At 46.5% G+C, this 55,192-nt stretch overlaps 1 protein-coding gene and 1 non-coding gene across 4 annotated transcripts; one reads left to right on the top strand and one right to left on the bottom strand.

Moving 5' to 3' along the window:
- Window positions 1-5,308: 5,308 nt before the first annotated feature.
- LOC123574851 (U1 spliceosomal RNA) lies at window positions 5,309-5,472 on the bottom strand. Its single transcript, XR_006700034.2, has one exon. It is a non-coding gene; the product is annotated as a U1 spliceosomal RNA (small nuclear RNA).
- A 5,136-nt stretch (window positions 5,473-10,608) lies between these two features.
- On the top strand, window positions 10,609-40,611 carry EAPP (E2F associated phosphoprotein). Of its 3 annotated transcripts, none has more exons than XM_045396279.2 (6): window positions 10,609-10,755; window positions 14,614-14,795; window positions 17,696-17,791; window positions 22,327-22,444; window positions 26,294-26,404; window positions 39,969-40,611. In XM_045396279.2, the coding sequence occupies exons 1-6, from the start codon at window positions 10,682-10,684 to the stop codon at window positions 40,243-40,245; spliced, it is 858 nt and encodes a 285-aa protein (XP_045252214.1). In that variant the 5' UTR covers window positions 10,609-10,681; the 3' UTR covers window positions 40,246-40,611. The 3 variants fall into 3 exon arrangements, with proteins under 3 accessions (XP_045252214.1, XP_073853323.1, XP_045252215.1); XM_073997222.1 differs by having other exon boundaries at window positions 10,609-11,057; XM_045396280.2 differs by lacking the exon at window positions 22,327-22,444.
- Window positions 40,612-55,192: the final 14,581 nt, after the last annotated feature.

The following is a 55,192-nucleotide window of genomic DNA, read 5'->3' as shown; positions in this document are numbered from 1 at the left end:
GGCGCCGTGGCTCACGCCTTGTAATCCCAGCACTTTGGGAGGCCCAGGTGGGCAGATCACCTGAGGTCAGGAGTTCGAGACCAGCTTGACCAACATGGCAAAATCCTGTCTCTACTAAAACTACAAAAATTAGCCGGGCGTGGTGGTGCGTGCCTGTAATCCCAGCTACTCGGGAAGCTGAGGCAGGAGAATCGCTTGAACCCAGGAGTCGGAGAGGTTGCAGTGAGCCGAGATCATGCCACTTGTACCACTCCAGCCAGCCTGGGTGACAGAGCGAGACTCTGTCTCAAAAAAAAAAAAAAAAAAAAAAAAAAAAAAGTAAATACAGAACTGGAAGAAGGAAAGAAAAATGTTGGCCGGGCACGGTGGCTCACGCCTGTAATCCCAGCACTTTGGGAGGCCGAGGCGAGAGGATCACTTCTTGAGCCCAGGAGTTGGAGACCAGCCTGGGCAACACAGCGAGAGACCTCGTCTCTAAATTAAACCAAACCAAACCAAAACAAAACAAAACAAAAGGCAGGAGGAGGCTGCAGTGAGCAGTGATGGTGCCACTGCACTCCCACCCGAGTGACAAGAGCCTGCCTCAAAAAAGAAAAAACATGTGCCCCTGGTGCCATAACGAAAAGAGACGTTTCCCCTTCCTTTGAGGCGTGAGTCTCTGCTTTTTGAGACAGGGTCTCTCTGTCACCCAGGCTGGGGTGCAGTGGCGTTATCCTGGCTTACTCTGCAGCCTCGAACTCCTGGGTTCAGGCAGTCCTCCGGCCTCAGCCTGCCTCCTAGCTGGAACCACAGGTGTGCGTTACCACACAAGGCTAACTGGCTAATTTTAATTTTGTTTTGTTTTGTTTTGTTTTGTTTTGTTTTGATAGAGACGGTGTCTTCCTATGTTGCCCAGGCTGGCCTCAAACTCCTGGGCCCAAGCGATCCTTCCGCCTCGGCCCCCCAAAATGCTGAAATTACGGGTGTCAGCCGCCACGCCTGGCCTACGTGAGTCATATTAACAGCTAAATAAGCCTCTTGCCAGTTTTACAACCTAGGAAGGTTTACCCTTGAGGGCCTTGAAGCCACCAACTCAAAAGGTAAATATCAAGGAAGATAGTGTCCCCCATCTCTTTTCTATCTCTGGGAATGTACTTGACTGCTGGTTGATTGATTTTTTTTTTTTTTTTTTTTTTTTTGAGACGGAGTCTCGCTCTGTCACCCAGGCTGGAGTGCAGTGGCCGGATCTCAGCTCACTGCAAGCTCCGCCTCCCGGGTTTACGCCATTCTCCGGCCTCAGCCTCCCGAGTAGCTGGGACTACAGGCGCCCGCCACCTCGCCCAGCTAATTTTCTTGTATTTTTAGTAGAGACGGGGTTTCACCGTGTTAGCCAGGATGGTCTCGATCTCCTGACCTCGTGATCCGCCCGTCTCGGCCTCCCAAAGTGCTGGGATTACAGGCTTGAGCCACCGCGCCCGGCTGATTGATATTTATGTACTGGTTTTTTTTTTTTTTTTTTTTTCTTTTTTGAGACAGAGTCTTGCTCTATCGCCCGGGCTGGAGTGCAGTGGCGCAATCTCGGCTCACTGCAACCTCCGCCTCCCGGGTTCAAGCGATGCTCCTGCCTCAGTCTCCCAAGTAGCTGGGATTACAGGCGCGTGCCACCACGTCCGGCTGATTTTGTATTTGTAGTACAGACGAGGTTTCACCATGTTCGCCAGGCTGGTAGCCACTGCACCCGACCTCTATCTCTGGGAATTTAGCCTAGGTGGCTGGCTCCAAGTTATCACTACCTCCTTGTCATGGAGGTATCAGAGGCTTTATTTTCCCTTTGGCTAAAGGCAGTTAATAACACAGCTGACCGCTCCAATTAGGAGTTGAATTGAGGATGAACTGTGTGTAGCAAATGGTGCTAAGTTTCCTTCTCGAGGACAAATTCTTGGCAACATGTATTTCAGGGCTTGCATCTGCCTACCTATGTAAAGGGGTGACATTTCCTGGGGCTATAAACGGAATTGTCGGCCGGACGCGGTGGCTCACACCTTCAATCCCATCCCTTTGGGAAGCCAAGGCGGGAGGGTCACTTGAGCCCAGGAGTTTGAGACCAGTCTGGGCAACATATGGAGACTTCCTGTCTACTTAAAAAAAGAAAAGAAAAAAAGAAAAAAAGAAACATTGCAGTTCTGTATCCAGAAGTCCCAGAGTCTACCATTGATTTCCTCAGCAGTTTCTCCAGGCTGTCTCAGAATTTACTGGCATAGATCCAGGAGCAGATCAAAATTCTGCCCAGGTCTTAGCCCACCTTTGTCTCGGCTCTCTTACTGACTATCCAAACTCAAGTTAGGCAAAAAGTGGTAGAGGTCGGGTGCAGTGGCTCACGCCTGTAATCCCAGCACTCTGGGAGGCCGAGGCGGGCGGATTACCTGAGGTCAAGAGTTTGAGACCAGCCTGGCGAACATGGTGAAACCTCGTCTGTACTACAAATACAAAATCAGCCGGACGTGGTGGCACGCGCCTGTAATCCCAGCTACTTGGGAGACTGAGGCAGGAGCATCGCTTGAACCCGGGAGGCGGAGGTTGCAGTGAGCCGAGATTGCGCCACTGCACTCCAGCCCGGGCGATAGAGCAAGACTCTGTCTCAAAAAAGAAAAAAAAAAAAAAAAAAAAACCAGTACATAAATATCAATCAGCCGGGCGCGGTGGCTCAAGCCTGTAATCCCAGCACTTTGGGAGGCCGAGACGGGCGGATCACGAGGTCAGGAGATCGAGACCATCCTGGCTAACACGGTGAAACCCCGTCTCTACTAAAAATACAAGAAAATTAGCTGGGCGAGGTGGCGGGCGCCTGTAGTCCCAGCTACTCGGGAGGCTGAGGCCGGAGAATGGCGTAAACCCGGGAGGCGGAGCTTGCAGTGAGCTGAGATCCGGCCACTGCACTCCAGCCTGGGTGACAGAGCGAGACTCCGTCTCAAAAAAAAAAAAAAAAAAAAAAAAATCAATCAACCAGCAGTCAAGTACATTCCCAGAGATAGAAAAGAGATGGGGGACACTATCTTCCTTGATATTTACCTTTTGAGTTGGTGGCTTCAAGGCCCTCAAGGGTAAACCTTCCTAGGTTGTAAAACTGGCAAGAGGCTTATTTAGCTGTTAATATGACTCACGTAGGCCAGGCGTGGCGGCTGACACCCGTAATTTCAGCATTTTGGGGGGCCGAGGCGGAAGGATCGCTTGGGCCCAGGAGTTTGAGGCCAGCCTGGGCAACATAGGAAGACACCGTCTCTATCAAAACAAAACAAAACAAAACAAAACAAAACAAAATTAAAATTAGCCAGTTAGCCTTGTGTGGTAACGCACACCTGTGGTTCCAGCTAGGAGGCAGGCTGAGGCCGGAGGACTGCCTGAACCCAGGAGTTCGAGGCTGCAGAGTAAGCCAGGATAACGCCACTGCACCCCAGCCTGGGTGACAGAGAGACCCTGTCTCAAAAAGCAGAGACTCACGCCTCAAAGGAAGGGGAAACGTCTCTTTTCGTTATGGCACCAGGGGCACATGTTTTTTCTTTTTTGAGGCAGGCTCTTGTCACTCGGGTGGGAGTGCAGTGGCACCATCACTGCTCACTGCAGCCTCCTCCTGCCTTTTGTTTTGTTTTGTTTTGGTTTGGTTTGGTTTAATTTAGAGACGAGGTCTCTCGCTGTGTTGCCCAGGCTGGTCTCCAACTCCTGGGCTCAAGAAGTGATCCTCTCGCCTCGGCCTCCCAAAGTGCTGGGATTACAGGCGTGAGCCACCGTGCCCGGCCAACATTTTTCTTTCCTTCTTCCAGTTCTGTATTTACTTTTTTTTTTTTTTTTTTTTTTTTTTTTTTGAGACAGAGTCTCGCTCTGTCACCCAGGCTGGCTGGAGTGGTACAAGTGGCATGATCTCGGCTCACTGCAACCTCTCCGACTCCTGGGTTCAAGCGATTCTCCTGCCTCAGCTTCCCGAGTAGCTGGGATTACAGGCACGCACCACCACGCCCGGCTAATTTTTGTAGTTTTAGTAGAGACAGGATTTTGCCATGTTGGTCAAGCTGGTCTCGAACTCCTGACCTCAGGTGATCTGCCCACCTGGGCCTCCCAAAGTGCTGGGATTACAAGGCGTGAGCCACGGCGCCTAGCCTGTATTTATCCTTCTATTACACATATCCCCGGGGTGCTGAGGTCTGAGAAGGCTTGGACATAAGGGTCTTAAGATAGCAAAATGGCAACATTATAATTGAAGGAAAGGTCCATGTCAGGATGGTGGCCCTGAACATCAGAGTGTCTTGTTTCCTCCTGGGAACATGTACAGAGGCTGTCAGGAGACTCTAAAAGTATTCATGAAAAGCCTCCCTCCCTCCCTCCCTCCCTCCCTTCCTCCCTCCCTCCCTCCCTCCCTTCTTTCCTTCCTTCTTTTTTTTTTTTTTTTTTTTTTTTGACGGAGTCTTGCTCTGTCGCCCAGGCTGGAGTGCAGTGGCGCCATCTCGGCTCAGTGCAACCTCCGCCTCCCGGGTTTAAGCAATTCTCCTGCCTCGGCCTCTCGAGCAGCTGGAATTACAGGCACGAGCCACGACGCCCAGCTAATTTTTTGTATTTTCACCATGTTGCCCGGGTTGGTCTCCAACTCCTGGCGTCAAGTGATCCGCTCGTCTCGGCCTCTCAAAGTGCTGGGTTTAGAGGCGAGTCACGGCGCCCGGCCCATGAAAAGCCTTTCTACATGGCTTTTCTGACCAGTCTTGCGTGGTCTCCCAAGGCCATTAGCGAGGACCCAAACGGTTCTTGAGGGCCTTGTAGTCCGGCCTTCACTGTCATGCATGACACGTCTGCTTCTCTTTGGGAGTGGGATGAGTCAGTTCTAGTCCTTCCAGAAGATCCTGCTGCCTACAAGCCCAGCACCTGCCTGGGTGGGATCAGCAGCTCCCGCGGAGTCGATCTCCCCCTAGGTGGGGACGCGGGGAAGTCAACCCTGACGGGTCCTTTCTAAAGATACTTGCCTGTACCAGGATTAATTGCCCATACATACTCTGTCGTTTCTGCTAGCGGTTAACAGATCCTGGGACATTTTCCTCACGGGCCTAGTCCACGCCGGAGAAAGCTGTTCTGGCTTTTTCCTGTACACACCCCAAACTTGCAGGAAAAAGGCGGCTTTGACGTGGAAAAGTAAGAGACGGCAACGTTTTCAGCTAACGCGTTGCCAAAGGCTCTTCCGCGGGCGGGGATAGAAAAACCTAAAGCAGTCTTCTCGCCAAAACAAAACAAAAAAAAAACAAAAAAAAAACACCATCTGCTCCCGCCTGTTTTTCAACCTCTTGAATACCAGGGGAAAGCGCGAACGCAGTCCCCCACTACCACAAATTATGCAGTCGAGTTTCCCACATTTGGGGAAATCGCAGGGGTCAGCACATCCGGAGTGCAATGGATAAGCCTCGCCCTGGGAAAACCACCTTCGTGATCATGGTATCTCCCCTGCCAGGTAAGTATGAGATGTCTTTCCCGCTTCCTCTCACACTCTCGTGCCCACCACTCTCTAACACACGGTCACTTCTCTCATGCGGCCCCAGACGCCTCACCCTCTCCAGTCCCCTTACTCCACCCTCGCTGCTAAGGAAAGTCACACCGGCAGCACTTGGAAATCCGCACGGGACGTGGGGTTCCAGACCGAACGTGACCGGCAGCCTCCGCGCGCCGTGCTCATCTGCATACGCCACGCCCCCGCTGGGGGACGTCCCCGGCGCTCCGGTCTCTCCAGCTGCCTGCCCGGGGACCTACTGAGGGACAGGCCTGGGTGTCTCGGGGCTGGGTGGGCGCAAGTGGGGGCGCGGCCGGGAGTCTGGGACCTGAAAGGGAGCCCTGAGAGGACGAGAGAGAGAGACACCGAGACACAGAGAGAGAGACAGACACACAGAGAGAGAGAGAGACAGTGAGAGAGAGAGAGAGACAGTGAGAGAGAGAGAGAGAGAAGAAGAGGGCGAGAGGGAGAGAGCGAGAAGAAGAAGAGGGGGAAAGAGAGAGAGAGAAAGAGAAGAGAAGAGGGGGAGAGAGGAGGAGAGAGGGAGAGAGAGAGAGAGGAGGGAGGGGAGAGAGAGAAAGAGCTTGCGGCCCCACCGCCCAGTCCCCGAGGGACCTAGCGTCTGGGCCGGGCGGGGCTCGGGTTTGGGCTCACCTTCCTCTCAGCAAAAAGCAAGTTTCGGCCCCTTCTCTTCTCGCCAGCCCAACAGAAGTCTTCCCCACAGGACACAACTATTATGAGGTTCCCCTCCTCCCCCCCGGTTAAACATTAAGCACTAAGATTTCCCCAAGCAGCTTGACAGAACATCGTTTTCCTTGAGCATCTTCCCTGGTAGGCCTGTCAGAAATGGCTGCAACTAACAGGAGAACCTAAAGGCGAGGCGCCGGGTGGAGTCGGAGGAGAATCAAGCCTCTTACTTTGAAGGAAAAAAAATCAGGACAAAGTACAAAGTTGTCCACTATGCAAACCGTGCGTGCACTGGTCGAGTTAAGTGTATAACGCTGGACAACAGACCGTGTTTAAACACTTGGGAAAATCTGTAAATACACTGTTGTTATTATTATATTATTATTATTGTTGTTGTTGTTGTTGTTGTTTTGTTGTTGTTGTTGTTGTTTGAGACGGAGTTTCGCTCTTGTTGTCCAGGCTGGAGTGCAATGGCGCGATTTCATCTCACCGCAACCTCCGCCTCCCGGGTTCAAGCGATTCTCCTGCCTCAGCCTCCCGAGTAGCTGGGATTACAGGCATGCGCCACCACGCCCGGCTAATTTCGTATTTTTAGTAGAGACGGGGTTTCTCCATGTTGGTAGGCTGGTCTCGAACTCCCGACCTCAGGTGATTTGCCCACTCTCAGCCTCTCGAAGTGTTGGGATTACAGGCGTGAACCACCATGCCCGGCCACTGTTATGTTTTATAGTCAATTCACCCGATCTGAGATATTCTAGGTAATCTGTTCAACCTTCATTTTATGCTCAGATGGTGAGCCGTCCTCGATTTTTTTTTTGAGACGGAATCTCGCTCAGCCGCCCAGGCTGGAGTGCAGTGGCGCGATCTCCCCGGGTTCAAGCGATTCTCCCGTCTCAGCCTCCCGAGTAGCTGGGATTACAGGCACCCGCCATCATGCCCGGCTAATTTTTTTATTTTAGCAGACCAGGCTGGTCTTGAACTCCTGACCTCAGGTGATCCGCTCGCTTCGGCCTCCCAGAGCGACCGCGCCCGGCCGATTTTTTTGGACAGTAACCCGAGAACTTTCTTCTTTACTACTTCTCCCATTGAGAAGTAGAGTCCAATTCCCCTCTCCTTGGATCTGGTTTGGCCTTATGCACAACGGCATTTGGCAGAAGCCATGTCCAGGGGCTCCCGAGCCTGGGTGGGAGGCATCCTTACAGCTCCAAAGGCATCTGGGTCTCCGGGAATCGTCTGGGAGGTTTGCGCCGTCATGGAAGAAGGCTGACTACGCAGGCTGCCCTGTCGTGAGGAAGCCCGCGGCTTTGTGGAGAGAAATACATGGAAACAGTTTCAGTCCCCAACCGAGACCCTAGGCATCAGGGAGCAGAACATCAAAACTGTGGATTTGGGGATAGAAATGCATGATCATTGTTGTTGCAAAGCCCTTACGTTTTGAGGGTGGTCTTTTCGGGAAGCAATAGAGAAATGGAACGGGGAGACGGACAGTGAGCAGACAAGTAATATGCAGCAGAAGGGGGAAAAACGTGGACCACGGGATAGAGAAGAGGGCGTGGAGAGAAAAGGCTGCGGTTGAGGGCTTAACATGTTAGACAGGGGGGTCACGGAAAGCCTCCCTGCTTCTCTCTGTTTGCTCCAAACTCTTGCTTCTCTTTGCTTGCTCAGCATCAGCGCATAGAATCCCCAAAGGTCACCCCACGATGGCAGCCTCAGCTCCAGTTTACGTGTCCTGTTACAAGTCCTAGGACCACAACCAACTCTCTAGACTTGTTTGCTTTTCTTCTAATGTAATACACACACACACACACACACACACACACACACACACACACACACATTTTTGAGACGGAGTCTCGCTCTGTCACCAGGCTGGAGTGCGGTAGCACGATCTCAGCTCACTGCAACCTCCGCCTCCCGGGTTCAAGTGATTCTCCCGCCTCAGCCTCCCGAGTAACTGGGACTACAGGCGCCCGCCACCAAGCCCGGCTAATTTTTTGTTATTTTTAGTAGAGACCGGGTTTCACCCTGTTACCCAGGATGGTCTTGATCTCACGACCTCGTGATCCGCCCCCCTTGGCCTCCCAAAGTGCTGGGATTATAGGCGTGAGCCACCGCTGGCAGCCAAAAAGTTGTTTTAAAATTTTTTTAGCGATAGGATCTCGCTTAGTTGCCCAGGCTGGTCTTGAACTCCTGGGCTCAAGCAATCTTCCCACTTTGGACCCCCAAAGTGCTGGGATTACAGGGGTAAGCCACCGCACCCAACCTCAATCTTCTTGTGATCTGTTATGTTGACAACCAAGACAGCTATTTAGTGGTTGATGGGTGGACAGTGTATACAGCATGGACACACTGGACAGAGGCGTGACTCAATGTTCCAGGTAGGACGGCAACAGATTTCATCACGCTGCTCAGAACAACATAAAATTTAAAACATAAATCGTTTCTGCAGTTTTTCATTTAATGTTTTCAGATTTCAGGTAACTGCTGTAACTTGAAGAAAAGTGAAACTGCAGAAAAGGCAGGACCACTGGACTGCTGCTTTCATTCTACGCCCACGTTTTAGAGTGCATTCCCACAATAAGCACTCTAACAATGTAAACCAGGGGCCGAGGGATGCACCTTCCACTCTACTTCCTTCCCCAGAAAAGATCACCTTGGTACAGAATAGCAAATGGGTAAGTGAAACACTGTATAGCTTTTGGCCCTATACTTAGTATTTCTTAACATTTACACAGCGTTTTCACATTTCCAAAGCACAGTACCAACGTTTATTAATCCTCACAACACCCCTGTGAGGTAGGTCAATATGTCCTTTAGAGTAGAAAACTGAGGCAGAGGTCAAGCAAACCTGCCCTGGGCCACAGAGCAGCAGATGAAGGGGCTAGACCTGGATCCAGAAGCTAGGGCTCTTGGTCCTGCCTTCATCCACTGGTGGACATCACATGGGCTTATTTTTACCAGTGAAGGTTATGTGAAGGACAAAACGCACTCAGCCAGCAACGGAAAATCAACAGTTCAAACAGCACTGGGGAACACGTCAGTTAAAGAGACGAAACACTCATCAGCTCATGAATGAGACAAGAGAACATGCTGCTGAGGAAGTGTGGAATCATCACGACCGGGGACTAGACCAAGAATGGGCGCTCAGGAGGGTTCAGGAAAATGTAAACAAACTAGGAACCCATCCAAGGGGTGACAGGCCCAAATCCCTATGGGTCTCCAAATGGTAGAAAAATTAGAAAACGATAGTGGAAAAATCCAACCACGCAACCTAACTTTAAACTAGGAATGACAGTAATGTTCATTCACATTAGAAAGGCCGACAGTGTTTGTAATATAACTACTGGCGACAGTATCCTATTTGTATGCCAACTTTCATCTCAAGTATTCTACTTTTCTTTCCCCACAGACAAACAAGTGTTGTTCTTTACAGCAGACCTCTTTCCCTCTACATACCAATCTATCCACTCGCATAACTACTAAGTGGCTCACTGGTATATGTCTCATGCTTAATTGGCTGAGCTAGGCGTGGAATCCTGGAAACCACAACAGACTGTACTTTGCTCCTGTATTTCAGGAATAACTGTCGCTAACCTGCCTCTGTCCGATTCCACCTTCTATGAAGTACACACAGAGGAGCAGTTCATTCTTTTGTAAAGGGATTGGTGGACTTTGTTCGAGATGCCATTTCAAAAGAAACGAGAAAAAAGAAAAACTAAGACCTGCACTGTAAAGCATTATATAGGAGTAGATTTATTACAGCTACTTCACATTTTAGAGAGTGCTACGGTGTCTCAGTAGGAGGCAGGAACCCGAGTTCCTCGTTCAGAAACAGGGTTGGAAACAGTCTCCCGATGGAGATCAAGTGGCTGTCATCTGCCTGGTCTCCTCAAGTATCGAGTGGGATCAGTTGAGGGCTGAGCAAAAGTGGGGACTGGGAAGATGACGAGAAAATATAACTTTTCGGTAGATTGTCGAGGCCAAAGTCAGACTGAGGAGTGAACAGTGTGAAGGAGCGGTTGAGAGCCTCACAGTGTGGAAGGCATAAGGGTTAGAGGCGAGGTTGGCGAGATGCGGGTGCTGGTGTCTGAGGACCTATTGGATTTCGGGCCGTGTGTCCCTCAGCGTCTAGATTCCTGCTTCGTAGGTGATGAGACACTGCATGTAGCGTGTTCCCCTCAGAGACTACCACTTACGAGAGTGCCCATCATTATTTTTGGTGGCAAGGTAGCTGCTATTTTCCTGTAAGCAGAAGCCGCGGAAGAAAATGGTGGGATTAAGACCCGCCCCCGTCTCCGCCCCTTTTCGCTCCTGCTCCGCCCCTTCCCCGCCTTCTACGTGCCCCCCTTGCTTTGGTCGGTCTGCGCAGGCGCGCAAGGGGGACTCGGAAGTTCAGACGGAAGTGGCGTCAGGGGAGCTTTAGGGACTGGACCGGCAGTGTAAACAGAGACGCTGCAAATCGCTTGTGGATGGTGTAGGCCGCTGCAGGCCACCATGAACCGGCTTCCGGATGATTACGACCCCTACGCGGTTGAAGAGCCTAGCGACGAGGATCCGGCTTTAAGCAGGTGGGCCCCTGCCCCACCCTGGCCCCCGAGGATTTGGGTCGAGGCCTGGCTTTGATCGCCTCACTCGTTGCGCCTGCCGAGCCTATGCAGACCCTGGCGGCTCGGGAGCCTGTCGTGCCTCACTGTCACTTGTGCGAGGCTAAAGGGCTTTCCTGATGGGGTCGCGCAGCCCCGGGGGGGGGCGGGGCCGATGTCTCCTGTAGGAAGAGGGATATTCCGGAATCACGGGGGATCGCGTGTAAATCTTCAAAAGCAATGAGATCGAAACCTACCTCTACAGCTTAGTAGCAGAGTGACGGAAGGCAAGTCACTTATCCTCGATTACTCACCTGTAAAATTGAACTATAATAACGTATAGTTGTATAACCTATATAGCACAGTGTAACACACTACGTTTGTTGTGAGGCTCACAGGACTTAATGTGAAGTGTCCATCTTGAAGACTAAACTGCCATAAACAGAAATAAGGGAATGTTGAATAGCCTTTTTTTTTTTTTTTTTTTTTTTTTTTTTTAACGGGGACTGTTTTATGCTTACTCTGAGCAACAGTGGGAAATCGGCCGGGCGCGGTGGCTCAAGCCTGTAATCCCAGCACTTTGGGAGGCCGAGATGGGCGGATCACAAGGTCAGGAGATCGAGACCATCCTGGCTAACATGGTGAAACCCCGTCTCTACTAAAAATACAAAAAACTAGCCGGGCGAGGTGGCGGGCGCCTGTAGTCCCAGCTACTCGGGAGGCTGAGGCAGGAGAATGGCGTAAACCCGGGAAGCGGAGCTTGCAGTGAGCTGAGATCCAGCCACTGCACTCCAGCCTGGGCGACAGAGCGAGACTCCGTCTCAAAAAAAAAAAAAAAACAAAAAACAGTGGGAAATCATAAGGTCCTTGTCTTCCAGAGGCTTATAGTATAATAAGAGTAATAAGATAAAGTACGGGCCGGGCGCGGTGGCTCACGCCTGTAATCCCAGCACTTTGGGAGGCCGAGGCGGGCGGATCACAAGGTCAGGAGATCGAGACCATCCTGGCTAACACTGTGAAACCCCGTCTCTACTAAAAATGCAAAAAATTAGCCGGGCGAGGCGGCGGGCGCCTGTAGTCCCAGCTACTCGGGAGGCTGAGGCAGGAGAATGGCGTGAACCCGGGAGGCGGAGCTTGCAGTGAGCCGAGATCGCGCCACTGCACTCCAGCCTGGGCGACTAAGCGAGACTCTGTCTCAAAAAAAAAAAAAAAAAAAAAAAAAGATAAAGTACGTATATCTTGGCAGTGCGTTGTAGAAAATATTGACCTGAGATAGTCACAGAAGAAGGTTCGTGGTATTTCCAGAAGGGAGGTCTTTATTCTACCAGGGAAACTTGAAGCTATTTTGCCAAGAGATTTCCACACAAATTTAGTTATTTCTTAAGCTGTCAGCAAATCCTATTGTTAAACTTTAAAACATTCATTCTGTCCAAAGAAGCTTTCTGTAAAGCTGTGCTTTCATTAACAACGTTGGCCAGGTGTGGTGGCCCATGCCTGTAATCCCAGGACTTTGGGAGGCTAAGGCGGGAGAATCTCTTGAGCCTAGTAGTAAAGGAACAGCCTGGGCAACATAGTGAGACCTCATTTCTTAAAAAAAGAAAAAAAATATCAAAAGAACAATGTTTCCTCATATTGTCATGGGGAGACATTGGATGCATGGGAAATCAGACTGCTGTTAAGATTTCTTTTGTGGGGAGTGAGGATGAATACCAGGATTCCCTACGAAAAAGAGTTTCAGTTAATGGGTCCTGTCTGTGAAAGGAGATATATATATGTCTTATTTATTTATTTATTTTGAGACAGAGTCTCACTCTGTCAGCCAGGCTGGAGTGCAGTGGCGTGATCTTGGTTCACTGTAGCCTCCACCTCCTGGGTTCCAGCAATTCTCCTGTCTCAGCCTCCTGGGTAGCTGGGATTACAGGCACGAGCTACCACGCCCGGCTTATTTTTTGTATTTTTAGTAGAGACGGAGTTTCACCATGTTGGCCGGGCCGGTCTCGAACTCCTGACCTTAGGCGATCCGCCCACCTCAGGCTCCCAAAGTGCTAGGATTACAAGGATGGGCCACTGAGCCCAGCCTGTTGTATCATTTCTTTAAGGAAGCTTTATAATCCTGTGACAGTTGCCACTGGTAAGGTAACTGTAAAGATAAATATTATAAAAACATAACAGTGTTATCAGACAATATTGCCTGTTGAAGGCTCTGAGCCAAATGGTTATTATTTTAAAAAGGGAGATTAGTGTTAGAGAGGTGTCTGTCAGGATTTAATTTTACACTATTTATAAGCTAATACATTGTAGCCTGTTACTGTTTCACGGTAGCTGACCGAAGACATGAGACTCCTGGGTCAAAGATAAGACTACACATAGCACAGCAAGCAGCATGAGCATCATGTTTGTGTGGCTTGCTCTTGCTTGTCAACCCTACAGGTATTATGCTGATGGTCCTAGAAGAATGCTGCACATTCAGTGGGTTGGCATCGTGGCTAAAGAATACTTGAGCTTGGAGAATCCACCTCTTTCATGGCAGACAGTAAATACACCTGCTCTTTGTCCTGGAAGGAGACATTATCTCATTCCTCAAGGTTGTTTGTTGCAAACACAATCCTGAGAAATGGCTGGAGTGAACAGTGGTCAGAACCTTGCATTCTTGGCATACTTAACTTGCATATCCAGTGTCCATGATTTATTATTGCCTTTCCCAGTAGTGCTGAAAACTGAGACTTTGGTTGAAATAATCAAAAGAATTGAAGAAAATTTGTAGAAAAAATAACTCTCGCTTTGTGATTCAGTTTTTTAAAATTAAACATTTTATTTTGAAGTTTTTGTAGATTCACATTCAGTTATAAGAAATAATACAGGTCTGGTGCAGTGGCTCACACCTGTAATCCCAGCACTTTGGGAGGCCAAGGCAGGAGAATCACTTGAACTCAAGAGTTCAAGATCAGCCTGAGCAACATGATGAAATCATGTCTCTACCAAAAATACAAAATATTAGCTGGGTATGGGGGTGCATATCTGTGGTGAGGGTGGGAGGGTGAGGCAGTTGGTTGGCTTGAGCCTGGGAGGCAGAGGTTTCAGTGAGCCAAGATGGCACCATTGCACTCCAGCCTGGGCAACACAGTGAGACCCCCATCTCAGAAAAAAAAAAATAATAATAATAATACAGAGAGATCCTGTGTACCCTTTCTCCAGTTTCCTCCAGTGTTAACATACTACAAAACTATAGTGCAGTATCACAACCAGGATATCTATCTATTTATAGATCTATCTATGTATTTTTTGAGACGGATTCTGAATCCTGAGGCAGGAGAATTGCTTGAACCCAGGAGGCGGAGGTTGCAGTGAGCAGAAATCATGCCACTGTACTACAGCGTGGGTGACAAGAGCGAGACTCTATCTCAAAAAAAAGAAAAAAAAAAAAAAGAAAAAGAAAAAAAAAACCCAGTCTGGGCAACATGGCAAAACCCCATTTCTACAAAAATTAAAAAAAAAAAAGACTGGGAATGGTGGCATGTGCCTGTAGTTCCAGCTACTGGGGAAGCTGAGGTGGGAGGATTGCTTGAACCGGGGAGGTGGAGGTTGCAGTGAACTGAGATCATGCGACTGCACTCCAGCTTGGGTGACAGAGTAAGATGCCATCTCCAAAAAAAAAAAAAAAAAAAAAAGATTGGAAATATGCAGAACTGGCCTATTAAGTGAGAATAGCTATATGTAATATATAAGTATATCAAATGCAACCATGTAATACTTACAATTGTTGTTGAACAGTGAGATGCTGGGAGTTTTAAATTATTTTAATTTTTAAATATTCATATTCTTTTGGATTTAAATATATACTAGCTCTGAGGATGAAGTGGATGTGCTTTTACATGGAACTCCTGACCAAAAACGAAAACTCATCAGAGAATGTCTTACTGGAGAAAGTGAATCATCTAGTGAAGATGAATTTGAAAAGGAAATGGAAGCTGAATTAAATTCTACCATGAAAACAATGGAGGACAAGTTATCCTCTCTGGGAACTGGTAAACTTTTAGTTCAATTTTATATATATTTTTGTAAGCTCTATAAGGGCAGGAACCTTATTTGTGCTCTTCTGTGTCCCCAGCACTTTCAATAGGTGCTCAATATATATTTATTGAATGAAGGAGTAAATGTATTTGGCAGTCTGAGCTAGAGTCTTCTTTTTCTCAATTAAAGAAGTTATTGATTTATTTATTACTTTAGGTTCAATGTCTCATTCTGTCACCCAGGCTGGAGTGCACTGGCATGATCATAGCTCACTGTAGCCTAAAACTCCTGGGCTCAAATGATCCTGCCACCTCTGCTTCTTGAATAACTGAGATTACAGGCATGTACCACTGTGCCCAGCTAATTAAAAAAAAAAATTTGGCACAGGCGCGGTGACTCACACCTGTAATCCCAGCACTTTGGGAGGCCGAGGCGGGTGAATCACGAGGTCAGGAGATTGAGACCATTCTGGCTAACACAGTGAAACCCCGTCTCTACTAAAAATACAAAAAATCAGCCGGACATGGTGGCGGGCGCCTGTAGTCCCAGCTACTCGGGAGGCTGAGGCAGGAGAATGGCGTGAACCCAGGAGGCGGAGCTTGCAGTGAGCTGAAATAGGGCCACTGCACTCCAGCCTGAGAGACAGGGAGACTCCGCCTCAAAATAAAATAAAATAAAATAAAATAATTTGTAGCGACTGGGTGCAGTGGCTCACACCTGTAATCCCAGCACTTTGGGAGGCCCAGGTGGATGGATCACCTGAGGTCAGGAGTTCAAGATGAGTCTGGCCAACGTGGCGAAACCCCGTCTCTACTAAAAATACAAAAATTAGTTGGGTGTGGTGGCACGCACCTATAGTCCCAGCTACTCGGGAGGCCAAGGCAGGAGAATGGCTTGAACCCGGAAGGCAGAGGTTGCAGTGAGCCGAGATTGTGGCACTACACTCCAGAGAGGGCGAGGGAGTGAGACTCCATCTCAAAAAAAAAAAAAAAAAAAAAAGAGGCTGGGCTTGGTGGCTCACGCTTGTAATCCTGGCACTTTGGGAGGCCGAGGCGGGTGAATCACGAGGTGAGGAGTTCGAGACCATCCTGGCCAACACAGTGAAACACACCTCTACTAAAAATATAAAAATTAGCTGCGCGTGGTGGTGTGCACCTGTAATCCCAGCTACTCAGGAGGCTGAGGCAGGAGAATCGTTTGAACCCAGGAGGCAGAGGTTGCAGTGAGCTGAGATTGTGCCATTGCTCTCCAGCCTAGGCGACAGAGCTAGACTCCATCTAAAAAATAAAATAAAATAAAATAAAATAAAATAAATAAATTGTAGAGACAGGGTCTCACTATGTTGCCCAGGCTGGTCTTAAACTCTTGGCTCAAGTGATCTTCCTGCACTGGCCTGCCAAAGTGCTGGGATTACAGGTGTAAGCTACTGTGCCTGGCCTGGAGTTTTCTTTGATGACTGTCTTGTGTTCTTGGAAAGAGATTAGTTAATACTGTTTACTTGCATAATTTTGTTTTGCAGTTTTTACCCTAGAGTTAAAAGACACACAAACTTACAGAAGTATTTTTAGGGTTAGATGGCACTAAAATGTGTCAGATTTCATTATGTATCATCACAGATTCCTGTTTCATTTAGTGAGTAATGAAACATACTTCATTTTGATACTTGGTCTTTATGTAAAATTTACCTGACCTGAAAACTGGTTTGTGAAAGTAGGACTCGCCGGGCGCGGTGGCTCACGCCTGTAATCCCAGCACTTTGGGAGGCCGAGGCGGGCGGATCACAAGGTCAGGAGATCGAGACCACGGTGAAACCCTGTCTCTACTAAAAATACAAAAAAAAATTAGCCGGGCGCGGTTGTGGGCGCCTGTAGTCCCAGCTACTCGGGAGGCTGAGGCAGGAGAATGGCGTGAACCCGGGAGGCAGAGCTTGCAGTGAGCCGAGATCGCGCCACTGCACTCCAGCCTGGGCGACAGAGCGAGACTCCGTCTCAAAAAAAAAAAAAAAAAAAAAAAGAAAGTAGGACTCTTTGACTGGGTGCAGTGGCTCATGCCTGTAATCCCAGCACTTTGGGAAGCCGAGTTGGGTGGATCACGAGGTAAGGAGCTCAAGACCAGCCTGGCCAATATGGTGAAACCCCGTCTCTACTATAAATACAAAAAATTAGCCAGGTGCGATGGCAGGTGCCTATAATCCCAGCTACTCAGGAGGGTGAGGCAGGGGAATCACTTGAACCCGGGTGGCAGAGGTTGCAGTGAGCCAAGATCATGCTATTGCACTCCAGCCTGGGCAACACAGTGAGACTCAGTCTCAAAAAAAAAAGGAAGTAGGACTCGTCAGCATTGATTTCCATGTTGATATGCTATGTATTAGCTGGAAAGATCTGAAAGCATATAAAAATATAATAAAAACTAAAGCTGATGCTAACTAAGGAATTAGGGATATGGGCATATGATGACGTAAGTATAGGTAATGTCATGGCCCTGGGCACAACTGAGGAGAAGAATGTGTCCTTGACTCATTCCTCCTGACTTCCTGTAGGGTTTTTACCCTTTTTCTCCTAATGTTTCTTAGAACAAAATGTTTGTTCTATGTTCTGCATAGTATATTGCATGACTGAAAGGTAGAGATATGTGTGCTGGTAGCCTGAAAATATGGCTATTTTATTTAATGAGATTTGTAGGAAGGGAGAGAGAAGAATTTTCTGAAGATTTGGAACATTTTAAGGAGGGCCAGTTCTCTGTAACTGTATAGGGCATAGACATCGAGTAAGTCACTGATGTGAAAATATTTCACCATCAAATGAGATTGTGAATGAGTTGATATTGCTTTGAGGTGATGGAAGAATATATGGAGTTTTTCACCTTGTGAATTATGTATGATTTAGTCTGTAAACTTTACTTCTGGTTTGAATAGGATCTTCCTCAGGAAATGGAAAAGTTGCCACAGCTCCTACAAGGTACTACGATGATATATATTTTGATTCTGATTCTGAGGATGAAGACAAAGCAGGTAAGTAGCCTATTTACCAGGTTAAGCAGTTATATTTTATAAAAAAGGGTTTACCTAACAATTATTGGATGTAAGGATTTCCCTCTGAGTTTGGTCTTTTAAGAAATTACGGCTGGGCATGGTGGTTCACGCCTGTAATTGCAGCACTTTGGGAGGCTGATGCAGGCAGATCACCTGAGGTTGGGAGTTTAAGACCAGCCTGGCCAACTTGGTAAAACCCTGTCTGTACTAAAAATACAAAAATAAGCCGGGCATGGTGGTGCACGCCTGTAGTCCTAGCTACTTGGGAGGCTGAGGCGGGAGAATCACTTGAACCCGGGAGGCAGAGGTTGCAGTGAGCCGAGATTGCACCACTGCACTCCAGCTTGGGCAACAGAGTGATACTGTCTCAAAAAAAAAAAAAAAAAAAAAGTAAATTGGATGCCGTTTATGTGAAAACAAAAGCAGGATTGATTAATAAGAAAAACTGGGGGCCAGGCATGGTGGCTTAATGCTTGTAATCCCAGCACTTTGGGAGGCAGATGTAGGCAGATTGCCTGAGGTCAGGACTTTGAGACCAGTCTGGTCAACATGGTGAAACCCCATCTCTACTAAAAATACAAAAAAATTAGCTGGGCTTGGTGGCGTGCACCTGTAATCCTGGCTACTTGGGAGGATGAGACAGGAATTGCTTGAACCAGGGAGGTAGAGGTTGTAGTGAGCTGAGATTGCACCACTGCACTCCAGCCTGGGCAACAGAGCAAGACTCCGTCTCAAAAAAAAAAAAAAAAGCTGGGGATGCAAGCATGTGAGGACATGGCACCAACAGTGGTGCTACTTGGGTGTACCTAGGAAGTAAGAGAGAGTGTGTCCCAACTCAATACCTCCCCTCCTCGGGGCTCTTGCCCCCTCTTCCTTTAGGTTCCCTATAGCAGCAGTATTTGTTTTCATGCCTGCAAATAGTTTCTATGTTTTCATCCTCCTGCAGATTTTTTTTTTTTTTTTTTTTTTTTGAGACGGAGTCTAGCTCTGTCGCCCAGGCTGGAGTGCAGTGGCCAGATCTCAGCTCACTGCAAGCTCCGCTTCCCGGGTTTACGCCATTCTCCTGGCTCAGCCTCCCGAGTAGCTGGGACTACAGGCGCCTGCCACCTCGCCCGGCTAGTTTTTTGTATTTTTTAGTAGAGACAGGGTTTCACCGTGTTAACCAGGATGGTCTCGATCTGCTGACCTTGTGATCCGCCCGTCTCGGCCTCCCAAAGTACTAGGATTACAGGCTTGAGCCACCGCGCCCAGCCATTTTTTTTTTTTTTTGAAACGGAGTCTTGCACTGTCACCCAGGCTGAAGTGCAGTGGCCCTATCTCAGCTCACTGCAAGCTCTGCCTCTGGGGTTCACGCCATTCTCCTGCCTCAGCCTCCCGAGTAGCTGGGACTACAGGCACCTGCCACCACTCCCAGCTAATTTTTTGTACTTTTATCAGAGATGGGGTTTCACTGTGTTAGCCAGGATGGCCTGGATCTCCTGACCTCGTGATCCACCTGCCTTGGACTCCCAACTTTTATTTTTTTTTTTTGAGACGGAGTTTTGGTCTTGTTGCCCAAGCTGGAGTGCAATGGCACCATCTTGGTTCACTGCAACCTCTGCCTCTTGGGTTCAAGCAATTTTCCTGTCTCAGCCTCCCGAGTAGCTGGGATTACAGCCTCCTGCCACCACGCCCGGCTAATTTTTTGTATTTTTAGGAGAAACGGGGTTTCACCATGTTAGCCAGGCTGGTCTCAAACTCCTGACCTCAGGTGATCCACCTGCCTTAGCCTCCCAAAGTGCTGGAATAACTGGTGTGAGCCACCATGCCTGGCCTCCTCTTGCAGAATTTTTCTTAATGCGTTGCTTTTTAATCAGCCTCTGTGTTCTTCAAAATTGAATTTTTATAAAATTTAAGCAAAGTTGAACATAACAAGAGCTAAAACTAATTATTTCAGTAATTACACTGAAATATTCGAGTAACAAATTTCTGTGGTAAACAACAATATTATACTTTTATGCATTATTACTTAAATATTGACCTGCTAGAATGTACGTGTTTGTTTGTTTATTTATTTATTTATTTATTTATTTATTTATTTTGAGATTGAGTCTCGCTCTGTCACCCAGGCTGAAGTGCAGTGGTGTGATCTCAGCTCACTGCAAGCTCCTCCTCCCAGGTTCATGCCATTCTCCTGCCTCAGCCTCCCGTGTAGCTGGGACTACAGGCGCCCGCCACCACGACCGGCTAATTTTTTTGTATATTTAGTAGAGACGGGGTTTCATCATGTTAGCCAGAATGGTCTCGATCTCCTGACCTTGTGATCTGCCCGCCTCGGCCTCCGAAGTGCTGGGATTATAGGCGTGAGCCAACCGCGCCCAGCCTTGTTTATTTATTTTTTAGGCAGAGTGCCACTCTGTCACCCAGGCTGGAGTGCGGTGACACAGTCTTCGCTCACTATAGCCTCTGCCTCCTGGGTTCAAGCGATTCTGGTGCCTCAGCCTCCCTGGTAGTTGGGACTACAGGCGCACACTACTGTACCTGGTTACTTTTTGTATTTTTAGAAGAGACAGGGTTTCGCCATGTTGGCCATGGTGGTTTGAAACTCCTGATCTCAGGTTGTCTGCCCACTTTGGCCTCCCAAAGTGCTGGGATTACAGGCATGAGCCAGCACTCCCTGCCTGCTAGAATATATTCAAAAAGTCTAGTGTATGTAGATGGCCATAGTGTGTTTTTTTTTTTTTTTTTTTTTTTGTAGAGATGGGGTCTTGCTTTGTTACTTAGGCTGGTGTCGAATTCCTGGCTTCAAGCGATCCTCCCAAAATGCTGGGATTACAGATGTGAGCCACTGTGTCGGACCTCATACTGTGTTTTTTTTTTTTTCAATTTACTTTTGAAATATTTTTGTTCTAATTTTAGTAGCATTTTATATGTGAGAATGCGTGGAGAATTCATACATCAAAAATAATTTATATTCTTGGCTTGTTTTGAGTGGCTCTTTTGAGTTTCTGAATTCTCATTGTTTGAACTTAGTCCTTGAAATACCAGTTTTGGGTAAATAAACAATTTTTGCCTCCTTTGTCATTTTATTGCCTTATTAGTTGGAGAAGAACTTTATTTTTTACATTTTTGTTGAATTTTTTACTTTTTTAGAGATAGGTCTCACTCTGTCACCGAGGCTCCAGCAGTGCAGTGGTGCAATTATAGCTTACTACATCCTCAGACTCCTAGGCTCAAGCCGTCCTCCCAGTTCAGCTTCCCTAGTAGCTAGGACTACAGGTGTGCTAGGACTACAGGTGTGCCTGGCTAATTTTTAATTTTTATTTGTGTAGAGATGGGGTCTCATTATGCTGGCCAGGCTGGTTTTGAACTCCTGGCCTCAAGTGATCCTCTTGTCTCAGCCCCTCAAAGCTCTAGAATTATAGGTGTGAACTACCGCACCCCACCTGGACAAGCACTTGTTTAGATGAAGGGTTTTTTTAACTTTTTTTTTTTGAGACAGAGTTTCGTTTTTGTTGCCCAGGCTGGAGTGCAATGGCACAATCTCGGCTTACCGCAACCTCCACCTCCTGAGTTCAAGTGATTCTCCTGCCTCAGCCTCCTGAGTAGCTGGGATTACAGGCATGCTCCACCATGCCCGGCTAATTTTGTAGTTTTAGTAGAGACAGGGTTTCTTCATGTTGGTCAGGCTGGTCTCAAACTCCCAACCTCAGTTGATCTTCCCCCCTTGGCCTCCCATAGTGCTGGGATTACAGGCATGAGGCACTGCGCCTGGCCTCTGGCCTTTTTTAACTTGTTTTTTTTGGAGACAGAGTTTTCGCTCTTTTGCAGAGGTTGGAGTGAAGTGGCACGATTTCAGCTCACTGCAACCTCTGACCCCCTACCCAGATTCAAGCGATTCTCCTGTGTCAGCCTCCCAAGTAGCTAGGATTATAGGTGCCTGCCACCAGGCCTGGCTAATTTTATATTTTATTTTATTTTTTTTCTTTTTTGTTGAGACAGAGTCTCGCTCTTGTCACCCAGGCTGAAGTGCAGTGGCATGATCTCGGCTCACTGCAACCTCTGCCTCCTGGGTTCAAGCAATTTTTCTGCTTCAGGCCTCCAAGTAGCTGGGATTACAGGTGCCCGCTACCATACCCAGCTAATTTTTGTATTTTTAGTAGAGACAGGTTTCACCATGTTGGCCAGGCTGGTCTCAGACTCCTGACCTCAGGTGATCTGCCCGCCTTGGTGTCCCAAAGTGCTGGGATTACAGGCGTGAGCCACCGCCCCTGGCCCTAATTTTGTACTTTTAGTAGAGACAGGGTTTTGCTATGTTGTCCAGGCTGGTCTCGAACTCATGACGTCAGGTGATGCACCCACCTTGGCCTCCCAAAGTGCTAGGATTATAGGTGTGAGCCACTGCGTCCGTCCCTTTTAAAACTTTTTAGGGAAAATAAAAATAAATGTGTAGCTTGGGAAATGAGACTATTCATTTAAAGAAGTGTGAACTTGACACATGATTCTTAGCCATATCCTAACATTTTCAAAATTAGTACAGGTGACCAAGAAAAAAAAGAAGAAACAACACAAGATTCCAACAAATGACGAATTACTGTATGATCCTGAAAAAGATAACAGAGATCAGGCCTGGGTTGATGCACAGAGAAGGGGGTAAGAACTTAATGTTTAGAATCTTTAGGAAAAAATGATTGAAAGATGATTTTTACTACATTCACATTTTGAATATATGTGTATATGTTTACACAAACACATACACACACACAAACAAAAAAGTTTGAGGAAAAAACTGCTCAATAGTTTATTTTGAAAATAACCAGCAAATTTTAGTGAGACAATTTATTTTTAAATTTTAAATTTTATATTTTATTTTATTATTATTATTTTTTGAGACGGAGTCTTGCACTGTCACCTGGGCTGGAGTGTGGTGGCGCGATCTCGACTCACTGCAACCTCTGTCTCCCGGGTTCAAGAGATTTTCCTGCCTCAGCCTCCCGAGTAGTTGGGATTACAGGCGCCCGCCACCGCGCCCAGCTAATTTATTGTATTTTTAGTAGAGACAGGGTTTCACCATGTTGGCCAAGCTGGTCTCAAACCCCTGACCTCGTGATTCACCCACCTCGGCTTCCCAAAGTGCTGGGATTATAGGCGTGAGCCCCTGCACCTGGCCCGACAATTGTTTTATTTTTTAAAAAAACTCGTTGAATTCAGGCTGTGTTAGTCAATCTTTCCTTCAAGAAAAACTGACTTTTTTTTTTCAGATGTCGTTTTAAATTACTTTGAGATTAAGAGTTTATGTGGATGAGCCAGGGTAGTGGCTTATGCCTGTAATCCCAGCCACTTTGGGAGGCTGAGGCAGGTGGATCACCTGAGGTCGGGAGTTTGAGACCAGCCTGGTGAACATGGTGAAACCCTGTCTCTACTAAAAATACAAAAATTAGTGGGGCAATGGTGGTGCACACCTGTAATTCCAGCTACTCAGGAGGCTGAGGGGGGAGAATCGCTCGATCCTGGGAGGTGGAGGTTGCAGTGAGCCGAGATCACGCCACTCCACTCCGGCCTGGACGACAGAGTGAGACGCTGTCTCAAATAATAAAAAGCTTTTGTGGATGAAGAGTGGATTTAGCAAATTGTTCTTTTTAACTACTTACAAATTTGATTTTTAAAAATTGAGATGAGGCTGGGCATGATGGCTCAAGCCTATAATCCCGGCACTTTGGGAGGCCAAGGCGGGTGGATCACTTGAAGTCAGGAGTTCAAGACCAGCTTGGCCAACATGGCAAAACCCTGTCTCTACTAAAAATACAAAAGTTAGCTGGGTGTGGTGGTGTGCGCCTGTAATCACAGCTACTCTGGAGGCACAAGAATTGCTTGATCCCAGGAGGTAGAGGTTGCAGTGAGCCGATATTGTACCACTGTACTCCAGCCTGGTTGACTGAGTGAGACTGTCTGGAAAAAAAAAAAAAAAAAAAATTAAGATGAAGCTACTCTAGGTACACTGCTTATGGGGTATCCCTGCTCTGCAAGGAGCAGTTAAAATTTTTTTTTTTGAGATGAAATTCACATAACAACATTGCCCACTTTAAAAGTGAACAATTGGCCGGGTGCGGTGGCTCAAGCCTGTAATCCCAGCACTTTGGGAGGCCGAGACGGGCGGATCACGAGGTCAGGAGATTGAGACTATCCTGGCTAACATGGTGAAACCCCGTCTCTACTAAAAATACAAAAAACTAGCCGGGCGTGGTGGCGGGCGCCTGTAGTCTCAGCTACTTGGGAGGCTGAGGCGGGAGAATGGCGTGAACCCGGGAGGCGGAGCTTGCAGTGAGCCGAGATCACGCCACTGCACCCCAGCCTGGGAGACACAGCGAGACTCCGTCTCAAAAAAAAAAAAAAAAAAAAAATTTTTTTTTTAGTGGCGAGGTCTAGCCATATTGCCCAACGTGATCTTGAATTCCTGGCCCCAGGTGATCCTCCTGTCTTCACCTCCTGTGCTGGCATTACAGGTGTGAGCCATTGTGCCAGGCCTTTTTTTTTTTTTTTTTTTTTGAGATGGACTTTTGCTCTTGTTGCCCAGGCTGGAGTGCAAATGTGAGCTCAGCTCACTGCAACCTCCTCCTCCCAGGTTCAAGCGATTCTTCTGTCTCAGCCTCCTGAGTAGCTGGGATTACAGGCATGTGCCACTGCGCCTGGCTAATTTTGTATTTTTAGTAGAGATGGGGTTTATCCATGTTGGTCAGGCTTGTCTCAAACTCCTGACCTCAGATGATCCGCCCACCTCGGCCTCCCAAAGTTTTGGGATTACAGGCGTGAGCCACTGCACCCAGTCTTCTTTTTTTTAATTTAAAGACAGGGTCTTGCTCTGTTGCCCAGACCGTAGTGCAGTGATGCTATCATACCTCAATGCAGCCCTGAACTCCTGGGCTCAAATGATCCCCCTGCCTCAGTGTCCTGAGTGCATGTTTGTTTTTTTTGTTTCTAATTTAATTTTTAATAGACACGAGGTCTTGCTATGTTGCCTAGGCTGATTGATCTTAAACTCCTGGGCTCAAGCAATCCCCTCCTGCCTTGGCCTCCTTAAGTGCTGGGATTACAGGTGTGAGCCACCATGCCCAGTTTATGCTTATTTATTTTTATTTTCATTTTATTTTTTAAATTTTCTTATAGAGACAGGGTTTCACCATGTTGCTCAGGCTGGTCTCAAACTCATAGGCTCAAGTGGTCTGCCCACCTTGGCCTGGGATTACAGGTGTAATTCCAGCATGGCTCTATGCTTATTTTTGTTTTTGTTTTTTTGGGATGGAGTCTCGCTCTGTCACCCAGGCTGGAGTGCAGTGTCAAAATTTCGGCTCACTGCGACCTCCACCTCCCGGGTTCAAGCAGTTCTCTGCCTCAGCCTCCCAAGTAGCTGGGATTCTAGGCACCCGCCACCACGCCCAGTTAATTTTTGTATTTTTAGTAGAGACGGGGTTTCACTGTGTTGGCCAGGATGGTCTCAATCTCTTGACCTCGTGATCCACCCACCTCGGCCTCCCAAAGTGCTGGGATTACAGGCGTGAGCCACCACTCCCAGCCTTGATACATTATTATTAATCAAGGTTCATAATTTTAAAAAATTTCCTTAGTTTTTATGTACTGTTCTTTTTCTGTTTGAGGATCCCATGTAGGATAGTACATTACTTTTAGTTATCATGCCTCCCTAGGCTCTTCTTGACTATGTCAGTTTCTTAGACTTTCCTTGTTTTCAGTGCCCTTAATTACTTTGAGGAGCACTAATCAGGTATGTGTAGGAGGCCCCTCTGTTGGAATTTGTCTGTTGTTTTCTCTCATAATTAGGATGGGATTATGGGTTTTTATGAGTGAGAACATAGAAGTAGAGAGCCATTTTCATCACGTTGTATCAAGAGTACATACTACCAACCTGAGTTTTGTGTGTTGATGTTGACCTTATCACCTTGTTGACCAGCGTTAATGTTCTCTACTGTAAAGTTAGTCTTTACCTGCCTTACCTTACTGTACTCTTTGGAAGGAAGTCACTGTGTCCAACCCAGACTTAAGGACTAGGGAGTTATACTCCACCAATGTGAGGGAAGAGCATCTTTATAGATTATTTAGAATTCTGTGTAGGGATTTGTCTGTTCTCCCCCATTTATTTATCTATTCAGTACATTTATATTAGCATGGACTCGTGGGTATTTATTTTATACTTTGGGTTGTATTCCAATACTGCTTTATTTTGTTGCTCAGTTTGTTTCAGCTTTGGCAGTTGGTGACTCGTTCAGTTGGCTCCTGTTTCCCTTTGTCATAACCACCTCACTGTTTTGTTTTTGTTTTCTTGAACGTCTTTTCTGGCACTAAAAGATGCTCCTGGTTCATCTTGTGTTCCTCATTCCTAGAATTAGCCATTTCTTTGAAGAGTACTAGTTCTTTTTATTGGAAAATGACACTAGAAACCAAGATCTGGTTTTAATATGTTTTTCTCCCCACTTTCTTCTTCTGTTCTAGTTACCATGGTTTGGGACTACAGAGGTCATGTCAACAACAGCCTGTTCCAAATAGTGATGCTGTCTTGAATTGTCCTGCCTGCATGACCACACTTTGCCTTGATTGTCAAAGGTAATGGATGAAGGACACACACACACACACATTTTGTTTAAATCAGAAACAGACTTTTTTTTTTTGAAGACAGAGTCTCGCTCTGTTGCCCAGGCCTGAGTGCAGTGGCACAATCTCGCTTCACTGCAGCCTCCGCCCCGTGGGTTCAAGCGAGTCTCCTGCCTCAGCCTCCCAGGTAGCTGGGATTACAGGTGGCCACCACCATGCCTGGCTAGTTTTTGTGTGTGTGTATATCTAGATTTAGATCTATCTATATATGTAGATCTAGATCTAGATCTATATATATATTTTGTTTTGTTTTGTTTTTTTGAGATGGAGTCTCACTCTGTCGCCCAGGCTGGAGTGCAGTGGTGCAATCTCGGTTCACTGTAACCTCTGCCGCCCAGGTTCAAGTGATTCTCCTGCCTCAGCCTCCCAAGTAGCTGGGATTACAGGCGCCTGCCACTACACCCGGCTAATTTTTGTAGTTTTAGTACAGACAGGGTTTCACCATCTTGGCCAGACTGATCTTGAACTCCTGACCTTGTGATCCACCCGCCTTGGCCTCCCAAAGTGCTGGGATTACTTAGGTGTGAGCTACCACAGCCAGCCTTATTTTTGTATTTTTAGTAGAGACAGGGTCACACCGTGTTGGCCAGGTTAGTCTCGAACTCCTGACTTCAAGTGATCTGCCCACCTTGGTCTCCCAAAGGGTTGGAATTACAGGCGTGAGCCACTGCGCCCACCCCAGAAACAGATGGGTACTCAGGAATTCTGATAAGGTTCTGTACTTATATTCTTGGTGCTGTGTGATTAATCTTTATACAATTAATTTTGGTTATATATAGTTCTATTAAAAGTAGCTTTTATACTTTTAAAGCTGGGCACAGTGACTCATGCCTGTAATCCCAGTACTATGGGAGGCTGACGCGATCACTTGAGCCCAGGAGTTTGAGACCAGCCTAGGCAACATAGTGATACCTCATCTCTACAAAAAATAAAAAATAAAAAAAATTAGCTTAGTATAGTGATGTATGCCTATAGACCCAGCTACTCGATAGGCTGAGGTGAGAGGATGGCTTGAGCTCAGGAATTCAAGACTGCAGTGGGCTATGACCATTGCACTCCAGCCTGGGCAACAAAACAAAGGTGAGATCCCCATCTCTAAAAAAAAAAAAAAAAAGGTTCTTTTCTAGTGCAAAATAGCAGCATAGAAGCAAACTGGCTTTCCTTCCACCTGCAGAATACCAAAACCAAATATACAGCACTGAAGCTATCACCACCAGTATCCCAGATCGCAGTATAAGGAGGAGACAGTTTCTAGGGCCACGGAGAAGTGAAAAAAACTTAAAGCAGACAGTAAGAGAATTGTTCTTCCATATCTGCTTATCATTCTCCACAATCTGCCTGGCACCAAGTGAGCAGAAAAATTCCCCTGAGCTCAAGATTTTTACATTAGAAAAAGTGAGATTGAAGTGTACAACCAGCTTCTTTACCTTTTTGAGTTCTCTAGTAAGAGATTTGTCCCTGCCTCAACCCATAGGAAGCACTGAGAGTGGCTGAAGGAAAAAATATCACTGAGGATAGCCAGAGACAAAGAAGGATATAGGCAGAGACAAAGCCAGGTCCCAAGTGTGAACCCTTAGCCAGCATTCCCATCCTACTAGGATATCCCTGTCCTCTTTGGGACCCACCCACGGCTTCATTTGGAACAGGCAGCACTCTCAGTGTTTACTAGAACTGTGGCTTAAAGTGCCATCTAGTGCCAAAAAGGAAGCAGTGACATAGTGGGAAGAAAGAAGAAAGAATATCAACATGCAAATTGCAAATTACAAAGTATCTCTAGGTAAACATAACTAATAACCAAAAAAAGCCAAGCAGAGAAGACTGGAATAAATAATCCTTCAATACAAAGACATACATTTACATCCACAAGACACAGTAGCAAATGGAACCATGACCTCTTCAAATGGATAAAACAAGGAATCAGTGACTGACCCCAACAATACTATGATGTGTGAACTCTCTGACCAAGAATTCAAAATAGCAGTTTTAAGAAAATTCTCCAAGACAGCCCAGACAATTCAGAAATTTATCAGAGAAATTTAACAAAGAGATCAAAATAATTAAGAAATTATGGGCACAGTGGCTCATATCTGTAATCCCAGTACTTTGGGAGGCCAAGGTAGGAAGATGGCTTGAGGCCAGGAGTTTTGAGACCAGTCTGGGCAACATAGTAAGACTCTGTCTCTACAGAAAATGAAAAAACTTAGTTGGTGTGTTGGCATACGCTTACAGACCCAGCTACTTTGGAGGCTGAGGTGGGAAGATCACTTGAGCCCAGGAAGTCGAGGCTGCAGTGAGTCATGATTGTGCCACTATATTCCAGAATGGGTGGCAGAGTCAGACTCTGTCTCTAAAAGAAGAACAAAATAAAATACAACAGAAATCTGGGAACTCGGACGGGCGCAGGGGCTCATGCCTGTAATCCCAGCACTTTGGGAGACTGAGGCGGGCCAATCACGAGGTCAGAAGATTGAGACCATTCTGGCTAACACGATGAAACCCCCTCTCTGCTAAAAATAAAAAAAATTAGCTGGGCATGGTGGCAAGCGCCTATCATCCCAGCTACTTGGGAGACTGAGGCAGGAGAATCGCTTGAACCCGGGAGGCAGAGGTTGCAGTGAGCCGAGATCATGCCACTGCACTCCAGCCTGGGCGATGGAGCGAGACTCCATCTCAAGAAGAAAAAAAGAAATCTGGGAACTCTGAGAAATACATTTGCTGAACTAAAAAATTCATTAGAGGCTCTCAATAGCAGAAAGGATCAACAAAAGAAAGAATCAGTGAGCTTAAAGATACACTGTTTGAAAATGCACAGAGGAGAAAGAAAAGGAATGAAGATCTCCTACAAGATATAAAATATTACCTCAAAAGATTAAATCTAAGAATTGGTACTCAAGAGGGAGTAGAGCAAAAGCAAGGGGTAGAAAGCTTATTCAAAAAAATAATAGCAGTAGCTGGGAATGGTGGCTGACACTTGTAATCCCAGCACTCTGGGAAGCGGAGGTGAGTGATCACCTGAGGTCAGCAGTTCAAGACCAGCCTGGCCAACATGGTAAAACCCTGTCTCTACTAAAAATGTAAACAAATTAGCTGGGCGGGGTGGTGCATGCCTGTAATCCAAGGTACTTGGGAGGCTGTGGCAGGAGAATCGCTTGAACCCAGGAGTCAGAGGTTGCAGTGAGCTGAGATCACACCATTGCACTACAGCCTGGGCAACAAGAGCAAAACTTGGTCTCAAAAATAATAATTATAATAATAATAGCAGAAAATGTCCCAAAACTTAAGAAGAAGATATTTATGGCCAGAGAACACCAAACACATTTGACCCAAATAAAACCACCCCCAGGCATATAACAATAAAATAATAAAACTGTCCAAAGGTTATGGACAAAGAGAGGATCTTGAAAGGAGCAAGAGAAATGAAGCAAATAACATAAAATAGCTACAGTTCATCTGGCAACAGACTTCTCAATGGAAACTATACAGATCAGGAGGGAGTAGAATGAAAAAAAAAAAAAATGCCAGGCTGGGTGTGGTGGCTCATGCCTGTAATCCAAACGCTTTGGGAGGCTGAAGCGGGTGCATCACTTGAGGCCAGGAGTTTGAGACAAGCCTGGCCAACATGATGAAACCCCTCTCTACTAAAAATATTTAACAATTAGCTGAGCGTGGTGGGATTTGCCTATAATCCCGGCTATTTGGGAGGCTGTGGCACGAGAATTGTTTGAACCTGAGAGGCACAGGTTGCGGTGAGCTGAGATTGCACCACTGCATTCCAGCCTGGCAGACAGAGTGAGACCCTGTCTCAGAAATAAAGGACTGGGCATGGTGGCTCACGCCTGTAATCCTAGCACTTTGGGAGACAGGGGCGGGTGGATCACCTGAGGTCAGGAGTTCAAGACCAGCCTGGCCAACATGGTGAAACTCCGTCTCTACTAAAAATACAAAAATTAGCTGAGTGTGGTGGCACGTGCCTGTAATCCCAGCTACTGGGGAGGCTGAGGCAGGACAATTGCTTGAACCAAGGAGGTGGAGGTCGCCGTGAGCCAAGATCACGCCACTTCACTCCAGCGTGAGTGACAGAGTGAGACCCTCTCTCAAAAAAAAAAAGAAAAAAATAGAGAAAAGAAAGAACTGGGCCAGGCATGGTGGCTCATGCCTGTAATCCCAGCACGTTGGGAGGCTGAGGCAGGTGAATCACCTGCGGTCAGAAGTTTGAGACCAGCCTGGCCAACACGGTAAAACCCCATCTCTACTAAAAATATAAAAAATTAGCTGGGCATGGTGGCAGACACCTGTAATCCCAGCTACTCAGCAGTCTGAGGTAGGAGAATCACTTGAACCAGGGAGGTGGAGGTTGCAGTGAGCCAAGATTGCGCCACTGCACTTCAGCCTGGGCAACAAGGGTGAAACTCTGTTTCAACATTAAAAAGAAAAAAGAAAAGAAAAGAAACTTGTTATATCTGTAAGATTTTTTTTGTGAGCTTTATGATAACCATAATGCAAAAACCTATAATAGATTCACCAAACTCAAAAAGCAATGGATTAAAACATACTACCAGAGAAAATCACTTAATCACAAAGGAAGACAGTAAGGAAGGGAAGAGTTACAAAACAACCAGAAAATAAGTAGCAAAATGCCAGTAGTTGTATTAGTCTGCTCTTGCACTGCTATAAGGAAATAACCGAGACTGGATAATTTACAAAGAAAGAGGTTTAATTGGCTCACAGTTTCACAGGCTGTATAGGAAGCATGGCTGAGGAGGCCTCAGGAAATTTTTTTTTTTTTTTTTTTTTTTTTTTTTTTTTTTTTTTTTTTTTGAGAGGGAGTCTTGCTTGTTACTCAGACTGGAGTGCAGTGCAGTGGCACAATCTTGGCTCACTGCAACCTCCACCACCCAGGTTCACGCAATTCTCCTGTCTCAGCCTCCCAAGTAGTTGGGACTACAGGCACACGCCACCACTCCTGGCTAATTTTTGTATTTTTAGTAGAGATGGGGTTTCACCATATTGGTCAGGCTGGTCTTGAACTCCTGACCTCAGGTGATCCACCTGCCTTGACCTCCCAAAGTGCTGGGATTATAGGTGTGAGCCAGCACGCCTGGCCAGGAATCTTTTTTTTTTTTTTTTTTTGAGACGGAGTCTCGCTCTGTCGCCCAGGCTGGAGTGCAGTGGCCGCATCTCAGCTCACTGCAAGCTCCGCCTCCCGGGTTTACGCCATTCTCCTGCCTCAGCCTCCCGAGTAGCTGGGACTACAGGCGCCCGCCACCTCACCCGGCTAGTTTTTTGTATTTTTTAGTAGAGACGGGGTTTCATCATATTAGCCAGGCTGGTCTCGATCTCCTGACCTTGTGATCCGCCCGTCTCGGCCTCCCAAAGTGCTGGGATTACAGGCTTGAGCCACCGCGCCCGGCTGCCAGGAATCTTTTAATGATGGCAGAAGGCAAAGGAGAAGCAGGCATATCTTACACGGCCAGAGCAGGAGGAAGAGAGACAGGGAAGGTGCCACATACTTTTTTTTGTTTTGTTTTGTTTTGTTTTGTTTTGTTTTTTAGAGACAGAGTCTCGCTTAGTCACCCAGGCTGGAGTGCAGTGGCGCGATCTCGGCTCACTGCAAGCTCCGCCTCCCGGGTTCACGCCATTCTCCTGCCTCAGCCTCCCGAGTAGCTGGGACTACAGGCGCCCGCCGCCTCGCCCGGCTAATTTTTTGCATTTTTAGTAGAGACGGGGTTTCACAGTGTTGGCCAGGATGGTCTCGATCTCCTGACCTTGTGATCCGCCCACCTCGGCCTCCCAAAGTGCTGGGATTACAGGCGTGAGCCACCGCGCCCGGCCGGTGCCACATACTTTTAAATAATCAAATCTTGTGAGTACTCACTATCACAAGAGCAGCACAAGGGGAAATCTGCCCCCAAGATCTAGTCACCTCCCATCAGGTCCTACCTCCAATGTTGGAGATTACAATTTGACATGAGATTGGGGTAGGGACACAAACCCAAGCCATATCAGTAGCAAATCCTTATTTATCAGTAATAACACAATGTGAATGGACTCACTTCTCCAAATAAAAGGCAGACAGTGGCTGAATGGATCAAGAAACAAGACTCAACTGTATGCTGCCTAGAAGAAACTTACTTCACTTGTAAGGACACATGGACTGAACATGAATGGGAAAAGATATTTCATGCAACTGGAAACCAGTATAGGAATAGCTGTCCTTAAAACAGACTATAAATCAAGGACTGTAAAAAGGAAACAAAGAAGTTTACTATATAAAGGGATCAATTCAGCCAGAGGAATTTATATAACAGTATAAATATCTATGCAGCCAACATTGGAACTCCCAGGTACATAAACATTAATAGATCCAAAGGGGCCGGGCACAGTGGCTCGCGCCTGTAATCCCAACACTTTGGGAGGCTGAGGTGGGAGGATTACCTGAGGTCAGGAGTTGAAGACCAGCCTGGCCAACATGGTGAAACCCCATGTCCAAAAAATGCCAAAATTAGCTGGGCATGATGGCAGGTGCCTGTAAGCCAGCTACTCGGGAGGCTGAGGCAGGAGAATCGCTTGAAGCTGGGAGGTGGAGGTTGCAGTGAGCCAAGATTGTGCTATTGCACTGCAGCCTGAGTGACAGAGTGAGACTCCATCTCAAAAAAAAAAAAAATCTGAAGGGAGAGACACAATACAGTATTAGTATTGCAATACAATAATAGTAGGGGACTTCAACACCCCACTCTCAGTAATGGACGGATCATCCAGATAGAAAACCATAAAGAAACATCAGAGTTAAACTACACAGTAGACCAAAGAAGCCCAACTGACATTTACAGAACGTTTCACCCAAATAATCTAATGATATACCTCAAAGAACTAGAAAAGCGGGACAGACCAAATCCAACGTTAATAGAGGGAAAGAGGCTGGGCATGGTGGCTCACACCTGTAATCCCAGCACTTTGGGAGGCTAAAGCAGGTGGATCACGAGGTCAGGAGTTTGAGACCAGCCTGACCAACCTGGTGAAACCCCGTCTCTACTAAAAATACAAAAATGAGCTGGGTGTGGTGGCGTGCACCTGTAATCCCAGCTACTCAGGAGGCTGAGGCAGGAGAATCGCTTGAACCCGGGAGGCAGAGGTTGCAGTGAGCCAAGATCGCACCATTGCACTCCAGCCTGGGCAACAGAGCGGACTCCATCTCAAAAAATAAATAAAAGGGGCCGGGCGCGGTGGCTCACGCCTGTAATCCCAGCACTTTGGGAGGCCGAGGCGGGCGGATCACAAGGTCAGCAGATCGAGACCACGGTGAAACCCCGTCTCTACTAAAAATACAAAAAATTAGCCAGGCGCAGTTGTGGGCGCCTGTAGTCCCAGCTACTCGGGAGGCTGAGGCAGGAGAATGGCGTGAACCCGGGAGGCGGAGCTTGCAGTGAGCCGAGATCGCGCCACTGCACTCCAGCCTGGGCGACAGAGCGAGACTCCGTCTCAAAAAAATAAATAAATAAATAAATAAATAAATAAAAGGAAAGAAATAATAAAGATCAAGGCAGGGCCGGGCGCGGTGGCTCAAGCCTGTAATCCCAGCACTTTGGGAGGCCGAGACGGGTGGATCACGAGGTCAGGAGATCGAGACCATCCTGGCTAACACGGTGAAACCCCGTCTCCACTAAAAAATACAAAAAACTAGCCGGGCGAGGTGGCGGGCGCCTGTAGTCCCAGCTACTCCGGAGGCTGAGGCAGGAGAATGGCGTGAACCCGGGAGGCGGAGCTTGCAGTGAGCTGAGATCGGGCCACTGTACTCCAGCCTGGGTGACAGAGCAAGACTCTGTCTCAAAAAAAAAAAAAAAAAAAAGATCAAGGCAGGAATGAATGAAATTGAGACCCCAGGAAACCCAAACAAACAAGCCAGATTAATGAAATTAAAAGTTGACAAATTTAAAAGATACAATTGACAAACCTCTTAGACTAAGAAAAAAAGAGAAAAGGCCCAAATAAATTAGAAACAGAAGAGAAGGCATAACAACTGAGACCACAGAAATACAAGGAATCAGGCTAGGCGCGGTGGCTCATGCCTGTAATCCCAGCACTTTGGGAGGCCGAGGTGGACAGATTACCTGAAGTCAGGAGTTCGAGACCAAACTGACCAACATAGTGAAACCCTGTCTCTACTAAAAAACACAAAATTAGCCAGGCATGGTGGTGCATTCCTGTAATCCCAGCTACTTGGGAGGCTGAGGCAGGAGAATCACTTGAACCCAGGGGGCAGAGGTTGTGGTGAGCTGAGATCACACCATTGCACACCAGCTTGGACAAGAGTGAAACTCCATCTAAAAAGAAAAAGAAATACAATTGGCCAGGTGTGGTGGTGCACACCTGTAATCCCAGCACTTTGGGAGGCCAACGTGGGCGGATCACGAGGTCAGAGATTGAGACCATCCTGGCTAACACGGTGAAATCCCATCTCTAATAAAAATACAAAAAAATTAGCCAGGCATGGTGGCGGGTGCCTATAGTCTCAGCTACGTGGGAGACTGAGGCAGGAGAATGGTGTGAACCTGGGAGGTGGAGCTTGCAGTGAGCCGAGATTGCACCAGTGCACTCCAGCCTGGGCGTCAGAGCGAGACTCTGTCTCAAAAAAAAAAAAGAAATACAAAGAATCGTTAGACACCATTACAAACAATTATATGCCAACTAATTAGAAAACCTAGAAGTGAATAAATTCCTGAACACATACAGCCTACCAAGATTGAACCATGAAGAAATAGAAAAACTCAACAAACCAATATTGAGTAATGAGATCAAAGCCATAGTAAAAAGCCCCTTATCAAAAAAAAAAAAAAGAAAGAAAAAAGCCCAGTACCTGATGGCTTAAAGAGCTAATACCAATTTTACTCAAACTTCAAAAAAAAAAAAAAAAAAAAAAATTGAGCAAAATATTGGAATACACATTTCTCAAAAGAAGACATAGAAATGGCCAACAAGTATATGAAAAAATGTTCAACATCACTAATCATGGATGGAAATGGACATCATGGAAATGGAAATCAAAATCACAATGAGATATCTCACCCTGTTTAGAATGGCTTTTATAAAAAAGACAGGGAATGTGGGATGCTGTTGAGGATGCAGAGAAAGGGGAACCCTTGAACACTGTTGGTGGGAATGTAAATTAGTATAGCCACTATGGAAAACTATGGAAGTTCCTCAAAAAACTAAAAATAGAACTACCATATGATCCAGCAATTCTGCTACTGGGTATATATCCAAAAGAAAGGAAATCAATATATCAAAGCAATATCTGTACTCTCATGTTTATTGTAGCACTAGTTACAATAGCCAAAATATCTACCTAAGTGCCTATTGATCAGCAGGATGAATTATAGTTTAAAATAATCTATTGTAGAAAAAATTATTGTATATTTCACAATAGCTAGAAGAGAATAATTCAAATGTTTCTGGCATAAAGAAAAGATAAATATTGGCTGGGCATGATGGCTCATGCCTGTAATCCCAGCACTTTGGGAGGCTGAGGCGGGCGGATCACCTGAGGTCAGGAATTCAACACCAGCCTGGCCAACATGATGAAACCCTGTCTCTACTAAAAATACAAAAATTAACCGGGCATAGTAGCACGTGCCTGTAATCCCAGCTATTCAGGAGGCTGAGGCAGGAGAATCACTTGAACCTGAGAGGTGGAGGTTGCAGTGAGCTGAGATCACAACATTGCACCCCAGTCTGGGTAAGAGTGAGACTGTCTTAAAAAATAATAAATAAATAAATATTTAAGGTGATGGATCTCTCAATTATACTGATTTGATCTTTACAAATTATATGAATATGTTAAATTATCACATGTACCCCCTGAAAATATGTGCATCTATGATATATCGATAAAAATTTTTATTTAAAAAGTAGCTTTGCTAATAAAGCACTTGACAGTGCTAATAAGGATTCGGTGAAACTGCGTATGTGTTGTGCAATGATGTAATACCTTAAAAGAAAAACTATATCTCTACTCACAGCACTTCTGATACCAAATGTGTGGAGCTTCTGCCCCCCCATATCAAACAATTTTCAATTTTCTGTGGACATGGAGTGTCCTGCAATATAATTCGGACACTACCTGGAGTTAGTGCAGAACCCACAGGTTGAGATCAGTCTTATTAAGACTGCCTCCACCACTTCAGATGCCATTGCAAGTAGGAGGTCCCTAGGTTACCCATGCCTTTTATCCAATTGGCCTGTAAATTAGGGGTTCCTTTTTTTTTTTTTTTTTTTTTTTGAGACAGGGTCTCACTCTGTCACCCAGGCTGGAGTACAGTGGCACCGTCTCTGCTCACTGCAACCTCCGCTGCCCAGGTTCAAGCGATTCTCGTGCCTCAGCTTCTCAAGTAGCTGGGACTACAGGCGTGTGCCACCATACTCCATTAATTTTTGTATTTTTAGTACAGATGGGGTTTCACCATATTGGCCAGGCTGGTTTCAAACTCCTGGTCTCAAGCTATCTGTCCACCTCGGCCTCCCAAAGTGCTGGGATTATAGGCATGATTTTTTTCTTCTATTAGTAGCCTTATAAGTGGCTGTCTTAGTACATCTTTTGAATCAAGTTAACTGAAAATAAATAATGATATGGGTGGTCGATTTGTTCTAGGAACTAATGAGTAACCATTTGTGGTTTATTCTTATTACCTGGCTTGAGGTTTGTGATGATTTGTAACAATTTTTTACTGTACATATGAGCCTTAAGCATTTTGCATATAAGTTAACAAAGACTTTGTTTATGAGATGAGGTCTTTGTACTTAAGTTGCCTCTCTTCCAATTAAACCATAACACGGGGTTCCTATATTCAAAAGTTTCTTCATGATCTAATTGGCCCTGGTGAAAATTACGTTCCATATTAATGCAAGGTTCTAATACAATGGAGTAATTTTTTTTTTAATGAAAATTTTATTTAAAGTTTGGGGAAATGATTTAAGACTTCTAAGGGTGTTCTTTTTTTTTTTGAGCTGGAGTCTCATTCTGTCACCCAGGCTGGAGTGCCGTGGTGCAATCTCGGCTCACTGCAACCTCCACCTCCCAGGTTCAAACGATTCTCCTGCCTCAGCCTCCTGAGTAGCTGGGATTACAGGCATGTGACATCATGCCTGGCTACTTTTTGTATTTTTAGTAGCAACGGGGTTTCACCATGTTGGTCAGGCTGGTCTTGAATTCCTGACCTCGTGATCCGCCCGCTTCGGCCTCCCAAAGTGCTGGGATTACAGGCGTGAGCCACTGCACCCGGCTTTCACCAGTGAGTGTTCTTTAAGAAAATAGTTTAGGTTGGGCGTGGTGGCTCACACCTGTAATCCCAGCACTTTGGGAGGCTAAGGTAGGAGGATCGCTTGAGGCCAGGAGTTCGAGACCAGCTTGGGCAACATAGGGAGACCCCCCCCCCCACAAAAGAAAAAATTAGCCACACATGGTGGTGTATTCCTGTAGTCTTAGCTAATTGAGAAGCTGGAGTGGGAGGCTCACTTGACCCTGTGAGGTAGAAGCTGCAGTAAGTCATGATTGTGCCACTGCACTGCAGCACTCTTGCTCTGGGCAAGAGAGTGAGACCTTGTCTCAAAAAAAAAAAAAAAGAGGCCGGGCGCGGTGGCTCAAGCCTGTAATCCTAGCACTTTGGGAGGCCGAGACGGGCGGATCACAAGGTCAGGAGATCGAGACCATCCTGGCTAACCCCGTGAAACCCCGTCTCTACTAAAAAATACAAAAAACTAGCCGGGCGAGGTGGCGGGCGCCTGCAGTCCCAGCTACTCGGGAGGCTGAGGCAGGAGAATGGCGTGAACCCGGGAGGCGGAGCTTGCAGTGAGCTGAGATCCGGCCACTGCACTCCAGCCTGGGCGACAGAGCGAGACTCTGTCTCAAAAAAAAAAAAAAAAGAAAGTTTAGAAAAAATTATTTGTTCTGATGCACAAGGGATACAGAGAAAGGGAAAAATATATATTAACGTGATAAGGGATTCTTAGAGATCTGAGACAGATAAAGTCATGCAAGCAGTTACAGTTAATACAAGAAACTAGAACTATTTATGTTTGAAGATATTTTTTGAAAGGTTAGATTATTTTTCCCTGAGAAGTGCCCACTTGCACATTCTTACTTCCTGGTGGTTTTGATGGTAGTGAAGGTGAAGGTTAATATTTGGAGCTAGTGAGTGCACAGTTTGAGCTCACTTTTTTAGCCAGATAGGTATTTTTGTTACATGAGGTCTAAGGGAAAAAAAAAACAAAAAAAAAAACTTACTAAGTGGGAAAATAAGTAGGAAAATATTACATATATGAGGTGAACAAAGTCGGGGGATGGTTTCTGGATGAAATTGTTCTACCTTGGATCATCAAGCATTAGTTAGATTCTCATAAGGAGCACGCAACTTAGATCCCTCGCATGCGCAGTTCACGATAGGGTTCACACTTATAAGAATGCAATGCTGCCGCTGATCTGACAGGAGGCAGAGCTCAGTTGGCAATGCTTGCTTGCCCGCTGCTCACCTCCTGCTGTGCTGCCCAGTTCCTAACAGGCCACAGGCTGGTACTGGTCTGTGGCCCGGGCTTTGGGGACCCCTATGTTAGACTGATCAAATATATAATAGCTAAGAGTAGACATTATAAAGTCAGAAGCTCCTTAAGCTTTTAAACCTGTAGCTTTTACTAAAATGTTGATCACAATGGCGCCATCTAAAATGAGAAGAGGGCAGAGTCTCAGACCACAATGTGAAAAGACAGTAGTCAAAGATTAGTGCACATTACCTGGCAAGTTTCCAACAACTTTTTTCTAAGTTTAAAGAGCAAATAAATTTTTTTTCCCTTGAGATAAAAGTTACGTCCAAAAAGCAGAAGGAAAGAGACACATTTCTTTTTTTTTTTTTTTTTTTGAGACGGAGTCTCGCTCTGTAGCCCAGGCTGGAGTGTAGTGGCCGGATCTCAGCTCACTGCAAGCTCCGCCTCCCGGGTTCACGCCATTCTCCTGCCTCAGCCTCCCGAGTAGCTGGGACTACAGGCGCCAGCCACCTCGCCCGGCTAGTTTTTTGTATTTCTTAGTAGAGACGGGGTTTCACCGTGTTAGCCAGGATGGTCTCGATCTCCTGACCTCGTGATCCGCCCATCTCGGCCTCCCAAAGTGCTGGGATTACAGGCTTGAGCCACCGCGCCCGGCCAACACACATTTCTTCTTTATACTGTTATATACTAAAATGTTTCTTCTGCCTGGTGCAGTGGCTTGTGCCTGTAATACCAGCTACTAGGGAGGCTGAGGCAGGAGGGTCACTTGAGGCTAAGAGTTCAAGGCTGCAGTGAGCTGTGTTCACAAGTTTTAATTATTCTTAAAACAACTGTTTAAAATTTCTTTAAACTTGCTTCTTTATTCCTCTGTCTTTACTTTGGTTGGTATTTCAGTTAAGTTTTTGGTGTTTTCAAATTTTATCTAAATGGATAAACTATTAACATAGAACATAAACCCCAATTCTCCATTTCATTTTTCTCTTAGGCATGAATCGTACAAAACTCAATATAGAGCAATGTTTGTGATGAATTGTTCTATTAACAAAGAGGAGGTTCTAAGATATAAAGCCTCAGAGAACAGGAAGAAAAGGCGAGGCCATAAGAAGATGAGGTCTAACCAGGAAGATGCTGCCGAGAAGGCAGAGACAGATGTGGAAGAAATCTATCACCCAGTCATGTGCACTGAATGTTCCACTGAAGTGGCAGTCTATGACAAGGATGAAGTCTTTCATTTTTTCAATGTTTTAGCAAGCCATTCCTAAACAGCCCAACTGGCATTTAATTACCCAATACTGTATATAAGGCAAATATGGACAGTTACTTTCCTCCTGCCTGTTCATAAGTGACACTGAGGAAGCAGTGTTTCTCTTTATAAAGAAGAATAGTTGTCAGCCTTCATTCATCTCTTACATCTCTCACCCTCTCCTTTTCTTTTTTCCTTTGATTTTCCCCCCTTATTGATGAGACTGATTCATTCTGTTTTTGATGAACATTTGGAAATGGGGGGCTTTTTGTTAAGGCTCTTTAGAATTAAAATGTTATGGAATTATAAGCAATTTTTGTTTCTGAGTATTATTTTTACTTTGGATGTAGCTTTGATGTAATTAAACTGGAAACTCTTTCCTGAATTGTCTGTATTGTTTTTGCTAAGATGTATCTTTATTCACCTCCACCCCACAGGATGGAATAACAATATTTAGTAACTGTTACAATTGTGTGGAGTACGCCACTAGCCTTGGCTCCTGCCTGTAATCCCAGCACTTTGGGAGGTCAAGGGGGTGGATCAGGAGTTCAGGAGTTTAGGAGTTTGAGACCAGCCTGGCCAACATGGTGAAACCCTGTCGGTCTCTACTAAAAATAGAAAAATCAACTGGGCATGGTGGTACGCACCTGTAATTCCAGCTACTCAGGAGGCTGAGGCAGGAGAATTGCTTGAACCTGGGAGCCAGAGGTTGCAGTGAGCTGAGATCGTGCCACTGTACTCCAGCCTGGGTGACAGAGTAAGACTTTGTCTCAAAACAAACAACAAAGAAACAAACAATTGCATGGAATAGGTACTGTCAGATACTTTAAGAAATAAAGGTCCTTCTCTGAAAAAAGAGGACACTTACCAGTATTCTAAACTTAATGAATGCACATTTTAAAATATAAATTTATGGTGAGTTTAACTAGACTTAAACATTCTGGCGGGGCACGGTGGCTCACCACTGTAATCCCAGCACTTTGGGAGACATAGGTGGGCTGATCGCTTGAGGTCAGGAGTTCCAGGGCAGCCTGGCTAACATGGTGAAACCCCATTTCTACTAAATATACAAAAATTAGCCAGGCCTGGTGGTGGGCACCAGTAATCCCAGCTACTTAGGAGACTGAGGCAGGATGATCACTTGAACCTGGGGGGCAGAGGTTGCAATGAGCCGAGATTGTGCCACTTCATTCCCACGTGGGTAACAGACGAAGACTCCGTCTCAAAAAAAAAAAAATTCTGCTGCCACCTCTTGTGCCTACTATTTATTCTGTTGCAAACAACCAAGATATAATTTTTTTAGGTATTAATATAAAAACCATCAGTGGCAGCTTGAGGGGAAATTGCATTGTAGGCATCTGTGTATTTTATTTTCAGTCTTTAAAAAAATGATATGGCCGGCCGGGCGCGGTGGCTCAAGCCTGTAATCCCAGCACTTTGGGAGGCCGAGACGGGTGGATCACGAGGTCGGGAGATCGAGACCATCCTGGCTAACACGGTGAAACCCCGTCTCTACTAAAAAATACAAAAAACTAGCCGGGCGAGGTGGCTGGCGCCTGTAATCCCAGCTACTCGGGAGGCTGAGGCAGGAGAATAGCGTAAACCCGGGAGGCGGAGCTTGCAGTGAGCTGAGATCCGGCCACTGCACTCCAGTCTGGGCGACAGAGCGAGACTCCGTCTCAAAAAAAAAAAAAAAAAAAGTGATATGGCCGAATGCAGTGGCTCATGACTATAATTCCAGCACTTTGGGAGGCTGAGGAAGGAGGATCGCTCGAGCCCAGGAGTTCAAGACCAGCCTGGGCAACATGGCAAGACCCTGTCTCTAAAAAAAAAAAAAATTAAAAATTAGCTAAACGTGATGGTGTCTGCCTATAGTCTCAGCTACTTGGGAGGCTGAGGTGGGAGGATCACTTGAGCTTGGGAGACGAAGGCTGAATTGAGCTTTGATCATGCCACTGCATTCTAGCCTGGGTAACAGATTGAGGCCCTCTCTTAGAAATAAAAGAATGATATGATTTGGGCTGTTTCTTTCTTTCTTTCTCTTTTTTTCTAGACAGAGTCTCGCTCTGTCACCCAGGCTGGAGTGCAGTGGCGCGATCTCGGCTCACTGCAACCTACGCCTCCCAGGTTCAAGTGATTATCCTGCCTCACTCTCCCGAATAACTGGTACTACAGGCACGTGCCACCACGTCCGGCTAATTTTTTATATTTTTAGGAGAGGCAGGGTTTCACCATGTTAGCCAGGATAGTCTCGATCTCCTGACCTCGTGATCCACCTGCTTTGGCCTCCCAAAGTGCTGGGATTATAGATGTGAGCCACTGCACCTGGCCCCTTTTTTTTTTTTTTCTTTTTTTGAGACAGAGTCTCGATCTGTCGCCCAGGCTGGAGTGCAGTGGTCTGATCTCAACTCTCAGCTCACTGCAACCTCCACCTCCTGGGTAGCTGGGACACCTGGCTAATTTTTGTATTTTTAGTAGAGATGGGGTTTCACCATGTTGGCCAGGCTGGTCTTGAACTCCTGGCCCCAAGTGATCCACCTGCCTCGGCCTCCCAAAGTGCTGAGATTACAGGCAGGACAGCACTTGGCCTCTATTTTTTTATTTTGTTTATTTATTTATTTATATTTTTTAAGATAGAGTTTTGCTCTTGTGGCCCAGGCTGGAGTGCAAAGGCGTGATCTCAGCTCACTGCAACCTCTGTCTCCTGGGTTCAAGTGATTCTCCTGCCTCAGCCTCTCAAGTTGCTGAGATTACAGGTATGCACCACACCACCGAGCTTATTTTGTATTTTTAGTGGAGATGGGGTTTCACCATGTTGGCCATGTTGGTCTGGAACTCCTGACCTCAGGTGATTCACCTGCCTTGGCCTCCCAAAATGCTGGGATTACAGGCATGAGCCACCGTGCCCAGGCTATTTTTATTTTTTATACATTCTTTAAATGTTTCCATTTATAGCCAGGTGATACACTGCAGAATAGCACTTCCAGTCTATTCCTTGTAATCTGTGTTTGCCATATCGTACTTTGAAAGAGCTCCTGTATTACCGTCATTGCAAACCTTACTTCCTTTCCAGGTACCCGCCCAACAACCACCCCTCCATCGCACCCTCATCCCACTTCTACTGGAAATTTCTCAGTGGTTTTACACATAAACATCACTTTGGACTAGAACAGTGGTTCATGCCTATAATCATAGCACTTTGGGAGGCTGAGGCAGGAGGATCCCTTGAGCCCAGGAGTTTGAGGCCAGCCTGGTTAACAGGGAGACCCTATCTCTATATAGTACAAACACAAATAAAAAAAATCACCTGGGCCGGGCGCAGTGGCTCACGCCTGTAATCCCAGCACTTTGGGAGGCCGAGGTAGGCAGATCACGAGGTCAGGAGATCAAGACCATCCTGGCTAACACGGTGAAATCCCGTCTCTAATAAAAATACAAAACAGCCGGGCGTCGTAGCAGGTGCCTGTAGTTCCAGCTGCTCGGGAGGCTGAGGCAGGAGAATGGTGTGCATCTGGGAGGTGGAGTGTGCAGTGAGCCAAGATTGCACCACTGCACTCCAGCCTGGGCGACAGAGCGAGACTCCTTCTTAAAAAAAAAAAAATCACCTGGAGTAGACCATGTGCAATGGCTCATGCCTGTAATCCCAACACTTTGGAAGGCTGAGGTGGGTGGATCACCTGAGGTCAGGAGTTCAAGACCAGCCTGACCAACATGGGGAAACCTTGTCTCTACTAAAATAGAAAAATTAGCTGGGCATGGTGGCATGTGCCTATAATCCCAGCTACTCAGGAGGCTGAGGCAGAGAATCACTTGAACCCGGGAAGTGGAGGTTGCAGTGAGCCGAAATCGAACCACTACACTCTAGCCTAGGCAACAGAGCAAGACTCCATCTCAAAAAAAAAAAAAAAAATCAGTTGGGTGTAGTGGCAGGTACCTGTAATCCCAGCTACTCAGGGAGGCTGAGGGAGGAGAATCGCTTGAACCTGGGAGGTGGAGGTTGCAGTGAGCTGAGATCATACCACTACACTCCAGCCTGGGCAACAGAGCAAGACTCCATCTCAGAAAAAAAAAAAAGTGAGGCAGCAAATCACAGTATATGAAGTTATAATTTGTGATCATCACAACATAAAGGAGAGGGAGATAGCTATATAGGAACAGGGTTTTATATGCTATTTAACCTCAGTTGATTTTTTTTTTTTTTTTTGAGACGGAGTTTCACTCTTGTTGCCCAGGCTGGAGTGCAATCTTGGCTCACCACAACCTCCCACTCCCAGGTTCAAGCGATTCTCCTGCCTCAGCTTCCCGAGTAGCTGGGATTACAGGCATGCGCCACCACCCCAGCTGGTTTTGTATTTTCAGTAGAGACGGGGTTTCTCCATGTTGGTCAGGCTGGTCTTGAACTCCTGACCTCAGGTGATCTACCTGCCTTGGCCTCCCAAAGTGCTGGGATTACAGGCGTGAGCCACTGCGCCTAGCCTAAGCTCAGTTGTTATTGATTCAAGCTAGTTTGTTATAAATTTAATATGATGGCTAGGCACGGTGGCTCATGCCTGTAATCCCAGCACTTTGGGAGGTTGAGGTGGGTGGATCACTTGAGGTCAGGAGTTCAGAACCAGCCTGACCAACATGGTGAAACCCTGTCTCTGTAAGAAAATTTAGGGCCGGGCGCGGTGGCTCAAGCCTGTAATCCCAGCACTTTGGGAGGCCGAGGCGGGCGGATCACAAGGTCAGGAGATCGAGACCACAGTGAAACCCCGTCTCTACTAAAAATACAAAAAATTAGCCGGGCGCGGTGGCGGGCGCCTGTAGTCCCAGCTACTCAGGAGGCTGAGGCAGGAAAATTTAGGGCCGGGCGCGGTGGCTCAAGCCTGTAATCCCAGCACTTTGGGAGGCCGAGGCGGGCGGATCACAAGGTCAGGAGATCGAGACCACAGTGAAACCCCGTCTCTACTAAAAATACAAAAAATTAGCCGGGCGCGGTGGCGGGCGCCTGTAGTCCCAGCTACTCAGGAGGCTGAGGCAGGAGAATGGCGGGAACCCGGGAGGCGGAGCTTGCAGTGAGCCGAGATCGCGCCACTGCACTCCAGCCTGGGCAACAGCGTGAGACTCCGTCTCAAAAAAAAAAAAAAAAAAAAAAAAAAGAAAATTTAAAAAATAAAATGATGCTGGGCGCGGTGGCTCACGCCTGTAATCCCAGCACTTTGGGAGGCCGAGGCGGGCGGATCACAAGGTCAGGAGATCGAGACCACGGTGAAACCCCGTCTCTACTAAAAATACAAAAAATTAGCCGGGCGCGGTGGCGGGCGCCTGTAGTCCCAGCTACTCAGGAGGCTGAGGCAGGAGAATGGCGTAAACCCAGGAGGCGGAGCTTGCAGTGAGCCGAGATCGCGCCACTGCACTCCAGCCTGGGCGACAGAGCGAGACTCCGTCTCAAAAAAAACCAACAAAACAAAACAAACAAACAAAAATAAAATGATTATAAAAATAAACAAGCATACACTGGGCATGATGGCTCACACCTGTAATCCAGCACTTCAGGAAGCCAAGGCAAGAGGGAATTGCTTGAGGTCAGAGAATCACTTGAATCCAGGAGGCGGAAATTGCACTGAGCCGAGATTGGGCCACTGCACTCCAGCTTGGGTGACAGAGCAAGACGTGTCTCAAAAAAAAAAAAAAAGATTTATCTTTCTTTCTGAATTCATTTTGATAAATGACCATTTATCAGGATGATTTATCAGGATTTTAGGTAATTAATTTATTAACTATTTTTTTTGAGACAGAATCTCATTCCTTCACCCAGGCTGGAGTGCAGTGGTGCCATCTCGGCTCACTGTAACCTCTGCTTCCCAGGTTCAAACGATTCTCCTGCCTCAGCCTCCTATGTAGCTGAGACCACAGGCATGTGCCACCATGCCCAGCTATTTTTTTGTGTTTTTTGGTAGAGACGGGGTTTCACCATGTTGGCCAGGCTGGTCTTGCACTCCTGACCTCAAGTGATCCGCCTGCCTCAGCCTCCCAAAGTGCTGGGATTACAGGCGTGAGCCATCACGCCCAGCCAATTTATCGGGATTTTAAAAGAATTTGTTCATTTTTTCTGTTTTCAAATTTATTGAATAAAGTTATTCATACCTTTCTCTCATTATCTTTAATATCTGTTGGATATATAGTGGCACCTTCCTTTTCCATTTGTAATACTTAATTCTCCTTCTTTTTTCCTTGATGGAATTTTGGTCTTATTTCATTAATTTTTTTTTTTTTTTTTTTTTTTTTTGAGATGGAGTCTCGCTGTGTCGCCCAGGCTGGAGTGCAGTGGCCGGATCTCAGCTCACTGCAAGCTCTGCCTCCCGGGTTTTTACGCCATTCTCCTGCCTCAGCCTCCCGAGTAGCCGGGACTACAGGCGCCCGCCACCTCGCCCGGCTAGTTTTTTGTATTTTTTAGTAGAGACGGGGTTTCACCGTGTTAGCCAGGATGGTCTCGAACTCCTGACCTCGTGATCCGCCCGTCTCGGCCTCCCAAAGTGCTGGGATTACAGGCTTGAGCCACCGCGCCCGGCCTATTTCATTAATTTTTAATATTATCTGTATCATCTCCTTCATTCTAGTCAACTTGCATTTATTCTGTTGTTTTTTTTCGATCTTCTTTTTTTTTTTTTTTTTTCCTGAGACAGAGTCTTGCTCTTGTCGCCCAGGGTGGAGTGCAGTGGTACAATCTCACCTCACTGCAACCTCTGCCTTGCGGGGTTCAAGCGATTCTCTGGCCTCAACCTCCCAAGTAGCTGGGATTACAGGCGCTCACCACCAGGCACGGCTAATTTTTGTATTTTTAGTAAAGATGAGGTTTCATCATGTTGGCCAGGCTGGTCTCGAACTCCTGACCTCAGGTGATCCGCCTACTTTGGCCTCCCAAAGTGCTGGGATTATAGGCGTAAGCCACTGCAACTGGCCTTTTTCTATCTTCTTAAGGTAGATGCTTCGCTCATCTTCAGCCTTTCTCTTTTTTAATGTAAACATTTAGGGCTATAGGTTTTCTCTCCTTTCATTGCATCACACAAGTTGTATATGTAGTCTTTTTGTTCAGTTTCAACTATTGTTATTTTTCAATTATGATTTTAAAAGTTATTAGTTATTGGGCCGGGCGCGGTGGCTCAAGCCTGTAATCCCAGCACTTTGGGAGGCCGAGACGGGCGGATCACGAGGTCGGGAGATCGAGACCATCCTGGCTAACACGGTGAAACCCCGTCTCTACTAAAAAAATACAAAAAACTAGCTGGGCGAGGTGGTGGGCGCCTGTAGTCCCAGCTACTCGGGAGGCTGAGGCAGGAGAATGGCGTGAACCCGGGAGGCGGAGCTTGCAGTGAGCTGAGATCCAGCCACTGCACTCCAGCCTGGGTGACAGAGCGAGACTCCGTCTCAAAAAAAAAAAAAAAAAAAAAAAAAAAAAAAAAAAAAAAAAAAAAAAAGTTATTAGTTATTGAGAAGTATTTTTACAATTTCTTTTTTTTTTTCTTTTTCTTTTTTTTTTTTTTGTGAGACACAGTCTCGTTGTGTTGCCCAGACTGAAGTACAGTGGCACAGTGGCGTGATCTAGGCTCACAGCAACCTCTGCCTCCTGGGTTCAAGTGATTCCCCTGCCTCAACCTCCTGAGTAGCTGGGATTACAGGCGCCTGCCACCACGCCCGGCTAATTTTGTTTTGTATTTTTAGTAGAGACGGGGTTTCACCATATTAGCCAGGATGGTCTCAATCCCCTGACATCGTGATCCACCCACCTCGGTCTCCCAAAGTGCTGGGATTACAGGCGTAATTAATTAATTAATTTATTTATTTGAGACAGAGTCTCACTCTGTCGCCCAGGTTCTAGTGCAGTAGTGCCATCTTGGCTCACTGTAACCTCTGCCTTCCAGTTGCAAGTGATTCTTGTGCCTCAGTTTCCTGAGTAGCTGGGATTAAAGCTGTGTACCACCACACCTGGCTAATTTTTGTATTTTTAGTAGAAAGGGGGTTTCACCACATTAGCCAGGGTAGTCTCGAGCTCCTGACCTCAGGTGATCTGCCTGTCTTGCCTCCCAAAGTGCTGGGATTACATGTGTGAGCCACCACACCCGGCCAAGGTACAGTTTAAATATTGGTTAAGACTGTAGTTATCTGAAAGCTTGACTGGGGCTGGAGGATCTGTTGGCAGGAGGCTTTAGTTCCTTGCTATATGGACCACCTGTGCAGGTTTGGATCATAATCCTGAAAGACATAATCATATATTAGATAGAAACAGGGTCTCACTGTTTTGCCCAGGCCGGTCTCACTCCTGGCCTCAAGAGATCCTGCTTTGGCCTCCCAATGTGTTGGGATTATAGGTGTGAGCCACCACACCAGCCAAAAGACAGAATCTTGAATGCCTTGATTCTGAATGTTGAGACCCCCAAAAATCAAAATCCCTAAAGTCTAAAATCCCTGACATCAAAAATCCTGAAAATCACAATCCTGAAAGATGAAAATCCCAAAAGCTAAATTCTGGGGAAGGAATTAGTGGATTTTCAGTTGTCCATAAGATAGTTGCATTATGTTAGTTGCATGATGTTAGGTGGAACTATTGCTTTGTTATTGTCTTTATTTGGAAATTAAAAATGGTTTAAATAGGTGTATATGAGTGCCAAGTTGATCAAGGGTAGACTTAATTTTAGGTGTCAGTTTGACTGGTAAGGAATATCTCGAAACCTGTAAAGCACTATTTTGAGTGTGACTATGAGGATGTTTCCAGAGTAGATTACTGTGTGATTCCTAGTGCACTAGGTTGGGAAGATCTGCCCTCAATATTGGTGGGCACCATCCAATTGGCCCAGAAAGAACAAATACAGAATACAATTTGGTCTTTCTGAGAGTTGGGACAGAGTTTTCTTCTGCTGCCTTGGACATCAGAAACTTTTTTTTTTTTTTTTTTTTTTTTTTTTTTTTTTTTGAGACGGAGTCATGCTCTGTCGCCCAGGCTGGAGTGCAGTGGCCGGATCTCAGCTCACTGCAAGCTCCGCCTCCCGAGTACACGCCATTCTCCTGCCTCAGCCTCCCAAGTAGCTGGGACTACAGGCGCCCGCCACTTCGCCTGGCTAGTTTTTTTTTGTATTTTTTAGTAGAGACAGGGTTTCACCGTGTTAGCCAGGATGGTCTCGATCTCCTGACCTCATGATCCGCCCGTCTCGGCCTCCCAAAGTGCTGGGATTACAGGCTTGAGCCACCGCGCCCGGCCGGACATCAGAAACTTGACTACATGAATGTGTATTATCACAATGTTGACTTTTTTTTTTTTTTTCCAAAGACAGAGTCTTAGTCTGTCGCCCAGGCTGGAGTGCAATGGTGCGATCTCGGCTCACTGCAATCTCCACCTGCTGGGTTCAAGTGATTCTCATGCCTCAGTCTTCTGAGTAGCTGGGATTGCAGGCACCTGCCACCATGCCCGGCTAATTTTTGTTTTTTTTGGGTTTTTTTTAGTAGAAATGGAGTTTCACCGTGTCAGCCAGGCTAGTTTCGAACCCCTGAGACCAGCAACAATGTTGATTTTTTTGTGCATAAGCAGTATGCATGTATGTGACAACACTGAAACTTTTGAAACTTCCTCAATAAAGGAAGAGAGAGTCAGGTGCGGTGGCTCACGCCTGTAATCCTTGCACTTTGGGAGGTCGAGGAGGGCAGATCACCTGAGGTCAGGGGTTCAAGACCAGCCTGCTGCACTGCATTCCAGCCTGGGCTGGAGGCTGCTGTGAGCCGAGATGGCGCCACTGCACTTCAGCCTGTGTTGTGACAGAGCGAGACTCTGTCTCAAAAAAACAAAAAAAGAAAAAGAAAAAAGAAGAGATCTTCTTCTTCTTCTTCTTCTTCTTTTTTTTTTGAGATAGAATTTCATTCTTGTTGCCCTGGCTGGAGTGCAATGGCAGGATCTTAGCTCACTGCAACCTCTGCCTCCTGGGTTCAAGTGATTCTCCTGCCTCAGCCTCCCGAGTAGCTGGGATTTACAGGCGCCCGCTACCAAGCCCAGCTAAATTTTGTATTTTTTTTTTTTTTTTTTGAGACGGAGTCTTGCTCTGTCACCCAGGCTGGAGTACAGTGGCCGGATCTCAGCTCACTGCAAGCTCCGTCTCCCAGGTTTATGCCATTCTCCTGCCTCAGCCTCCCAAGTAGCTGGGACTACAGGCGCCCGCCACCTCGCCCGGCTAGTTTTTTTGTATTTTTAGTAGAGACGGGGTTTCACTGTGTTAGCCAGGATGGTCTCGATCTCCCGACCTCGTGATCCGCCCGTCTCGGCCTCCCAAAGTGCTGGGATTACAGACTTGAGCCACCGCGCCCGGCCTAAATTTTGTATTTTTAGTAGAGACGGGGTTTTGCCATGTTGGCCAGGCTGGTCTCGAACTCTTGACCTCAGGAGATCCGCCTGCCTCGGCCTCCCAAAGTGCTGGGATTACAGGCATGAACCACTGAGCCCAGTGAGATGTTCTTTTCATACATCTGCATTTGTGGTAAAATTTCTCCTGATCTCCGGGCGCGGTGGCTAATGCCTGTAGTCCCAGCACTTTGGGAGGCTGAGGCGGGCTAATCACCTGAGGCCGGGAGTTCGAGACCAGCCTGAACAACATGGAGAAACCTTGTCTCTACTAAAATTACAAAATTAGCCGGACATGGTGGCATATGCCTATAACCCCAGCTACTCAGGAGGCTGAGGCAGAAGAACTACTTGAACCTAGGAGGCAGAGGTTGCAGTGAGCCAAGATAGCGCCATTGCACCACTCTAGCCTGGGCGACAAGAGTGAAACTCCATCTCAAAAAAAAAAAAAAAAAAGTCTCCAGATCTTGGCTCTTTGGGTGACCGAATATGTGGTGGTGACCCATCAAAGTTTTTGACTGATCTCGTCAAAGACTTAGATTATTCGTCATGGTATTTCAGATGACTTCAGTTATAGAGCTGGGTGCACACAATTACCAACTATAGTGATGTGTGTTTATATGTTTCCCATTTCGACCTATTTCTTTATGAATATGGCTTATTTGCTCATAACTGTTATGCCCATACAGCTGTTGTTAATATATCTGAGTGTTCATACTTGCAAAAAAGTGAATGTTATTGTTGTCTATTTTATTGTGTAAAGTGGTTTATGAAGCCTTCTATTGTGTTTTTATATATTTCTCAAATAAATCCCCCTTAAAGACTTTTAAATGATTTTTTCTAGAATTATATTTGTAGGATTTTGATCTTTTAGGATTTCAACATTCAGGATGATGGCGTTCAAGATTGTGCCTTTTCGGACTCTGATTGACCCATAGGACTGCTGAGCGTCCTCACTGCTGGCTTTCCCTGGAGTAAATGATCTAAGACCAAGACAAGGTACAAACGGCAGTATCTTTTATGATCTAGCCTTGGAAACAACACACTGTTACTTCTGCCTCATTCTGTTGGACATAGAGTACAAACATGATTCCAAGTGGGAAGGTGTGTAAACTAGTAAGTGAATTCCAGGAAGCAAGGATCACTGGGGCCATTTGGTGACTGGCTACCACGATAACCTTCCAGCTTATCTGAATGGAAAGTTGTAATGACTCTTGTAAACCTTATCTAAAAGGGTTTAACTTAACCCCTACTTTGGGAATGTGATACGCTGACGTTTATTCACTGTATGAGGAGTCTTCCATTTGTCGTATGTTCAAAGTCCATCAGAAACTCATATAATTAGACCATTTAAAAATGGGTTGAAATTTATCTTTTTGTTTGTTTTTGTTTTGAGACAGAGTCTCGGTCTGTAGCCCAGGCTGGAGTTCGGTGGTGTGATCTCAGCTCACTGTAACCTCCGCCTCCCAGGTCCCGGTTAAGCAATTCTCCTGCCACAGCCTCCTGAGTAGCTGGGATTACAGGCGTGTGTACCATACCCAGCTAATTTTCATATTTTTAGTAGAGATGGGATTTCACCATGTTGGCCAGGCTGGTCTTGAACTCCTGACCTCGTGATCCGCCCACCTTTGCTTCCCAAAGTGCTGGGATTACAGACATGAGCCACTGTGCTCGGCCTTTGTTGTTTTTTCTGTTGAGATGGAATTTCACTCTTGTCACCCAGGTTGGAGTGCAATGGTGGGATCTCAGTTCACTGCAACCTCCACCTCCCAGGTTCAAGCAATTCTCTTGCCTCAGCCTCCCAAGTAGCTGGGATTACCACGCCACCACCCCTGGCTAACTTTTGTATTTTAGTAGAGATGGGGTTTCACCATGCTGGCCAGGCTGGTTTCGAACTCCTGACCTCAGGTGATCCACCTGCCTCGGCCTCCCAAAGTGCTGGGATTACAGGTGTGAGCCATCATGCCCAGTCCTGTTTTGTTTTTTTAAGTGGGTTGAAATTTAACAAAGACATTCTTCAGTTCCATGGTGCAGAAATAGTCCTTGACAGGATTTTCCTTTAGTCTAATACATAAGGGGATCAAGCAGTAGATCTGTTGGCTGTATGTCTTTTTTTTTTTTTTTTTTTTTTAAGACAGAGTCTTCTTCTGTCGCCCAGGCTGGAGTGCAGTGGTGCAATCTCGGCTCACTGCAAGCTCCGCTTCCCAGGTTCACGCCATTCTCCTGCCTCAGCCTCCGGAATAGCTGGGACCACAGGCACCTGCCACAATGCCTGGCTAATGTTTTGTATTTTTAGTAGAGACAGGGTTTCACCATGTTAGCCAGGATGGTCTCCATCTCCTGACCTTGTGATCCACCCGTCTCGGCCTCCCAAAGTGCTGGGATTACAGGCATGAGCCACTGCGCCCGGCCAGCTCTATGTCTTTAAAGAGGGCACAGTTTATAATCACCATGAAGGGGTTTCAGAGACGTATGCCGCCATGTGAAATCTCTATAGAATATCAAATGTATGAGACAGGCAGGGTATGGTGGCTAACACCTATAAACCCAGCACTTTGGGAAGCTGAGGTGGGCGGATCACTTAAGGTCAGGAGTTCGAGACCAGCCTGACCGACATGGTGAAACCCCATCTCTACTAAATACAAAAAATTAGCTGGGCGTGGTGGCACATGCCTATAATCCCAGCTACTCAGAAGGCTGAGGCAGAATTGCTTGAACCCGGTAGGCGGAGGTTGCAGTGAGCCAAGATTGTGCCATTGCACTCCAGCCTGGGCAACAAGAATGAAACTCCGTCTCAAAAAAAAAAAAAAGGACGGGCGCGGTGGCTCATGCCTGTAATCCCAGCACTTTGGGAGGCTGAGGCGGGCAGATCACGAGGTCAGGAGATCCAGACCATCCTGGCTAACACGGTGAAACCCCGTCTCTACTAAAAATAAAAAATAAAAAAATTAGCCGGGCGTGGTGGTGGGCACCTGTAGTTCCAGCTACTCGGGAGGCTGAGGCAGGAGAATGGCATGAACCCGGGAGGCGGAGCTTGCAGTGGGCCGAGATCGCGCTACTGCACTCCAGCCTGGGTGACAGAGCGAGAATCCGTCTCAAGGGAAAAAAAAAAAAAAAAAAAAAAAAAAACCAGGCTGTGCTCAGTGGCTCATGCCTGTAATCCCAACACTTTGGGAGGCTGAGGCAGGAGGATCACATGAGGTCAGGAGTTTGAGACCAGCCTGACCAACATGGAGAAACCCCATCTCTACTAAAAATACAAAATTAGCTGGGCGTGGTGGCTCATGCCTGTAATCCCAGCTACTCAGGAGGCTGAGGCAGGAGAATCGCTTGAGCCCAGGAGGCAAAGGTTGCTGTGAGCTAAGATCGCGCCATTGCACTCCAGCCTGGGCAACAAGAGCAAAACTCCATCTCAAAAAATAATAAAAATAAAATAAAATATAATGTTCCATACTCATCTACTTTTTCATCTAGTCAAACACTAAGTTCGGGTTATTTTCATCCTTTGTGGACCATTACAACCATCTGCCAACTGGTTTTCTTGCTTCCAACCTCCCCTTCATTCACAGTTCCATCTATTCATCATCAGTTGGGTTCCTCCTGTGTGCCAGGTGCAATGTACAGATCAATGATGGGACCCGGCTCTCAATGAGCTGAGATGAACTGGGAAAACAGGTAAACCAACAACCCCAATATTGTGGTTGGCGTGTGCCATGCCACAAATATAACACCAGGTGCCACCAGAGTATAGAAGAGAAGGATTAGGGACAGCTTTCAAGAAGAGAGAATGTTTGAGCCAAATCTTACAGGATTAGTATGAATTGGCCGGGAATTCAGCCCTGTGAGGTTTTCTCTGACCAAACTCTGATAATTTTTTTTTTCTCTGAATGCAAATTTTCCGTATATATATTTTTGAGACAGGGTCTTGCTCTGTTGAGCAGGCTAGAGTGCAGTGGTATAGTCATGGCTCATTGCAGCCTCTACCTCCCACTCTCTTTTTTTTTTTTTTTTGAGACAGAGTCTCGCTCTATCACCCAGGCTGGAGTGCAGTGGCCAGATCTCAGCTCACTACAAGCTCTGCCTCCCAGGTTTACGCCATTCTCCTGCCTCAGCCTCCCAAATAGCTGGGACTACAGGCGCCCGCCACCTCGCCCGGCTAGTTTTTTGTATTTTTAGTAGAGACGGGGTTTCACCGTGTTAGCCAGGCTGGTCTCGATCTCCTGACCTCGTGATCCGCCCGTCTCGGCCTCCCAAAGTGCTGGGATTACAGGCTTGAGCCACCGTGCCCGGCCTACCTCCCACTCTCAAGCAATCCTCCACCTCAGCTTCCCAAGCAGCTGGGACTATAGCTGTGCTCCACCATGCCTTGCTAATTAAAAAACAATTTTTTTTTTTCTAGGGACAAGGTTTCACTATGTTGCCCAGGCTGGTGTGAAATTCCTGGGCTCAAGCAATCCTCCCACCTTGGCTTCCCAAACTGCTGGGATTACAGGTGTGAGGCACCATGCCTGGTCCCATATATATATATATATATATATATATTTATTTATTTTTTTGAGACGGAATCTCGCTCTGTCGCTCTCTCGCTGGACTGCAGTGG

Source organism: Macaca fascicularis, chromosome 7, assembly GCF_037993035.2.
Source record: "Macaca fascicularis isolate 582-1 chromosome 7, T2T-MFA8v1.1".
Lineage (NCBI taxonomy): Eukaryota > Metazoa > Chordata > Mammalia > Primates > Cercopithecidae > Macaca > Macaca fascicularis.
The sequence above is the reverse complement of the archived record's forward strand: the minus strand, read 5'-3'. Positions and strand labels throughout refer to the sequence as shown.

Excerpts from the sequence above, each read along its gene's own strand:
- EAPP (XM_045396279.2), top strand. The coding sequence starts at position 10,682 with ATGAACCGGCTTCCGGATGATTACGACCCCTACGCGGTTGAAGAGCCT. Across the intron at positions 10,756-14,613 it reads GAGGATCCGGCTTTAAGCAG|CTCTGAGGATGAAGTGGATG; the intron begins GTGGGCCCCTGC and ends AATATATACTAG. Across the intron at positions 26,405-39,968 it reads CTTTGCCTTGATTGTCAAAG|GCATGAATCGTACAAAACTC; the intron begins GTAATGGATGAA and ends TTTTTCTCTTAG.